Source organism: Platalea leucorodia (genome assembly GCF_965183815.1).
Source record: "Platalea leucorodia genome assembly, chromosome: 8".
NCBI classification, from domain to species: domain Eukaryota; kingdom Metazoa; phylum Chordata; class Aves; order Pelecaniformes; family Threskiornithidae; genus Platalea; species Platalea leucorodia.
The window spans coordinates 8,125,269-8,197,357 of NC_138830.1; the positions used below are offsets into that span (position 1 = coordinate 8,125,269).

Genomic DNA, 72,089 nt, shown 5'->3' on the forward strand with positions numbered 1-72,089 from the left:
GCCACTGTTGGGTGCCCACTGCCTACCCTGGCCTGTGCCCAAAGCCCCGATCCCTCGGGGGTTGAGCACCAGCCTGCCCATTCTGCTGCAGCAGAAGAAATGCAGGAGAGATCTGTAAAAACATGCAATAAATTATTAAGCTCTACAGACTTTTTGAGAAGGCTCCAAAAAGTGGGTGATACAGCTTTTTATTAGTCGTCTAGTGCTTTATCCTCAGGAGAAGGGAGCGGGTGCAGATGCAGCCACAACCCCCTCTCTGCATCTGCACTTCTGCACGAGAAGCGCTTCTGTTATAACATTAAAAAAAATGAAAGTAAGCACCCAAAGTCAAGCTATGATCTCAAATACCACCATCATACCCAATCTACTGATCTGCCTTTGTCTTCCGAACAATGCACATAAATTCTTTCCCAGGGAAATAAAAAGCTGCATATTCCTTTGATTTTCACCTCCAGAAGGAGTCCTACACAAGTCCCTCATTACCCTCCCATCCAGCCCAAAGTGCAATACTCATCTTTGAAAGCACTTACTGCATGGTGGCTGCTGCAGAAAAAAGATTGAACAGAGAAAAAGAGGGAACAGAATCTCTGCCAAGAGGGAACACAAGTCATTTTCTAGGATGACTTCTGTTTTATATTTGTGTATATATACACACACATATACTTACATACAAGGTCTTGATTTCTGTGTGTAGGTGTATGTATATACATACATACACGTATATACATACATACACACACATATATAGGATACAGGGCATACCTCACTGACTTTCTCACTCATTGCTGTTAGAAAACTGTTTAGGAAACCCTCCATTCAGAGCTGGGAGGAGACAACGGCAGAAGGCTGGGTACTCTGGTGCCATCTCCACTCCTCGGCACACAGAAATACGAGTGCAGTCTGCGGTGATCCAAACCTACGGACGTGAAGACGTGCCATCAGTCAGGAGGACACGGCAAAGACAGAGTTCAAAGGCAGCAAGTTCTTATATTGCAGAGTGAAAATGTTTAAAAAGTGATCTACCTTCAAACAAGACCTTCCCAGAAAAAGGCAATAAGCACTGGAAGATCTTCATATTGGCTTCATTTGGGGGAAAAGCTGGTGGCACCGAGGGAAGCATTTGTCCTCACAAGTAATGCTTCAGTGGCAGGATCCAAATGCTTTTTTGGGAAAGGGGGAAGGTGAGTGTTACAGTGATTAAACGCTGTGCCCCTGCTCCACAGGAGACTTCTAGAGGTTGTAAAACTCTCAAACGTTGAACTGACAATCCAGAAAATGCATAAAATTAGGAAATACCCAAGCAGAGAAGCAGCAAAGAAACTACAATTTTCTTTTTTGAAAATTATGAATAGTCTTTGGGTTGGTGAGTGTTATGTGTATTACACACTGCATGTTCAATGTGTAATATCCAAAAAAGACTTTTGATCTCCCCCTTAAAAAAATATTTTCTCCTGAAGACCCTTCCCTGAGACTAAGAACTCTTCACACACAAATCATGATGTGATCAGAGTCCCCCAGCGTTACAATGCAAACCCAGGTAAAGGAAAAGGAATAGCTCTGACACAGGGCAGTAGCGAAATGCACTTTTAACATATTTAGCCATCTAAAATTATCAGTCTTTCAAAAATGCTTGGATTTTTTGGCCATTTTTTTGGCAGCGTCTGAATAAAATGCAGCTATTGGGAAGGACTGTCTATGTTTTGGGCAAGGGAGAGTTGTATAAGAGTCCAGCTGAGTTTTTGGGGGGCAGCTCAGGCTGCCTGTCCTCAGGTACACGCACATGAGCTACCCCACTGGATGATCTCAAAGTACCTTGTAAGCGAGGTTGTTGATGCAACTAATGGGAACATCTTTGCATTCTTTCCCATGAGCTGATCTTAACTATCTGGGAATTGTAACATAAATTAAGACTTCAAAAGCCACAGGCATGCTGAAGAAAGGTGCCTGGGTTAACCTATATGACATTGAATCAATATTTTTATTAGCCTTGGTGATGGCGTGTTTCAAAAAAACAAAGGCAAAAGCTTCCCATCCCTGTTGAGCAGCACACTTGCTCTGTGACATGCTGGAGGAGGCTCCTGGGAGCCTCCTGCTACTTTGGCTCCTGACTTGAAAGGGAATGACGGCATCATTTCCCACCATGGTGCACATCTGGAGGCAACTAAATCATACCTGCACAAGGGAAGTCGCCCAAATCATCACTCATGTTTGTTTTTCAATTGCCGTGTATGCTTTCTGAAAATCCTTTACACACAGCCTTTATTTCAGGTCAGGTTTGCATCCCTCCAGTCATAAGGAAAATCCTTAAATCTTCCTGCCTGTCACACACTCCATACCAGTCGCCAGGCTTTTACAATGTTTGGATAGCTAGGGTGAAACTGTTACTTTGCAAGCTTCTGCCCTAGCATCTGTTTTTCTTATAAGGGAGTCAATGATAAATTTTCCCCAAATGAAAATGAATGCTTAAACCTTTTTAGAGTTATAAGTAACACTGAAGTCACTGGTAAAGCACAGAAACACAATACTTTGAGACCACCTGAATTTACATAAACAGCCTTGCTGTTTTCTGATACCTCTCCTCATGTTAAGCAGGATTATTCCTAAAGTGATTCACTGAAACCAGGGATTTTAAGTACCTCAAGGAGTAAAATGCCATGAGCGTGCATCAGTACACTAAAGTCAACAGGATCAAAGTGCTTACTGAACATAAGAAAGCACGTCAGACTCTAGCCTTTAATTTAGCATATGCTGCTCTCATGGGGCAGTTCCACAGCTTGAAAATGTCAATGAGAGGTTTTATTCCCCTGTATGTCTCTTCCTGAACTTTCTCTCCCCCATCTTTTTTGTAACACTCTTTTTCAACCTTCAAAACTACCTAATTCTACCATTTTGGTATAAATAATAATTTAGTAGCTTACATGTAGTTTGATATGGTCTTCCATAAACTGATGCACCGTGAAGCATGGCTTGCTCCTCTGCCAAAGAGCAAGGAGCCAGAGCGTCCTACACCAAATTCTCACGTATGACTGGAAGAATGATGAATTACCTTTCTACAGGATAGAGTAGAAGGTCTTTGGGCCAGCTAAAGGTCTAAATGACTTCTTCCAGCTACAAAACAGACAGAAATTCCCTTATTAATTACTTTTTCTGAAGTCTCTTCATAATTCCTCCCACTGTTTTAAGTCAAGCATTTGTGTCAAGTTCTTTTGATCTTCCTCCTCAATTATAGTGAGCAATTACCCCCTCCACCAGGCTTCTCAGCCACCTAATCATTCTTATCTCTTCTTTCTCCCCGAATCTAATCCTTTCAGCTTTTTTAGAAGCTCACTATTAAGACAGTGCTACATGTTTCCCAGGAATTCAGCAACAATATGTCACACCAAGGACTCCACAGACATTAGCCTTTCCTCTCATTTGCCCTTCAATTAATTTTAGAGATGAGGTGCGGCTATCACGACTTGGATCTCTTGCCTATCAGGGGTCTTAAAGCCTCTGTCATCAAAAATGTGTTTGCTCTGATATCTGTATTTAGAATTTTCCCTCCCAGCTGAAGAGTATTCAATCTTTCCTCCTGAAACGATTAGCGCTGCGCTGCAAAGCCTTCATTCAGAGCACCCCCCGTAGAGCCGAGGCATTTTTAGCCGACTGCTTGACACACGGCAAAACCATCCCTCCCCTTCCCCATGGCAGCTCAATAGCAGCTGACAAGGTGATGAAGCAGGAATCTAAAAAGTGTGCATTTTTAATGCGCATTAAAGCTTTCAGAGTCCTAGGGAGCCTCAAAAGGAAACTTATGTCCTTACCAGTGAAGAAGAAAAAGCCAGAGACTGCACAGGGACAGACCTCCTGAAACTGATTCAGAAATATATGCACAGTTCTTCATAAGAGCATCATGTCAACCAGCACTATAGCCCGTGTGACATTTATGGCTTCATTGCACTGAGACACCTCTTCAAATATCTTTTTTACTACTGATGGCAGGAAAATTATGGCCTACTTCTCATCTTAACGGGCGTTGGGTTCAGAGATGGAGCTGAGCGCACAGACTGGCATTGCTTGGTGCAAAGAGCATGGCTGGCACACTTCAACCACATACCGTATTGTTCCTTGCGCACCCATGAGCCTCTCTCACGTGCATGAGCATGATCTTGCTGAAGCTGATGCTTTGGATGAACCACTGGCTTTTCGAGTGACTTCCCAAGAGCCCAGCATCCCTGGCACAACCCGCAGAAACAACAATCGTGCCTCTTGCCAACGGAGGCAGCTGCATGTTTCCTCACCAACAGGATAAAGAAGATATCAGTAACACATCTGTGCAAAGCAGGGACCAGGTTAAAAGAGCTGTTTAACGGCAGCGACTCCTAACTTTAAATAGAGGCCATAGTTGGCTGCACTCCTCTAAAGCAAAGGGCATGGTCTGCCTTATGATGACAAAAAGCAAGTCTTTTGTGAAGCATTAAAGCTGTGATGAAAATTAAAACCATTACTTCCAAGCTTCTACATTTCCATAAGTTTCTTTAAAGACAGGAGATATAACAGGATTATTTTTTAAAAACTGTAGCTAATGACCTAATCTTTATAACAGTAAATTTTGCAGTAGGTCAAGAATTAGTGAGGGAAATGGAATAATATTTATTCAAAAATAGTACTGTTCATCCATCATTTCTTATTTTCAGCTACTGAATTAGTAAGTACCTAAAAAAAAATAGCATTCTGCCTCATTGCACGCATCAAGTTCATAACTTTCAGTATCCACAAAATTCAGGTTTATTTCTGCTGGGAAAAATAGTTGCAAGCACGTTAGCTTCTTCAGATTGTTATTATGCAGAAGAACAGTAACTAGTTGGACAGTATACTTAATACACTTGAATTAACATGAAGGGAAAAAATATTACAGAAAAAAATCTGCAGCATTTAATAAGAGGATTTTTTCATTTAAATATTTAGTGAATATGTATACAGAAAAATGGTATTCTACTGTTTTCTGTTCAACCATTTACTGCTTTTTCTTTTTTTCCTCTAATTTATCACTGAACATGAAGAATAAGAGAAAGGCAATGACACGGGATAGACCCCAAGAAGAGATCACTGCAAGGATTATAATGGGTAGCTCTTTGCCAGCAGTCACTGTTTTCCATTTGCACTTGCCGATTAGCTCTGACAGGCCAGAAGAACTCCAAAGTGTGATTTTGGTGCCTGACCCTACGAGGCACAACCATATACCAAACATCACTCTGTGAAGCCTTTCACACCAAGGACATTCCCTTTCCTGTAGGCATACGATTCAGAAGCTGGCAGCTTTGATATTTTAAAAGCGAACATTGTTGATCCCAAATAGCCAGGTTCTGGCATTATGAGCAGCAAGAAAATCACTTATGTTCTTCATCAGACAATAATTCTTCATTCAAAATAATAATTCATTGCATTAAGTACGGATGCTGGACCCAGCAATGTAAGAATTTATAGTCACAGTCAATACATCAGTTAATTTGCTAATTGTAAGAAGAATTTCTGCTAAATAAAATGTGCAAAGGCAATAAAATCCATTTATTCAAATATAGACTAGTTAATAATCCATTCTGTTTCTATGTCCTATATATCATTAAAAGTATTCTATTTGCTATTCATTTGTCAGTCGTTGGGGTTTGGTCATCCCGCTCCAGTCCGAGCCCCGCTCTCGTGGCCATGGGCATCCAGCCCCGGGAAGAGGCATAGCCCTAGGAAGGGCTTTCTATAGCAGGGACATATTTCTACATGCACCAGCGGTGGGAAAAACTGGATTACAACAATTCTGCAATTCCTGAGCTGGTTCCCAGTGGTGTGAGGGTGAACGGCAGCCATGGCAGGAGGCAGCGCTGGGGACCCAGCCGCTGCTCCTTCCTGGTCGCTCACCAAAGGAGGAATTGCTGCAGTGACCTTCATCATTTGACCTTTGCACTGAAAATGAGGTTTCCTTAATATCGTTTCTATAGATTTCCTTCTTTTTTTTCTTCTTTTTTTAACCCACGAACCAGGCAGTCAGCTGATCCAAGTGTTCCACACTCAAATAAAGATTTGATTTCGCATCGCACAGATGTACTCCAGTTGAGTCACTGCCAGATTTTAATGATAATCTCTCTTAAGAGCTATTTAGCAAGGTAGAGGTGAAACCTCATGCTGCAGCAGAAAGCAAACCAGATGCTGTGTTCACCTTATTTTTCACGTACGCAGTTCCGACCTTCACCTCTTACTTGATGTTGCCCTTCTGAAACAGACTGCAACAGTCCTAGAGTTAGTCAGAAAGCCATTTATAAACACCTGAGTGACCTTCATCCTTTGCATCTTAAACAAACTAAAGTCCTCCTGGTCCTGCTCCACATCCTAACCATCAGAGGAAAGACAGACCCTGCAGAAGTAGCTAACAAATGAGGCATGTGTGCATATACACACACATTAGACGTATATTCTGCAATACCCTGTGGATAAACCCTGGATTTTCAGGGAAACCATAGAAGGAAAAATTAATTTTAACTAAAGCAAATCCATTTCTGCCATAACATCTCCTCTTGCAATCAGTCAACAGTCCCACAACTGCATCCTGAATTAGGTCCTTTCCTCGGGCTACTCACCTACCACAGGAACAAGGCTTCTGAGGAGGAGATGAAGTTCAGATAAGGTTGTGTTTACAGTTTTTCTTGGCACACAAATATCTTCTGTTTCTTAGAACCTCATGCTGCCAAATTAATTTAATACTTACAAACCCTTGCAGGGAAATAACACAGCAAACACAGGAATTTACAGAAGATGGAAAAAGCAGCTATAATCAGAGATATCTCAGCAGTAACACCACATAATTTTTATATCATCTTTCAATCACAGTTCCCTTAATGTATCCTTGAAAAATAAGGACCGCATCAGTCATGGCAGATTTAATAGCCAGGTAGATTTATACTGGAACAAAGCCAGAGGCAACTTCACATGTAAAATAGCAGTGTTTGGATTATTTTAAATACTATTACCCAGCTCAGTTTTGGTTTTAAACTGTATTAACAACCCCAGGAGATTCTGCAGTATCGCAGACCCTTAGAAGTAAAAAAAAAAAAATAATATATATACACACACACACACACACACATATATATATATATAACTTAGTGCTACCAAAAGCACTTACTGAAATGCATTTATTAAAATAAAACTGGCATTTTCCATCTTGCGTGTGCTTAGTTAATGGCAGCGAGTTAATCGATAGCTCTTGCCTGCAGGCAGGAGACAGGCAGGAGCCGGGGGCCATGGTGCGATGGCGATACCCACAGATTTGGGGAGAGGTGGATGTTATTTAGCTTCTTCTCTAATGGTCCCATTAGCAGAAGAAAGTCTGCCATTAAGTAAGCCCCTGTTAAAACTGATGATTGGATTTTACTTCTGCCGAGCATACAGACCAAGCAAAAGAACAGTTTTTCTATCATAAACATTTCTCACAGCACAAAAACGATGCTCATTTCCCAGCATGTCAAAATGCTGCTTTATTAGGTTGTAGCTGATTAGGCCACACCAGTGGTTTGCAATGAAACACATCGGTGCCCTTTGCAGCTAGCGCAGCCGAGCACAAGGCTGGCTCACGTGCGACCACCTTATGGGCTGCTTCAGAGGGGAGCGGGGAGCTGAAGAGAGCAGAAAACCACACGTACCTCAAAAAGAAAGGGCAAGTAAATAAAAACCAGCTTGCAGGTGCTTTCTTGCCCAGAGGGGAGGACTCATGGGCTCCACCATGATCCCCAGCTCCAAGGTTTCAGTGGCTTCTTGCAGAATTCACCTTGAATGTTTCATGTCCTCTCCCTGTATATTAATAACCAACAGATTTTTCTTATATTGCAGAAAGTTCAAACTTGTTAGCATTACTTTTTATCAAGTTTTCTAATCAACATGTGCAAATAGAAGAAAGTTATCCCAAAAAAATGTCATTTAGCTGTCCCCTTGGGATGGGGAAAATGGGGCGGTGGGTGCAGGAGAAGTAAGTTGGTACCATCCCTCCTGTGTCTCAGGGACAAACTGCAAAATGATCACTCCAGCCAACTGCAGAAAGGACCCAGCAGCTCAGTAAACAATCTCAGATATTCTGTTTGATGAGCTGCCTGCATGCAGCGCACAGGGGATCTTCGGGGGGGGAGATGTGGATACATACCCATTCAGCTCATTTGCTGCTCAGGAAAACTCAACACTAAGCCCCTCACCTGAGCCTGAACCCTTGGTGCAAGCTTGCAGCACATTGCAATCTACTTACATGCTCTGGAAGGACATGATGGTGCTGGTTAATTCAAGGGCACGTCATATTTGGATATTCTTTTAACAGAGTTAAGAAGTAGAACTCAAGTCCCGTAAGAAAAAAAAAAAAAAAAAATCAGTTGCAGAGAAATACACATAGCAGCAGCCAAGGCAAAAATTTTGCTTACGAGCTCAATTCTTTTACTGTAACTTCCTGAACTGAGATTTTAATACTTTGACATTTGAGATGAGAAGCTTAAATGAACAAAAAAAGACAATTAGTCACAACATCTGTTCCTTTTTCCATTACACTCTTCCTAAAAGCACAGATATGACAAGCCTACATCAACTTCCAGTCCTTGCGCGGGGGGAACCACACACACCACGTTGTTGCTGCCAACAGACATGGCAGAGCCTCTCGATACCAACAAATTAATGACTCTTCCACTGATGGTTTCTCATTAAAAGCAGGTTATGCACTCAGGCTTCGCACACCCACAGTCAGACCATCAGCGTTACTGCATGTTATTACCAACTTAGAGGACGTGCAGTAGACTACTTCCACCTTCAAACCATCATAGTTGCAATGGGGACAGGCAAGAAGAATCACTATTTTTCACTGCTTTTGTGATCATAGTAACACATACATCGAATCCTGCTCTCTGAGGAGGGCAGGGAACAAGTAAGTCCATTATCCCTTTGACGGCTGAGCAACAGATTTATCCACAGCCTGCTGAAGATGCAATTATAGGACACTTGCCTTTTACATGGGTTCAAGTACCTACTATACTACAAATTTCCTATATAACCCAGAACCAATTAGTTAGCTATGGTGTCTCAACTTGCCCTTCACCCTGGGAAGCAGGAAAGTGTTTAATCATCTTTCATTTATCTTCCATTACCATGGTTCCCAGCTTGGGATTTATGCAGACCTGGTTGATCTGCTAGAGCAAAAAAAAGAAAGGGTTAACTTCAGAGCAGGCTTTTCAAATATTATCTCCATCTTTGGGAAGTGTAACTGGAGATGCAGATTGAGTAGCGTTCAGTGCAACCTTGGCAATAACATAAAAAGCCCAGAGTTTTCTTGCAGATCTAAAGATCATTTGGCATAAAAACATATGAAAATTTTTGTTCACAATATTCACAAATGGCTAAATGAATGTTAAAAAGTACCGGGGGGAGGAAATAAAAGAAAACACCAGGAGCTGTGGGCAGCCCTATGTTCTAGTGCAAGATCCAGGCCAAAACTGAATATCTGCTCTCAGCTGGAAAGCAATCAGGCACCCAACAGGAACCTAAACAAAACTTCTCACTAATCTCAGATACTGACTTTTATTACAAAAGCCTCTCCCAAGACCACTGATGGATAAACTTAAGTGGCAACTCACCTGCTGAGTCAAAACATGTTGGGGGTTTCGAAAAAAACAAAAATTAGTTGAGAAACATCCTTCTTCATGACTGTCCTTGATGGGAATCCATTGAAAGGGACGCACATTCATGTTTCTTGACCTCTGTGGACATACCGGGTTGTCACAAATAATGTAAGAAGGGATTCAGCAGACATGCATTCCTCTGCACCTGGCTCTGCAGACCTCCAGCTCCGCAGGTAAACCCATACATCTAATGTGCGCATTAATACAGGTTTAGTAAATGGTTTTCAGCCACTCTGCAAATGTCTTTTCAAATCTGAGGTTTCCAAAAGCCTCAAGTACCTTCCTATTGAAATAAAGTATGATGAGGACACTTCACCATTTAACTAGTGATGTTTCCAGATGGAAAGTTAAAATTAGCATGTATTCACTGTATGTCGCTGAAGCCACTAATATGAGCACAGTTGTATTGAATTTCACCACCCACATGGAAGGAAACCAACATTTTTATCCTCTCCCATGGTATTTCAGATTTTTAGCTGTGTTGGGTATTTTCAGATTCGGTACATGGCTTCTGTGATAGCATGACAGCTGTCATTTGTATGTTTGGGGGTTTTTTCAGTTGGATTTTTTTTTTTTTTGGAAGCCACAGATTTCTCTGTCCTCTCCACACACGCTGCTTTGGTGAACACAACAGTCACAGGACCAGTGTGCAAAGCATCCCGCACCTTTTTATGCACTGCCTCCTTCGCTTCAGTTACAACAGGTTTATCTTGCTGAACAAAGTGAACTACAAGTACCTCAGAGTCATGAGAGACGGCAGAGGCAGCAACTTATCTTCAGACTGATGAGCCTCCCAGGCACCCTTTGGGTTTTGCAGGATAACGAATGAGATGCGGTCAGGAGCTCGTTCCCCCTTGGACAGAGATCAGTGTGCACCTTACTTGCATCCTTTCCACTTAAAGCGAACGATGGCTATACGCTCTTCGAAAAAATCCCAACCAAATAAAACGCATGTCACCTGTAATCTTAAAGTTGACATCTACTCTATTTATTTTTCCCTCCAGATTTATATCCCTTTAAATCACTGGCCTGAAATTACAGCCTTCCCACAGGCGCGCAGATCCCATAAATTCTGGACTTTAATACTACTTTATTTCAAGTCTGACAAGCAGTACGCCTTGTCTGAGAGGGTAATTAAGAAAGTTATACTTGGTGTCACTGGATGGTGTGGAAAAGTGCTTCCCTGGTGCCTCTCCCCATCTCTCTGCCACTTGTGGGTCTCCAGGAAGCCCAGGCTGGATTTGGGGTATGCCCTTACAGCCATGTCGCAGATGAGGCTGAGCTGGACCATAACCCCCCTCCCTTCCTACCACCTGCAGCCGCCCCTGCACAAGACCCCCTCGTTTGGGTACCATCCTGCCTACACTGCACACAGACCCACTCTGCCTCCCCATCCTCCCCCCTCTTCGCATTCAGGTCAGCTGTGGAATTTCATAGTACAGTACAAACGTAATTCTGAAAAATCAACAGTATCTGTCAGGCTACTTAATTCTGATTACAACAGAGCCAAAGGCTGCACATGCACTGGATTTTTATTACATATAGAAAGACTTTGTATTCGGGTAAGGCACCTTCTCCCTGAATTATTACTCTGCAACTTCTCTCCTCGTGAAAGTCCTGACCTCTAGAAGTCAAACCCTGGGCAGGAGAGTTTTGGTCTTTATTACTATGCTCCTTGTACGGGAATGAATTACCTTGTGGTACCTGAAGGAAGTAGGCTTTTTTTAAGGTTTCTCCTTAAATATGCTTCATTTTTGGTAGTGTTTGAACAGACCATTGTAATTGTTCTATATATATTTTCTTCAGGAGTTTCATGCCAGTTGTTGGAGAGATGCTATGCAAAATAAGATTGAATTTACAAAGTGCTTTATAACATAGTGATCCCACTGCCTGACTCATTACAACAACTCTCACGCTATAGCAGTGCCTCCATCGGTGCCCTCAGTGATGTTACAACCTTTTGAGAGAGCAGACTTGGGCAGCCAGACACCTTCCTGCCCGAGAAGCGAGCACACGTGTCAGGGGAAAGAATTCCTGCTGCGGGTTTGGGGTGTTTTGGTTCTGGTTTGCTCTTTGGAAACTCGCGTAGTAAATCTACTGCCCAATGGCATGCCCACGTCGAAGCTCACAGGCAGGAGAAACCTCTTGCAAGTTGACAGTAAAACAGGGTCATTCTCCCTCTCTTTGAACTCGCCAAAGCCATTCCCATCACCAGGACTGCCTTCAAGACCTGGCATTTTTTTCTTCCTTCTCTGTGATGCTGGAAGTGTTTGGCAGATGCTGGTTGAGCCGGGGAGAAGCGAGAAGACATTAAACCTCAGGACCTGTTGCCCTTGTCCTGGGGACACGGAGGGCTCTGACACCCACCCATAACCCCCAGGTGGGATTTTCTGGGGGATTTCCCACTTTTTCCACAGAAACAAGCATTAGTAGCTGGACACAAAGCTTGGCTATCAGCTTGCACTTTCCCGAAAGCCAGGAAAGCTCAGCTCGCACAGCAACTGGGGCTTTCTTTAAATGTCATTTTTAATATTTAATCACCCTGGATGGCCTCAATATTTACAGCATAAGCCATTTCATTGGGAAGTTAAATATATAGCCCAGATATTTAAGGAAACTGATTCAGAGCCACATAAACGTAATTGCACTTAACGTGACCTGGGAATGAAATCGCACATGGTACCTTTTTTTCTGCAGGATGTTTAAACCCCATTTTGAATACATTATGCTAAAGGAATCTCTTTCAGTGTGTTGCCTGGATAGATTTCACTAATACTGAGTTGTGTAAGCAATCCAAAGCACCCGGGCTTAAAAGAGGAACTAATGAAAAGCATGTATACTTTACTACGTATATACTTTACTATAGTACATGTATAGGTATATAGTGGAGCTTTTGTAAATTGACACCTGTTTGCTAAGCAGCCTATTAAAAATGCATTTCCCAAAAAATGAAACACATAAAGAAAGGCAATAAGAACAGTAAGTGAAAGAAAGTCAATGAGGAGTAATATGGAATACTATTTTTGTAACAGCGAAGATGCATAAATATCTTGATGTTAAGCAATTATGAATTGAATGCTCTTCTATTATTTATCTATATATCAAACTATTTCAACCTGAACTACAAACTCTTTGCACAGATATTTGCTTTGACAGGAGCTGCATCTCCCCTGCCTCCCCAGCTCGTGGCATCGAGCCCCACTCTGGCCCCGTCCCACGCTTGCAATCTTGACCTTGGTCACGCCACCAAGCAAGCTGCTCCAGGAGGAGAAGAGGTTTTGCTTCAAGCACCAAAGGAAGCTTTACTGCTCTCCACGGAAGAGTTTCTCTTCATAAGGAGCAGGGAAACACACACTTTTGTCTTCGATTAATCAAGAACTGAAGCAAAACGCCCATCTGTGCCAACATACAGTCTGCAGATGGTTTTGTTAATGATTTTGGGCCCATGTCTTCCAACAGCATTTTTCTGCACAGGACAGGAAAAATTCAAGCCAAAGATAACCCAGAGTGGCCCATTTTTTTCCCCTCTCTGAATTTCTACAAGGAATATCCCAGCTGATATCCTAGCCTTCCTCCTCAAAGATGTGGCTTCCATTTTCTCCCATAAATACCTCAAAAATGGCAAGCAAGCGGCTGGAAGAGGCCAGGTTTCGCCTTCCTTTTTGCTGTAAGTGAAACCATAACTTACAGAAGTATTTAGGAGGGGAGCAGTGATCCCAGCATGCAGCCAGCCCTCCCTGCGTGCTTCGGGGTTACACATCGTGATGAATCAAGACAAGAGCAAGGAAAGCAATGGGAGCCCTTTTTCCAGTCATAATAAATGAAAGCAGAGGGGTATTTTTTCTTTCAAGTTGACAACCCAATAACACAGCAACACGGTCACAAATCATCACGCCAAAGAGGGATTTCTAACCCCTGCCAAAGCTTTGCTCTGTTTGTGGAAGCTGTATGTATGATACCTCTCAGCATACACCCCAGAGTGTCATTTTTTTTTGGATCAGAAACAAAAATACCATCGTGCTTTTGACCCCCTATTCAGCCATAGTCCAAGGAACGCATTTAATGTATTCTTCTCCATATCAAAGCAAAATAACTCAAGTAGAGCAGATGATTTTTATTTGCCAGGCAGGGTAGGGAAGGAATTAAGGTTTGCGGAGGAGCCTCCCATCGTGGCTTGGCCACACTGGGCTGGTTGCCCACACAGCAGGACTTCCCTGGAAAAAACACTGCAGGAAGATCTTCCTCACTTAGGAGCCTTAAGAGCAACCATAAGGGCTTCCAAAACCATCCCCAGTATTTCTGAGGAAGGGGGCGATTGTGCCCTGGGCTGGGAAATACACATTATCACCTCTCACATCGCGGAGAGGTTCAGGCTGAAAAACAACGTGCTCTGTACCCAGCCAAGGGATATTGCTCCAGATGATTTACCGTTACTGGGTTTTATTTAACAGGGATGTGGAAAACTGTCAAACGTTTTATCACCCGTGGCAGTTAGGGCAAGATACATGCTGATATCAGCCAAAGATTATAAGGCAATAGTATAAAGTCTTATTGGAAAGAGAATGGAAGCCGGAAATCTTGGCTAGCGATCACTCCTACCTTTGTAATGAGTTTCTGGTCCAGTAGGGGTGAAATTGCATGCCAAAAACGACATATAATTTATCCCTTGTTTAAACACATACTGGCAACCCAATTATTATTTTCAGAATCAGAGTTTAACTTATCAATGTATTATTGAACAAGAGCTTTCTCTCATTTCACATAACACAGTGGAGTGTGCTTTAATGAGCAGGGAAACCCATGCCAAAGCCCCGCAGCTGAGGAACAGGGAAGAGGCACGCAGCACCTACGGGCACCAGCCATCACAGCACTGGGACAAGCCAACTGATCCCAGACCCCGCTCCTCCCTGGGACAAGGATGCTCTTGGTCACCGTGTACCGTGTTGGGTGCAATAGCATAGTTTATGTTGCTTATGCTTTTGAACCTGAAGGTAACAGAGCTCAGCAATCTTTGCCAACAAAATTGCAGTCATATTCCCCCCAAAATGCAGATCTGCTGGAGAACTAAATTCCTTAGTCTTCTTGAAAGAAAAGGGGAAAATAAGTTTACCTTCCAAAACACCCATCTAAACAAACAAATGCTTCTTGAACACCGAGATGAATAAATGAGAAAGACACAGGACTCAAAGAGCAGAGACCTTCTGCAGGAAGCAAACCTCCAGGGCAGCACAACACAACCCCAATACTCACAATACCCTGAAAAAAAAACTTTACTCTTCAGTTTCTCAGTCACCTGTGCATAAAACAGGGTTTGGTTTTGTACCATTTGATTACCAGTTCTTTGAAAGAAGGACTATCTTTCATCTTGCTTGTAGCGGTCAGCACAAGGGATCAAGAGCAGCACGGTATAAGGAGCGGCTACACAATGTGCTCCTGCACGCCATGAGCATCACGAAGTCTTGCACAGACCAGCTGTATCCACATCCACAGGGGAAAATGCAATCATCTTGAAGCCAAAGGTACAACCTCCTCCAGCCTCTGCAAGTATTAAAGATGAGAGGTGGACAAAAGTAAGAAAAATATTAGCCAGCCCTGATATTTCAGCATAGGATAAAAATACAAAGCACACTATCTTCCCTGCAATGTTACTATGGTGATTTCACTAAGGACAAAATAGCACGATGTTTAGTAGAGCCATGGTTATGAACCAAAGCTCACAAGCAAGATACTAATCTGCCCATTAAACCATACCAGGGTTGGTGAATAATAATCAAAAAGCAATTACACAACAGATAGACTATCAGAGCTCACCCCACTAAGCGTGAAGGTCAAACACATTACATTAACTAGGGATCCACTCACTGAAAACCTGCAACTTGGTATACAAAATCATTACTTCTAGCGGTATTAATAATGAAAAGGATTGGCAGCACTACTTCATTTACTTAGAGCAACATGAAATGCCTGGCATAAATATTGCGCTAAATCACATGCAAATTCCCTGTATGCAGTAGATCGAACCATACGAAACTACTGCACTGTACAAAATACATATATATACTTTAAGTATACTTTCCACACTTTATAAAGATGTGGTGAATTTTGCTAACTGTTCAGAGCTCCACATTACTGAGAGTTTATGACCCCAGTGTACACATTTTGCCAGTTATTGCTATATTGCAAATCATTCTTTCAAGTAAAAGGCATTCATTACATGCAGAGATGCTGTGACTGCTGCGGTTTTGTAATGGTTTCCCTTTTGGGCTGTTTATGAGTCTTATTTTTGTGCTAGAATCTTCTTCAGTTGCTTTCTGCCAAAGGGTAAATATCTCTACAAAACTCTTGGACAGACTTGCAGGTGTCACAAATTTGTTTCTCACCAGGAAAAACACACTTGCTCAAAGGCAGGGCTGAAGCCTGGGCTGGGTATTGGGCTGTTCAAAGTGCTTCGTGTGTATTTAAAAATATAAAGAAAGAAAAAGGAAACTAAGCTCCTAAAGCTCTGGTAGAGCAAAGACTTGCTTTGCTGATGTGCTTCTTATTCTTGAACTTGGACCTTTAGTTCATAAACTACTCTTTTCCCACCTTACAAATTCTGTTAGCTTCTCACCCGCTGCTGGAAATTGAGAAAAGTAAACCAATGTAAATAAATACAAGATTGCCATGGGAAGAGCAAGAAGCGGTCTATATTTGGTCACAAAATAGACTGGGATGGAGAGGGAAGAGAAAGATGCTGCTGACTTTTTCTAATCAAAACCCATACAATTTCCATATGATCAAACAGAGAAAGAGCATCACCCCAAGTTAGAGAACAGCTACTCAGTACAAGGGGAAATCACACTGGGTGTTACTAAAGGAGTCTAGACAAAGAGAAACCATGAGACATTTTGTTGGAATTGCAGCCTACAATACAAGCAATAACCCGTTATCTTCTTGTCTAACAGAAGTAACTGCCCTGATGCCTTAAAGAATTTATTTCCCCAAACCTCTGCCCTCCCCCATCTTTCCCCCTAATTCATTTTTCCTGGGAGATGCGGGCTCGTACTGCCCAGGCTCAGAGCAAGGAGCTTCCTCATCCTGGGAGACAACATCGAGCTGTGGGATAAATTCTTTCACAGAAAAAAATATATGTAATTTCATTACTTGAGTGACAGAAACCTACTCGCTGTTTACACCGGGACTGCTATTAAAGCAATTATTCGGGATCAATGCAATACGGCAGCAGGATTTTAATCTTGCCTAGCAGCAAGGCAAAGGAACTGCTTCTCCAGACAGGTCAAACTCATAACACTTTGTTCCCTTTGCAGCAAAGACCAAAGAGCAATCTCTCTGAAGTCCTTGGTAATGGATCTATATAAAAATGCTTTTAAAAGTCCCCAGCTAGACCATATTGCTGCTACTTACATTCTTCGTGGTACCACAGCGCAGGTTACACACAGCTTTCAGGATGATGCCCTGTAAGTGCCAGGTTCACCTGCTGCAGGCTGTGCTCAACCGCTTCCTCCTGGGAAACAGCCCAAGAGCTCAGCCCGTGGCACAGCAGCAAGCGGTTTGACTCAAGCAGGGGCCAAGCCAGCGGGCAGCGATCACACACCCCCAACGCACCAGGATGAAATAAAACGCCGATGAGTGATTTCTGTCCCCACAACATCAAGCCATGTCCCTGCACTGTAAAAAATGGCTGGTGGTCTCCAGGTTAGCATGGAGGAAAAGAATTTTTTTTTTTTTTTTAAATGGGAACTGTCAGATTTGAGGTATTTCCAGAAAACCTTGAATGAAAACAAGCTACATTATAATTATGTTTAAAATTCACTGTTTTGTATGTGCTTTGGCTGGTTTGCCTCACGTCCCCAAACAGTGCAGATGCTGTGATGTCCACATGAGCTGCTGCAACTCAGTCCTCGCTCCAGCACTCCCCATCTTAAAAAAAACCCGGATGCCATGCATTTAATTAATGCTTTAAACTACAATGAAGCATCCTCTAAAGACACTTGTAAACCTATAAGCTTCCAATCTTACAAACCCCCTTTTTGTGTACTCTCCCTCTTCTTCCTTGTTTTTATATTGCTGGCTATCATCAACGGCTTTTGGGAGCACACGGGTGCTGTGGAGCTGCTGCAAGGGTACGGGGGCTGGCACCATCGTTGCCTCCTGTGCCACGGGTGCTTCAAAATATGCACAAAACATTGCAACCAGAGCAATGAAAATGAACCAGCTGGAAACCAGCAACCAACTGGGAATTCTGCTCCCACAGGTGTTCTGGATTTTAAAGCATACTTGGGTTCGCCAAGGAGATGCCACAGCAATATTAGATATCAATTAATTACCCCAGGAGAGTGCCTTTCAGGATGCTCTGTAAGCCATTGCCTGCTCCTCTCCTGGATCCCCCATCCCTCCGCTTCCCAGGGCAGGGGCTGGGAAACCTTCCCCTGGCAAGGAGATCTGCAGAGATGGCATCCGCTGGTCTCAGTCCAAAACTCAATGAACCTTCGTCCGAGCCTGGGCTCCGCAGATGTTAATACTCTTTTTTCCTCCTTCTCCACAAATGCAGTATCTACTGGTTGGGGAAATGTATTAAATGAAATGGAAAAAAGTCAGGTTTGCAAAAATGTGTACCTGTCGCTGCTAGAATTTGTCCTTAGGGTGACAAATGCTAAATGACCATTGCAGGCTCTAAGCAGAAGGGAAACTGGTCCATAGATCATCTGCTCCTTTTGTCGTCTTTTTATGTACTGCTTTTATTTAGCAAGCCCTTTTGTGTACAAAAGAGTATTTTCCTAGGCTCTTCACAACCCTCACAAAAAGCATGGTCCCTAAGCTAAAGACTGTGTAATCTCGGTAAGACCTGTCAACAAATTCGGAAAATATCCATAAGCAGAAATACACAAACCCATCAAATCCATACAAACATTCAAGCAATCACTATATTTTCAAGTTCTTAAAAATATCTGTTATTCTTATCTTGTGTCTAATTCCTGGCCTGCTGATACCAGGGTGGTTCTCACTTTGTGCTGAAGTTTGGGTCTCACATTCCCATTTAAAAATTCTTTTCTCATGTAAAGGGTCTCTGAAAAGTTTTATTAAATATTCAAAAAGGATGCATGCAGCGATCCAGTTCATAAACTGGAGCAAATGTTGCTGTATTTGTCCATCCACCTCTAACACTGAAGACAGCATGGAAAGCTGATTGCTAATGCTTCTTGAATTTTGCTGCAAGTAGGGAAGATATTTCTTTGGTATTTAAGGTGTAGGTGAAAGCAAGACAGACATCTGCTAATTGCTGGTTTCTGGGGAAATGGGAACTATTTAGATTTGGGACCTGATGGGTTTTTTTAATTAGCTCATAACTCTTAGTAGATAGAGAAGACCTTTCTACTTACCGAAGAGTAACAACACAGGCAGAGGAAAAGCATAAAGATTTCTGTACAATTCCCAGCCAACGTGTTTTTATCCCGTACAAGAACACACACCCGCCTCACACACGTACGCGGTGTCACTCCACCTCCCTGCAGCACTGGACAGCCACGTAATTTCAGGTATTGGACTGAACCAGTGGCATTCTGGATTCCCAGGTCCCAGAAAAATCTGCAGGCAAACAGACCCCAAGGAGACAAGTGACGTCCCCCCGGTGCTCTTCATCCGTTCCCTTTTCACACACTCTCCTATATGCCCTTTACTTGCATGCTTCAGTCCATGAGCAGCTGCTCAATATACACCTGAAACAAGCCCCTGGCCTGGCTCAGGAAGACACAAGGAAGTATTTCTCCTTTCCTCATCTCTCCCATCTCCTTCCCCCTTATCTTTAAACCTTGAGGATACCAGCAACCTCCAAACACTCTTAAGCACAGTATCTGCAGATCTCAGGCATGGTACAACGGTGGCAAATCGCTTCCACGTTAAAAGATCAAGGCAGCTTTAAAATGGAGGCCAAAGCCTGCAGCAGATACTATCATAAGCTTTTTCTAGGCTACAGTTTATTTTACGATACGTCTTAAAATGTCCCTGTCACTTTTTACAGCCGGTGACCTTCATTTAACTCTGCCAGGCTTTACAACTTAAACCAAGATGCAAAACACCATCCCCACATCCCTGGGATCACGCTGATCGCAATGCGCCTGCCTTGGGCTCTCTCCTCCCATACACAGACCCGGTTTTACCCAGCAATTTCCTGCAGGAGCACCACTCCTGCCAGACCAAGCCCCACACCACAGCCAGCTCCCCGCCTCGGCCCCGGAGTGATCTTGCATCTCTAACAATTATCCTCCCCAGCTTGTTTTACACTCTGGCATACACTGTATGTTCACCAAAAACAAGATCCCAATGCCTGTTTGTACAGGCAAAATATATTTGCCCAAGCCATGCACAGACAAAAGGCAGCAGAGGAAATTTCCATTTAGGAGCTCCCAGTGCAGTCTACTGCTAAGCAAAGCATTTTGCTGAAGAGAGACTTGGCCTTCGGAGAATGGCGATAATGGGAGGGAATGAAGGATATCATCCAAACACAACAGCAACGCAGTGAGGTGCAAGGATGAAGGATAGAGCTTCCCTACAGCAGATGGTGCAGATGTTCCCTCTCATCCATCTTCCATATGTTCCAACTCAAAACCGAGCAGGTCTGCAGTTTTGCTCCGGTTGAAATCCCCACTCTTTGTACACACGAGGTGCAGCAAACAGGCACCAAGGCATCACACCACCACCCGGGATGGCATGTCACCCTACCCAATATGTCACCATGGCCCAAGGGGTCATTTTGCCAGGCAAGAAAGTTTTTCTCTGGTACCTACCCCTGCAGAAGTTAGGAGGTGAGGCTCCTGATTCTCAGCTCCATGGATTCGCATGCAGGCGGGATAGAAGACATGCCGTGGCACAGGGGCATGCTGGCTGCCGGCACCAGCCACCACTCCGATGGCCAAGCATCACCTGTGGCTTCCTCCTTTCTCACAGGGACAGCAGGTAATTCCTGACCCATCCCACCCAGCAGTAAGCCAGCCATCCAACCCTGCCAGGAAACAAGGGATAACAAAATTGAATATAAACCACAACAGCACAGACCCCATTTTAAAGCCTGCTTCTCATCACCAGGCAGCTGGTGACAGAGTCGAGCGGCAGTGTAATCCGACTTTAATTGATGATGAGAATATTCATCTGGGCTTTGTCCAATTCGGTATACTTAATACCTTGTGCCTTCTCCACACGGATCGATTTTTGCATTGGGTTTATGAGGGGTAATTAATATTCATTCAGAATTAAGTAGAATAAGATTCCCAATGCATAAAGATGTTTATTATTTATTCATATTTAAAGCTTGTTAGATTAATCTATTTTAAATTACCGCATGCTGCCAGGCACAATTATTATAATTTATTAGGATAATTTTGGTGTTTTATTTCCCTCTGATGCAACCTTGCAGAACGTGTATGCTGCTTCTTGAATGCTCCCATAAAGCAGTTCATGCTGCTGCTAACGGAGCTGCAGCCCAGCGACAAGCACCCCCTTCTCCAAAGGGGCCAACCTCCAAGATTAAGAGCGTAGTCCACGCTAATTTATTTTTTAAGCAGATATCCTGAGGTATAGAAATCCTTGCATCACATCTGAGCATGGGGTGGGTAGTGCGTTCATTTGTGGCAAGACACTAAGGAAAAAAAAAAAAAAATCTATGGTGTCTTATTCCTAAAGATGTTACGTGATGAATTGCAATAGCTGGCTCAGGCAGTTTAAGGTTACCACGTACGGCATATCGCCCCAGCTAAGCAACGTAAAATGATGGGCGTGCCTGGTACCTCCAGGACCTGCCTTTGGCCACCAAAGAAACGCCTGAACATCTTCCTGCCTCTGTTTCTTGGGCATAAACGGCTCCTCCTGAGACTTGACAGAAGTGGTACTTACAGCGAGGGGAACATGGACATGTTCCATGCTGTGTGAAAGACTTCACCTCATTTCTTTAAAAAAAACCTACATATTTGCTTAAAAGCTGCAGTTACCATTATTACATTTAATTGATACCCTCAGGGGCTCAAAATGAGACAGGCTTTTATGAAATTTAATTATTTTCTACCAGGGCTTGCAAGGTAAAGGTGCAATTACAGCAGCAAGGGCTGCTCCTTGCACTGAGGGAGCGCCGGCTTCCTCGACAGCCCCATGCCAGCGCCCAATTGCTGAGCGCAGATCTCTGCTACACATCAGGCTTTGCCTCCGCCGCAGTAGTCACAGATTGCTTTTGCTCCTTTTAGCCTTTAAAATATAATTAAAAAAAAATAAAACAGACCAATTTGACTCGACAACAGACAAAATCGCTCCATGTATGAACCTGTCGTAATTACAGAAAGTGTTACTTCATTTAGTTATGTCCTTCCAGCGATCACAAGTGAGCATACACCAAGCAGGGTGCAGAAATGGGGTTCCTCCCACACTTGAGGAGGGGTTTGGGCAAATCCTTCCCACTTCAGAATAACAAGGGAAATAACACCTGCACAACTGGCTGCAAATCAATCGATACTTGTACATCACTTTAAATAGTATTTTCTCACCTTTGAAAAAGCCCCTCGTTTATCCCGACGCCCAGGGAAGAGCATCCGATGTGCTGATGCAGGAGGAATGGAAGAAGAGAGCCTGCTTTGAGACTCCCCGCAGCTGAGCGGCTGCGATACCCACAGCACGCCTAATGATCTCTCCCCCCCAAAAATGACCGTACAGTGCAAACTCTTTTGAACTGAGCTGCTTAAATCAGAATCTCCTGAGAAACGCAGCTACAAGAAAAAAAAGACCAAACTTTTTAATAAAAAAAAGAAAAAAGACCTCCTTTGAGTAAAACAAATGATTTTCTAACAAAGAATGTCCTGGGGACAGGAAGACAATGCCATGCTTTTGATGCTGCGATACTGTACTTGAGATTAATGCTTTCACAGTTAAGATTTTACCCCAATTATAAATCTCCCATAGCAAGTAACAAAATATAATTTAGTCTTCTCCCATGGCAGACTAAATTTTAGCTATTGTTTGACTGCTAGTTTTCAGACATAGAGTTATGCTCTTATTGCTCTTATTAGAGATACGATTATTTCATTATTCCTTTCATCAAATGTCTATTATTTGAATATTTGTCATTATTTGAATATTTGAATACGTATATTATTTGAATATTTGTCTATTATTTGAATATTATGGTTTTGGTATTTAAGGCATGCCCTATCAGCTATAAGCAAATGATACTAGGGTGTTTACATTTTTCTGCCATTTAAAGCAATCTTCGGCTTCCTCTACTTTGATAAACAGTGGGGGGAAATGTTGGTGTCACCGGGGCTGGTCTCCCGACAGGGAAAATGCTGACCATTAAATTTTGATCCAACCAACACTACATTAACATTGTAGTCTCTCCATGAGACTCGGGAATGGAAACATTTAATTTCTGTGAATGACCAGGTTATGGTTCCCCTTTGCGGCATGCCGGGGGCAGCCCAAAGGAGAGCCCAAGAGCATCTGCATTTGCTGCACGTTGAGGCCCATGTTTATAGCGAAATGACCAAAAACCAGAAGTAGCAAAAATTACACCAGTGTAGAGCTAGAGGACGGCGTTCCTCACACTCCTTTAAGTCCTCAGACTTTGCTTGGGAATCAAAATCCCTGGGTTTAACTCATGTTTTTTTCCTCCAGAATGTTTGACCAAGCAAATACAAAACATATCCAATATTTTTGACACCTGGTAAGCTGTTATTTTAAACACAATTTCAATAAACTACAGAAGTTGATACTGTTAGAAGCTTGAAAATACACGATCTCATTAAAAAACACTGGCACTTTGAAAGATCTCTGGTGGCCAATCACGGCTTGGGGAGGGCTGTGATTTATAACTTTGATCCCCACAGCTAAACCATTTAATCTGATAATAAACATCAATCACTGATTTTTATTGCACCATTTTGCAGGCTGAGCAGAAAACCTTGCACTCGCGGACAAATTAGACACCCCAAAGTGACTCTTGCAAATAAATACCGACTTTAATATTCAGCAATATAATTCCATGGGATCAATTTTTTATTTAAGCACTACTAGAGCTAGGAAAAAGTTTGTAATTACAAAAATATCTACAAAGACAACTCAGTGCAGTGTAACAGCATCTGACGAGCAGAAGCCTGCCTCTCTAGCAGCTCGGTGACAACACATACCTTTACGTCTGTTACAGCTGTCGTCAGAAAGTTATTAAGTGTGTCCAGATATTCCGCGTGACAGTCCATAACTCACCATTAAAAATGATGCAAGATCCCATTATGTACCTCTCGAGGTACTAATCCACCATCTACCACTCAATAGCAGGGGAAATGGAACGGTCAGGCATAATACATCGTGCAAGTGGATAACCGCCAGAAAAAATAAATCAGATGGAGCCCATTAATATATAATGATGCCAAACTACCATTAACTCAAATACTCTTTCCAAACCAGAGAGCTATTTAAGAAGTAACTGAAATAATGATTTTCCTTTGGATGCATCAAACATCATCACTGCTTAATGCGGGATTTTTGCATTCAGTGGAACAAGGCAGTTCATCAGTATGCTTTCTGAAATGTTCTTCTGTAAAATAATATTTTCCAATAAAGATATATTATAATTTAATTATTTATAAAAGTTCCAGTCCAAGCAGAGATGGAAGATTAAGAACATAAAAGACTGCCTCAGTCTTCTCAATGCATACCTGCAAGAGTCAAACAGGTAGGCAGCAGCCAGAACACTGAAATCTGCTGGTTACACTTTTTAACAGGATTAGCTGGGTTTCTGCTTCAGAGAAGGCAAGCTGAATCTAAATTTTGTTGTCCAAGAATTCACTTAACAGAATGATGATCTTTAGGGGAAAAAGGTCATTTTTGTCTTCACTTACCACTTCCGTTTCTCCCCAGAAAGAAAAGACAAATGAAGGAGTAGAGCAAGGAACATTTGTCTTGAGACAAGTACCACGAAAGGCTGAAACGGGCTTTTATGTCAGGTTTTTAAAACAACATTCACACGAAAGCCAGAGAAGTCTGACCAAATGTAAACTATTCCCCATGTCAACCCAACATTGAGATCTTACAAGATGACTCCAGCAGCAGCTAAGCCAGCCCAGGGATCCAGCCACCAGCCGCACACTCTAAAGCTTGGCCATCGCAATATGTGGACAGAGAGCATATGCTCAGCTCAAAACTCAATCAATCAGTATATATTGATCTTTCTTAATTATCTCCCCAGAGCCTACTCAACTCCAAGGAGCTTTGCTTACATGAAAAATGTATCACCTTTGTTCCAAGCAAGGGAAATATATGAAGGCACTTAAATTCATGCCTTTTAGTCTTGCAACTCCATGAATACATTTTAGTTACTGATTACAAGTACTGGAGCTACTCAAAGTGAACTTTCCAGTTGTCTCCGGTAAACTCTCCAGTGTGTATATAAAATAGCTTTAACAGAGACTCCCATCAGCAATTTTGTAAGTGTTGCATTAAATCCAGACGGTGTTTTTCATCTCAAGACAGAGAAAATGCATATTAATCCACCAGCAAAGCAATGCATCGAGAATTTTAAACATTTCTGTCAGTATCGGTAAAACCATAATGCATTCTTCGCTAGATGAGATACTGAATCATTTTGGTTCATTTGAAGGCCATTTGCTAACTTTATTAGGCAATATTCAGATGATGGATATCAAAAGGATATTCACTGTAGAAACAGGCTTTGTTTCTGAAGACAGTAATTAGGTTAACCTCATGAATAAACCCTTTATATCAGCAGCCTGTACAAAGTGGAAGTAAAAAAATGCAGGACAAAATGAGGAAGAAAAAAAAATACTTTCATGCAAAGGGAAAAAACCTACATTTATGTATAGCACTCTCCATCTGACACTTTTAAGACAATTCATATGGGAATAGAAATGTCACAGTCACCGAAGTACCAAAACGCATACGTATAGCATTATGGAAGTGACCACAAAGGCATTATGGTCATATGCTATAATGCATATATGCAATTATTAATGCATTATTCAGTGGTTAAGGCAGAACCAGCCCCAGGTAGAAGCATCGCTCCCGAGCATCCCCACTCTCCCGGGCAGCCGGCAGTGCCCCAGCCCCGCTGCAAGGGATTCCTACGCAGCCAGGGATTCACGAGTCCTCTGCTGAGCCCCTGCTCCTGACAACTGCCCTTCCCTGCCGGTGGGCTGAAGCCAACCTAAAGCCAACGTAGACATGAGTTGTGGGTGCTGGGATGAAGTTACCTAGCAGTGATTTGCAGAGATGATAATCAGGTGGAGCTTTTACCATCCGCTCCTGGAGCTGCAGGTACTCAGCACATCTGCACCCGGAGGCCACCTAAGTCAAGAAACTCAGCATTACCAGTCTAAGAGGCTTTTCCAAAGTGGTACACCAACTGCAGGCTCCAAGCAAAACTGCAGACAGTGCCTTGCCTCTTGGCTACAACACGAAGCAATGAGCCCCAACCACTTTCACACATTATACACGCTCAGAATAAGTTGCTAGAAAGATGCCAAGGATAAAAAGGGATGAAAGCTGGTAAAGTTTGCAAAGGTTGACTTAAGCTAAACTGATACAGTTTGGCATAATTTAAGCAGACTAAATGCAAGCTAAGAAACAATATACTCCGTAGAAGAAAAGCCTTCAGTTAACCCAGTCTCTCCACCATTATGGTTCATGGGCTACAGCAGGACCACACCACAAGTCCAGCGTGCAGCAGCCACCCTTGTGCCAGCATCGACACTATTTGCACAGCCAAGCTTTCATAGCTAGGCTGAGCGAGGGAAAAGGCATCAGTCCACTGAACGCTGCAAAGTGCGTTGAATGGAAAAGAAATTTTTCAGGGTTTTTTTTTGCTTGGGGTTTTGTTTGTTTGTTTGTTTGTTTTGCTTTGTATTGGTTCATTGGTTGTTTATTTTAAGCAAAGCAAATAAAGCAAATACAGAAGAATGCGGAAGAAGTGGATCTAACTCAGAAGTGGGCTAGAAGATTCCTCCTGGGGACCAACAGGAGCGTGGATTGAGAAAGGTAGACCCACTGCGAGCCTGTGGTTTCCACTGGCTTCCAATGGCTACAGCCAACGGCAATTAACCTGGTCCTGAAGGTCGTGTTGCTTCACTGAATATCCAGAGATTTGACCTGGAAAAATTCAGAACAGAAGATAGAGAGCTGAGGCAGTAAAGAAAAAGGGTGAATCCCATTTGCACTACACTGTTCATTCAATGAATAGCTATCCTTTCACCCCAAAACATCTAGTAGTTTCTCCACTCCCAGCAAGATTAGCTCCAAAACAAGTAAAAAAAATTAAAGACCTCAAAGCAACATTCAAATAAGGTCATTTTACATCTTAGCATGGGCTGAGGGCAATAGCACATTGCCAACAGACTTGTAACCCATTAGTTTAACATAGTACAACATGCATAGTGTATGGTATAATACTGCATTAAAAACTAATGGCCAACCTCATGGCCAACTTAATGTGTAGTGTGAATGCAAGTTTAAAATACTTCAAAACAGAGGGCAAAGGCATGAGCCGCAGGGCTGGGCTGTCCGAGCACAGCCACAGCCACAGTGGCATGGGATGTGCTTCTCCTATTCAGTCTGCTATTGCCCTGAAAGTCCCAAAACAATTTCAGGACACAGAGTGCCCCGAGACAGGTCACCTCTCCTGTTACTCATTCATTTTAAGAGCCATTACAAAGGGTCTTAAGAAAGAGGTTATTTGATCGTAGGCTTTCCCCTTCAGCAGAACAAAGTATTATATTTCAGCACTAACAATGAGATATTTTTCCTTGAGTCAGCTTTAAAATAATGTTGACATTATAGTCAATACATTATATATCACTATAGTTATGTCAGAACCTATTAGCATAAAAATAAATCAATCTAAAGGCATAGCTCTCCTATTTAAATGAAGCCTGGCAATGCCATATCTTTCCTTCAATATTCACTCAGCTTCTCATATGTGTATCAATCATCTCTGACAGATTTCATACACTGGGATATCACCTCTAGCCTCACTAAAAACTATTTTAAGTGAATTTTATATACAAAGACTGGAAAAATCTGCTTTCGGGAGCTCTTTTCATAAGCAATATAGTTTCTGATAGCCTAAGCGTCACAAATGAGGTTTTACTCTTAAGCTCATATTCAAGTAGGTCTGAATTGTAGGGCAGTAAACGAGGGTCACCCCGAGTCAGCCAGCTCGTGTTAAAGCAATGGCAAAGCCAAACAAGATGGTTTTTAAACTCAGGTTAGCAGGTTTGATTTACTCAGAAGTACTGACTGTAAGAGATTGTCCAACAGCCATGCAAAACCATCAAGCATGGAAGAGGCCAACAGGGAACACTGTGAAAGTGCTTTAAGAGACAATTCCCCAACAGACCTCATCTTGACCAACAGATCTAAGCTGATTTGTTCCCACTGCTACGTTATAAAATAAACCCAAAAATATATTTATCTAGAAATAAAAAATTATCTAAATAAATAAAAATGTAACAATCACCTGTAAGACATTCACTGGCTCTGTGAATAAAGTAGAATTTGAAAAAGTCTTTAAGTCTTCAGTATTAAGTAGGTTAACCAATTTCCCATAAGTATTTAAGTGACATCTGAGATTTTTTTCATCAATTTGCAACAGCCATAAGTGAGCCATTTCACCCCAGCTGCTATAAGGCAATTACTTCACTTACCTTAATTTGAAGTGGCCAGTTATGTTCAAACATCATTTCAGTTGACAAGAGAAATTCAGGATGCTGACTCCACTATTTCTGAATTACTGACATTAACAGCTGTTTTATATCTGCAGACAGAGCTTTGTAAACATGTGAACAAGTCAATTAATTAAGATACTATAGTAACATAGATTTTAATAATTTGAGGAACAGCCCGATGTTTAGCAGATGCTATATAAAAATACCAGAAAGAGTAGAATTTGCTTGTTCAGAGGAAACAGAACAGGAACTATTTCCTTCCTTCTGTTTGCTGGAAGGTCCCATCTTTTGCTTGCAGAACAAAGAGATTTCAGGCCTAAATCCACGAATACCCTAAGATGGATATGCAGGTTTTCCTCCAAAGGTGAGGTCCCACTACAGGACCCAGCTGAAACCTCTCCAGTGCCACCTTTCCAGCCTGATCAGACAAAGCTGCCCCACAACACGCACCCCAAAACCACTCAGTAACACACTGAATAACACGCCAGTCTCCGACACGAACTGTTCCCAGGCCAGCAGCCTAAGTGACATGGACCAAATAACTCCCATGGAAATGGAGAAGACCAAGAATTTAGCCAGCTTGGAAACAAAAAGTCAGTTTAAGAGAACTGAGGTTTTTGGGGGACATAACTACCTGGTTGAACCAAGACTCCATGCAGCAGAAACGTCTCTATCCCGCTGCAACCTATCAAGACTGTACCAACAGAATGAGCTCTTGATAGAAGTGAAATTATAGAAAACAAGAGGGTTTTGTGATGGGAACACCAAGCCCTGAGCAGGAAAGGGGTCACCAGCACTCCCCGTATCTGAACGCTCACATTTATATAAGAAACCACTGAGCACACATAACACTTCCCTATGGAGGACACAATTTAGGTCTTAGACTGCAAAACTTGAGGACTTTTTTCACCACTCCTTCCTTTTCCATCTGTTGATTGGAGGGTTTGATTTTTTTGAGAGAAAGTTGTTTTAAGTAACTTTGCTTAGTATATGTAATGGATGACAGACCAGGGATCCCTCTAGCTAGAATTTAAACCTACATCATTTTATGCAACTTCAGGCTTCACAAAACACATCCGCTTGGGGTCAAAGGGGTTTTTGCTGAGGATGCCAATGCTGCCAGTCGACAGCTCTGGTTCAAGGAGGGGGCTGTGGTGCCACCCATCCCATTGCATGAACCAGGTGCCACGGTTTTCTCCACATCTACCAAAGAGACAACACAACGGCCACAGCCATCGCTGCAGTCATATTAAGGTGAGATGGCAGCAGCTTTGGTTAGTTCTGCCCTGGGCTGGATCGGAGTTAACCAGCATCTCCACCAAATTATCCAACAGAGCTGTGAGGAAAAGGCACTTTTTCCAAAAATTGGACTGAAGGCAACCATAGCAGAGTCTGAGCAGCAAAGCATGGCAACCTGAGGCAGCTGGCAGGGGACACAGATGGCCAGTATTTCAGAAAGTTAGACACACACGTTTACAATTGCTCAAGCAGGACTAGGTGATCTCCAGGGGACCCTTCCAACCTCAATCATTTAAAAAAAAGGCAAGTTTGGTCACTTTATTACCCTACCCTGTTTTCTTTGCATGGAATAAAAGCGAGTTCTTCCTGCTGAAGACTGTTGGTATTAATATTTGTCTTTGGAAACCAACCTCCAAAGTCATGTAAATAAGTGACAGAAATGAATGACAGCAGTTGCAGCCTTGAAATTAAGATTTTTTTTTTTTGTCCTTATACACAAAGCATTTATTGTATATTACCGTTGCAGTGCTGACCTCTAGTGACAAATAACCCAAAAAACAGAAGCATTTGTTGGGATAAGCCTCACTTCTCACCTCTTCCCTCCTCATCTCATCCTCCAGTTCCTATCCATCTCCCCTACCTTCAGAGAGTGAGCAGGCCCAGCAACCCTGGGCACTGGCTCCCAGTTAACACCATAGACGTGGTATCCTTATTGCACAAAATAGTTATTCAAAGGGTCAAAATATTAAAAGATACCCGAGTGAAAGTTTGCTGCTCAAATTACATAAAGTAGATTATGAAGAAATTGGTACAATAATTCAAAAGACAAGCAGTAAATTATTGATTTTGAGATATTTAAGTTATTTACATCACTACCTAGTGAGAGCTAAAACCCTTTTCCATGCTCAGGGGCCAGTGCATGCCTGAGGGGGTTTTGCAGTAAGGATGTCCAGGCAGAGGCTGGGCAGAGAGGAGCCAGCCAGGACCCTCTACAGCTGGGTTCCCTGAAGGACGCGTGGCAAGGGAGGGTCTTGGGAACAATGTAATGACCCAGGAGCCCACAGCTCAGACAGAGATGCTCTGAGGGCATGTCGTGGTTTAACCCCAGCTGGCAACTAAGCACCACACAGGCACTCGCTCAATCCCCCCACCCCAGTGGGATGGGGGAGAGAATTGGAAGGGTGAAAGTCGGAAAACTCATGGGCTGAGATAAGAACAGTTTAATAATTGAAGTAAAATGAAATAGAATAGTAGTAGTAGTAGTAGTAGTAGTAGTAATAATAATAATAATAATAATAATAATACAATAATAATATACAAAAGCAAGTGATACACGACACAATTGCTCACCACCCGCTGACCGATGCCCAGCCCATTCCTGAGTAGCAATCACTGCCCCCCAGCCAGCTCCCCCCAGTTTCTATACTGGGCATGACGCCATACGGTATGGCATAGCCCTTTGGCCAGCCTGGGTCAGCTGTCCTGGCTGTGCCCCCCCCAGCTGCTTGTGCACCGGGCAGAGCACAGGAAGCTGAAAAGTCCTTGACTGGCATAAGCACTACTTAGCAACAACTAAAACATCAGTGTGTTATCAACATTATTCTCATACTAAATCCTAAACACAGCACTATAGCAGCTACTAGGAAGAAAAAAATCAACTCTATCCCAGCTGAAACCAGGACAGGGCGTCATGTTGCTGATTTACAACAGAAGACAAACCCAAATAGGGCCCAACATGAGAGTGTACAACAAGCATCCCAGGCAGATAAAATCAAAGAGGCTTGCCAGAACATGCATGTCATCATTCCTGCCAGGAGAAAACTCTTCAACAGTTCTGGCTCAGGTGATCACACGCAGAAGTTAGCAAGCTTTCCCCTAAATTAAGAACAAAAAGACATTCAGTCATTTCTCGGTTTGGTTTAATCCTTGCCCTCTTTAGAATGGGATGCCTGCTAAGGAATCCCTCCTGGTTCCCTTGCTTTTCTGGGAGATTTGGGAGGTATATTGGGTACAAACTTTAAAAAAAATTTAGTCTATTAAAATTATATTAATATTTTCTAAATGCGACTAAGAGGACACCAGAAAGCAGAAAAACATCTCTTCCCCCCTCCTCTGGGAAAAGGGAACCGACACCCATATTTTTTCAGATTGCAACGAACACACATTTTGAGCAAACCCCCTCCCCAGCCTGGCTCTGCCTCCGCCCCGGCGAGCGAGGCCGCCTGCCGCTATCCATCAAGTTTGTTTGCTTGTTGCTGCTATGGGCAAGCTGTAAATTCGCCTCTTCTCAACCAACCTGCATGCAATGCCGAACTAGTAGCAGTCCCAGGCACTGCCTCTTGCAAAGCACGTGCTCACTTGAGCCCTTCCCTCAACTGCCCCCCTGAAGTAACCAAAGCTCAGAGGAATTTCAGCACATGGCAGCGCCTGCATTTGCAATAAACTTCATTTAACTGCCCTTGCAATACAGTGATGGTGCCCAAGGACACACCACCAAGCATTTGCAGCTTTGGCTGAATTTAAGTGGTAACAGTGACGCAGTGTTTCCATTGCAGTTTCGTCTCTTCAGAGGATTGTGCGTGCTTTAATTCAGATTTTACGGATTTCTTTGAGGTGGCAAGAGGCAAGGGCCAGAAGTGACAAATGACTGTCAGGTGTTCATGTTTCTATTTCTGACAGGGAGAGCTTTAAAGCAACAGAAAAGCAGTGCATGGTGCCTAAAGCTGCACCCAGCAATGGAGGGGCTGAAAGAAATGGCTAACAGCACCTCCGGGAAGGCTCTGCGCCCTCTCATGGAAAGCTATAAATATATCTTGTCACCCCTTATGTACAGCTCCCTCCGTGCTGGGGCTGCTCCTCACTGGAGCCAGGCTGTGGTTCAGCTGCTGCCACACCAAGAACTAGACCTGCCCCCCCATCTACTACGTGAACCTGGCTGTGGCAGCCCTGCTCTACCTCTTCTCTTTGCCCTTGCTCATCATCAACTACACCCTGCAGGACACACGGCCTTTTGGAGAGCTGCTCTGCAGACTGGTGCACTTCTTGTTTTACGCCAGCCTGTACAGCAGCATCCTGCGGCTGACTTGCATCAGTGTCCACCGCTTTCTAGGTGTTTGCTACCCAATCCGCTCCCTACCCTACCAGGCCCAGCACCTGGCTGCTGCTGGCACAGCTACATCCCAGGCACTGATGTTCCTGCAGCTCCTGCCTGCCTTGATCTACGCTCGCACTGGCGTTATCAATAACCACGCTGTCTGCTACGACATGACGAGCCTCGAGAACCTCAGCAGCTACGACCCGCTACGGGACGGCTCTAACTTCATCTGGTTTCCTCTTTCCTTTCCTCATCATTTTAGTCTGCTATTGTCTGATGATGAGAAGCCTCACCCGGCACACTGGAGACACCAACCCCACAGGTAGTGCCGTCCGAGCCAAGTCGATTCAAACCATTCTCCTAATCTGTGGGCTTTTTGCTGCCTGTTTACTGCCATTTCACATCACCTGCAGCATTTACCTCTTCATTCATGTGTACCGGGTAGCTGACTGCCAACTCCCACAGCACTGGAGTTTGCTTTACAAGATCTGGAGGCCACTGGCGAGCCTCCACAGCTGCATCAACCCCCTCCTCTACTTTCTTTCTGCTCAAACAGAGCCAGACTCACTTTGGAGCTGAGACTGCCCAAGGCAGGTCCTCTTGCCAGGCCTGCCATGAACGCAGAGGGGACAGATGCACCCGCAAGACTTGCCCCTTGCTGAGGAAGCACATCCCTGCTGCCCTCTCATAGCGCTGCAGATCCGTTCCACTTCACCGGGTACGAGACTTGGAGAAGAGCCATAAAACTCACCTGCACAACAAAAAAAAAAAGTATAATTACAATTCCCCCAGAGTGAGGGCAAGCTGTAGTGAGGAGGCGATTTTATGAACGATTGAGAGGCAAGTTGTCATCATTTCCTGGGCCAGCTGTGACTAAATAAAGCTGAGAAGCACCCTTTCCAAAAGGCACATCTACTGCTTCTAGTTGTAAAGAGGGCTGTAAGGAAAAATGACAGTGAATAACTGAGGAAGACACCAGAGCAGAGGTAAGCAGTCCTCTCCAGCCATTAGTTAGGTAACAAATTTTTAAAATGCTATGAGTGTACTTCAAAAAGCCACTTCGTGGACAATTACCACCTAGCTACTATTTCCTTGGTGGGGTGCGTCACATCAGCACCTTCGCTAAAGGGTAGCAACCCTTTCTGTTGCTAGCCAGGACTATTCACACCAAATGCACTATGAAGAGAGGCTTTTACCTTACACGTAGTGTATTTCAAAAAAGGAGACAAAGTGATTCTCCACAGCATCTTCAGATGCAGATCATAACAGCAGCAGGAGCCAAAGGTTTCGGGGAGTTCACTAGCCAAGAAGCTGGGGTTTACCTAACATAAGGCAATTAGAAATGTGAACACGCTGTTCACATGGTCACATCTTAATGCCACACGTACTGCACATCCACTGTCACTGCAGTAACGGTCTGGCTCAGAAACCTTCTGTTCTCTCTGCAAAGGCAGCTCAATAAAATAGCTAACCCGCTGCCCAGAGGAATGGGGAACTTCTGATTTCTTCCCTCCCACAATGTCAAACCCCATTACATGTTGTTTAAATGCCATGGGCACCATGGGATAGGAACAAGCTTCGACTATCTGTACAAAACTTCACAGGCAAGAACCTGATAAGGACCTCGGCAAGTACCGTAACAGAAGTATAATTTGAGTAGTTGTTAGAAAGTGCTAATTGCTTCCAAACCCATATTTGAGCTACAGACAACTGTAGACCCATCACTGCCCACAATGTTTGAGTCACAGCCCTTCCTTCAAGCCAGCTCGGAGCAGCAATTATTCAGAGAGGAAGCAAGGTAAGACAACACTGCCAGCTATATGAGACCTAGAAAACACTACAAGAGTAAGAGGAATTGTCTTAAAGGCTGACTACAAATGATTTAGCTGGAATGCTGCCTGACCACATCCACACAAGCATCAGAATAAAAAAAAAAAGCAGAAAAGCAGTCATGATATATGCCTCAGAAGCAGCAGAGACACGGTAGCAGAAAGCAAGCTTAAGAGAGCCAAGAAAATGGGTCCTGTTTGTTCATAACCTCTTCACGATACTCAGCTTGAAGGAACTTGGCAAAAAATCCCCCAAAATATCTGTTTTTCAATTCATCTCTGCAACAGCAGTGGCAGCTTCTCTCAGACGGACAGACCAGATGGCCAGGACATGGTAACTGCTTCAGCTATCCAATTTTACATATGCTGACACAAGCCAGAGCCCAGACTAAACAGACAGAACTACTTTGACTTATTTTATGAACATTTTCTCCTTATTCAAATAAAAGAAAATCCAAACCCTTTACTTCAGATGTTCCAGATCACCTCCATCAGAACTCTGGGCAGAATTGCATTTGCTTTCTTCCCACCTGAGCATGGTTGGTGTAACCACAGGAACAGGGGCAAACTCAACCCAGGAATCCAGATTCAGCCACCCAGTCAGCCAAGGCTGCTTCTGTTCCTTTCTCTACCATTCAGCAGACAGAGCCTTGGCAATGAGACAGAGCAGCTTGAATTTCCAATCTGTTGATTCAAATTCAGCTGAGGTTGGGAAGAAGTGAAATCCACCACTTCCGACAACTGTTTAGCAGGCCGTACAAACTGGTTTCAGCACAGTTCCTCATGGGTAATGACAAACAAAACCATTCCTGCTGTCTTCTCTGGGGCCACCTCAAAGGCAGGCTTCTTGGGAGGTTCAGGATGGAGAAGAGTTCACTACTGTTGCTGTTATCCTCCAGGACCTTGGAAGTTTTATAAGAAGTTTGGTCATAAGTACTATCTTTATGGCACGAATGGTTTTGTTGTTCTTAGTGACCAGTATTTATGAAAAAATCTCAAACATACAAAAACATTTGCATACTTGGAGAACACAAGATCTGAAGCACCACAGTGTCACTTGGGCAGCTACTCCATTACTGAATGTTTGAAAGAGATATTTCATGATGCATATACATGGGAAGTTTAAATATTTACAGAGTATTTCTATGCTTTAAACATTTCCTTTTGAAGAGGTCTGCATGAAACAGCACACTGTGTGTACTTAAGTCTAGGGCTTTCTGGCTTCCCATTTACACCAATGCACATCTGCCCCATCCAACAGAACACAGCGCAAACATATTAGGAATAGAGATTTTCACATTATTCAGAGATGCAGCTTATTTGAACAGCTCTGCTTTGCCTCTTTGCTTGGCCATCGGCACAACAGGAGAAGCAAGAAGAGAGCACCTACAGTGGTAAGATACACAACAGAGTATTAACCAATTTTTGAAATAAGAATGAGAAAGCCTATTGAAACATCCAGCAACAGCCCCTGAAGAAAAGACATGTCAAAGGAGAAAGAAAATAAAAAACCCCACACCCAAAGGAAAGGAACAGAACCACCCAAAAGCCCCAGCAGCTCTGGGAGTCCCCCATGTCTGGGGGTACCCCGTGCGAGCAGAAGTAATAGCAGAGAGATGGATAACACCATTTATATTCTTCATGAGTTACACATCCCTCTGAAATTTGCCCAGATAATTTTAATAAAATACTGTGTTGAACTACTGTTTACTACCATATTTACTAACTCTTCTATAAACATCTCCAGACAAGTGTGCATATCCACCAGCAGAATTTAGTCAGACCACTACAGTCCAGAAGCAGAGCCCAACCCATAAACTTTATATTTAAGAAAAAAGTCAGGAAAGCCTTACTGTACCAACAGCTTCTCAGGGTGGTGGGGGTAGGAGCCATTATGGGAAGCTTTGCAGGGGGGAAAAAAGGCAGTCTTATAAAGATAAGCAGCTTTCGGCTCAAGCCGTTCCAAACTCATTGCAAACAGGACTCACGCAGATATTGCCAAATAACACTCCAGCAGCACGTGCTCAAACAGCCTCACCCGAGCCAAGGCAGGCGGCCCGCTCGCTGCTGTAGCTGCTGGCCTCATCCCTCCCACAACGATCACAACCAGATTTTCTTTATCAAAAAGAAACTGCAATTCAGAATTAAAAAAATCCCTTTTCCCATTTTCTTCTTGATGATCAGTCTGAATCTGTAGATATACATTGAAGCACAAACGCAACAGCGAGACTAATGCAGGGGTGAAGGCAAAAGGGCTGGCAACAGAAAGAAGGAGGCTTCATCCTACCAGAAATTTATTAGAGGAACAGGAGATAAAGGAACAAAAGCCAGATAGCTCCCATGTGCCACATCCACAAGTGAAAAAGCAGGGTAAAGGAAATCAATGGGCTGAAATCCCTCAGAAAGGAAAGTCAAGGGTGTTTGGAGTTGAGCTGACACGGGAAGTTACACTATTTACAGAAGTCCACCACAGTACTTCAGCAAGATACTCGAGGTTACAGAGAATTTAGGAACTGAAAATGAAGTTTCAACAAGACATTAAGTTCACAGTTACTGTCTGTCATGTCACACGCGAAATGCCGACCTACGGGTAACAGCAGAAGAGTTATCTACAACCGTAACATGTCAGAGTTAGAGAAGCAGGTAGCTGAAGGAGATGAAGAGCAGCAACAGAAGAACAAGAATTTAATTCCCCCCCCTCCCCAGGGAGGAAAAAAAAAAAAAAAAAACCAGCATCAACTCATCAGTGAGGGGAGCTGGGGGAAACTTTGCCTTTGGATCCTCAAAGATACACTTCCCCAGAAACTCTTCATATTTCTCAGGGGAAAGCAGTCATGCCTTTTTTTTTTTTTTTTTTTTTAAAAAGGCATATATAAGTCTCAACAACCACCAAGGGCAACAATTCATCATTAAACAGTCAGGTAAGAAAAATAGAGGTGCCAGTATCCATTTAAAGCTTTTATTAAAAAAAGACCCAGAATTCACAAGTCTACAAGGAAAAATAAATCAACTTGCATCAACCATTCTCAGGTTCAGTGTTTGGTTCTCAAAGAGAGCATAGAAAGCACCAATAAAAATTATCACAGGTCAGTGTACTACTCCCCTTCGGCAGTAAGCTCAGCATAGTTCACAACCTGCTACTTTCTTTTCCTAGATTGTTCTTCAGAATACAGAACTATTAAGCAAAATAGTCCTGGCTTCGTCTTTCAAGAAGATGACCTTAGTCTTTCAGGAACATGAAAGAAACGTCCACTGGAAAGTATCTTTAAAAAAAAAAAAAAACAACAACAAAAAAACAAAACAAAACACCTGAAGACCATGAGTTCTAGGTGGTCTGCTTAAATTACTGTAGGCAAAAAAAAAAAAAAAATTACAGGTATAATGTAACATTTTTCTTAAAACAAGTTACTTCCTCTGCAGTAAAGCAATTCATCAAAGGCTCTTAAGCGTTTTGTGGCACACAAGGACTCCCTGCAGTCAGCCAAGGAAAGCCCTTGTGCACCTTATCCTCCACCTGTATAGCAGTTCTTCGTTCGGCGTACCTAGTGCTGCAGAAAGCCAGATGCTCTTGCCTTTTAAAGTAAGACTAGCTTACTTTAGGACTAGTTTGTCCAATCACATAAGTGAGTAAAATACTTACATAAGTAAGTTTTGTTACATGAGTAGCAAAACCAAAGAACAATACACTCTGCAGGAGTTACCAGGAAGCAGCTATTCAGCAACAAGCCTTCCTCTGAAATTATGGGAAAGCGTTAAGTTTCATTATGAAATTGAACAACACTTGCCCCACTGAAAGCCAAACTTCACTTCTTGCATTTAACTCTTTTCATAGTTTTTAGTCACAACCTCTTAAAAATACATCAATTTTCACATTAATCAGGACTTACATGAGGTTTACTGCTAAGCCTGTGACCTAGTATTAAATTCCAGGGCTAGCATTTTTTTAACTGTAACACTGAAATTGTATAGTTTGGTTTCTTCTGAAATATTTGCTTGGACCAAAATAAAAAGGTAGTCTTTACTCACACTTTTCTATAAGAAAAATGAAACAAACCATTTCCAACATGGTAACAAAGCTGTCCAACTTGAGAGGCTAGATAACCCATACCTACATCAAGGCTCATTTCACAGCAATTTGATTACTGAAACAAAGCTTTTACATTTCAGACATCGCTGTGTAGTGAGAAGAGATCAACTCTTAGCTATTCACTCAAGCTACTCACTGAGTATTTTAGACAGGAGGGTGTAATACATAGCTCATGGGTTCAAATAAACAGCCAGATGGTTCTTCATCAGTACCTGTTATTTACCCACGGTGCGGAGGGGGAGCTTAAGCCAAGTATATTCAAAATAGGATCTATGCTTGCAGGAAAGTATGGTGCATCACTCTGCTTTTGCTGTGAGAGTTGTCAGTACTGGAAACAGTTTTGTGTACCAGGAACTTCACTGTGTTTCTGCTTTTGCAAGTGGGGCAAGATGCTATTTCAACACGCTTCTGTGTACCATTGTCGATAAATAGGAAGAGTAATTATCTGGTAGCTGCAAAAAAATAAAATTAAAAAATCATGCATCATAATAAGCCTGCTCCTCAACTTATTTGATCCGCCAGCCATTGATTCATTTTCTTCATTAGATTTTTAATTACCATTGGTGAGACTTCATTTCTGAGAACCAAGCATACATTTAGCATTTTAATCAGAGGTTGATTTGTTGGCTATTTGAAACAATAAGCCGAGTTCTTAAAATAAAAATCTCATTGTTCTATTCTTCATTATTAAAACCCCTACTTTGTTACTAATACCTGAGCGCCTAGTTTGGAGAGGTATTTATTCCTTAAACTAAAGTCATCAGCTTTTGGCCGTAATTTAGCCAAGTCATCTTCATTCTGACGTCTGAGTCTCTCTTGTTCTTCCGCTCTGGAAAAGAAAATTAGTTTAAGATATTTGCACTGAGGAGTGCAAACCCAAGCAACTTTATCTTGTGTATGCAGTTCTATTTTTAATAACTAGAAAAAGCTTGTAATGTTTATAGATGAATACTGGATATCAGATTAAAAGAGATTAAGAGATGTGTATGGATTACTCTAATTCAGTGTAAAGAAAGAGAGAGGCTGTTTTCTGCAGTTTCCTTTTATTTAGATTGCAAGACTTCGGTAGAAAGAAAAACCTTTTGGTTTTCACAGATTACAACATGCTCAGTGGGTTTTTCTAACAATTTTTACTATCTCTTTATTAAACAAGCTTCCACTCCTTAAAATAAAAGATTACAATACAAAAAGAATCAATCGTCAAAAATGCAATTAAAAGACTGCTCAGCAGTCTTTAGAATTAATAGCAGTCTCCTACAAGAGTCAATATTTGACCAGAGCATTGTTGCTCATTTTCCACATAAGTCTTAAAGAGAAGCAGGACCAAACAGAGCTCTAAACACACTTAGCTTAAGACAGTGGTTTGCATTAAGACAGTGACAAAGGTAGTAACAGTGACCCGTTTCTAAGCTCTGTAAGGCAATGAGCCTATTACAGAACATAAAATGCCATTACGTTAAGAAATCTCCACCCCCACCAAAACGGTAGTGCTGCACATAAAGACTAAACATAAAGTGTCTTCTATCTTAAGGTGAACATGTTTGTCTTGGGTTGCAGGGTACCCTCTGCAATGACAGAGCTTAAACACAGTGTAAAACGCTGTAAACCCATTCTGTTCAAATTAAGAGATGATTTGGCATTAGTTAAAACCGGTTACAAAGCATAAAATTTAGGCATTTACTGTAAAATCCCCAGCATGTTTCTTTTCCAAAGAACTACTGTCCAGTGCTGACCACCAAACTAAACAACACTACATTTCTTCAAGTTGACATGATGCTGATCAAATGCTCCCCACTTCTGGATGATATTTGCTATTCAAATTTCTTTTCTGCAAAAAACATTGTAATAAAAATTACTGAAAATATTGTTCTACAACACTATATCCCACAGCATACACTAATACAAAGGCATCTTTCCAGTAAATACTGGAAGTGTTACACACATCCCACATGAGCCGGGCAGATTGAAAAGCAGCTCTGTTTGGACACAGAATTCCTTTGCTCCTGGGTACAAGGAGAGGGAGGGGGGTGTTGCATTTGTATTAAAAACTGGCTGTGACCTTTTGGCTTGAGGATAATACTCATCACAACGAAGATCGCATGCTTGCCAGGTCTGGTGAGGTTTTAGTTTCCTTGAGCTTTCCTCAAGACGGATATGTAAAAAGCCCACAAATTAGGACAAAAAACAAAACCATGTTAAACCCCACAAGTCACCTGGGTAGACCTTGTTGACAGGTGTTTTGGTTTTTTTTCGAGACGAACTTAAATATCATCATATGGACAGTGACACAGTCCAGTTTTAGAGAAGTCCATAAAGTCCATTTATAAGAGATGCCTTGTTAGCAAAGTATTTATCTGGAATGAACTTATACATCTCGCAGCTTATATATATCTGCAGGTGAAATGTAGTTACCCATTAAAAAGTAAAGACTTCCAACAACATTACAGACAAATGAACTTCAAGATCTGAACGGACTCGCTGAGCTGAATTAGGTCAGAACAGAAAGCATTTCAAAAGAAAAATTCTGTGTTGTTCACATACAAGCAGCTTGAATTCTACAGATGTTATCTTGAAAGCTGTGACTTGCTGCATATTGCCTTAGTCTTTCACACGACAAATGTTAAACTATGACTGGAGTCATGAAACACAGGTACCGTGCCCTCTCCGAACAGTTAGCAATTCCAATCTCACCAAAACAAATTCAGATTAGAGGAGCAGAACCTCAAATTTCTCAGACTTGTTCTGCCCTTAAGGAAATTAAACATTTGCTTTAAATATATTTAAAAAAAAAAAAAAATCAATACATTAACCAAGACTTCATCCCCATTGACATTACATTCTCCAAGGCACATATTTTTTATCTTCACAGCACTAATTAGAGCTAGGAAAAGGTAACACAATTTTTGGGTATTGAGACACTACTAGAAGCAGCATCTTCAACAAGGTCATCAGAACAAACTCAGCTGCCCAACCTCAGTCTGATGGACAGACTTTACACTACATCTACTTTAAAAAAGCAGTTTTTCTAGACAGTTAAGTAGATAATGGAGAAGCTGGAGTGAAGGGTCTTTTGTTTTGCCTTAAGGTAACATCTTGTAAGGGACTTTGCCATACAATGCTTTTTCTCTCCTCTTCCCCAATACAAGGCAATTATTTTGAACGTTGTAAGACTAACCCAGTGCTTGACTCCCTTGTACAGCATTCCATACCCATTGAGAGCTTTACCCCTCATTTAGCATTCTCGGATAGCAAACAAAAAAGCAAGTAAACTTTCTACTGTGCAGAGGGGATAAATCCACTGCCACCGAACTCAGGGGCTATCCCAGCAGCAGGTGACCGATACCTTCATGTTTGCTCCAACAACACTCTTAAAAAGCAAGAGTACCTGATGCCAGCTGTTAGGGCAATGCACAGCAATGGACCCTTAACGTGTCACCAATGTTTTGTCAACACCAAGGAACAGAATTCTTTAAGTTATTATTCTGAAGAGTGTCACTATCCTTATTTTCTGTAGAGAGGAAAGCAGGACGTACAAGTCTCCCACAGAATGAAATTTGCCTAATTGGATGAACTGTCAAAATTTGCTTATTTTGACAATTTCTGCCCTAAACCCACCTCAAGCGCTCCATTTCCTTTCAAATGAAGTGGATTCCACTTTATTGAAATGCCCCTGGCCCCATTTTCTTTCTAAAAATGGAAACTTTTCACTGTATTCAATAACATTTATGACACAGATCTGACCACAAACTGAGTTTCACATTAGTGCTGCAATCTAGACACAAGCCACGGTTTTCAGACACATTTAGAAGTCTTAATTCAACTTAAGACAGCAAGAGGAGCAGGCTGAAGCTGAAGGCGAAGTGACTGGAGCGTACTTTCTTCTGAAAGGAGATCTAGCTTTTAATGACATTTAAAAAAATTGGTCCACGCATTACCTGACATTGAACCCAGGTAATGTTTGCTGCTGACTGGGTCGGGTATGCACCATATAAATCAAGCACATTTTTAAATAAACGATACAACATTTTTTAAACATGCTTCAGTTCCACTCAGTTGAAAGGCCACTGAAATAAAGAAAAATAGCAAGGAAGAGTGCCAGGAAAGGACACCTGGTTAACTGCTACTTCCTCTAATTATTCATTCACAGAAGGCAGGAATATGAAATCCTACTACTAACTGCTAAGAAACAAAACAACATTCAATACAAATGGCAGACCTACAAAAAAGAGACTGACTTCAGACAGTAATCTACTTAATTACTTCAGGTTAAACATCTTGTAAGGACACTGTTCTTTATTGTTCTTTATACTTACTCAGTTGCAGCTACTTTTTGCAGTTTTTCCCTCTTCTTTGCAGACCAGTTGAGATCACCACCTGCAACAGAAGTAGTATATACTTTGAGACTTTTAAAATTGGTCTTTTTGTATTTTATCTTTGTCACTACAGAAGTTCTCAGAGCACTTGACAAAAGCAATCAGTGGAGTAGTTTTACAAAAGCAGAAACTGAGGTTTCAGGACAGGACCCAAATTAAGCTCGCAAGCCTGATCCAGTTTTCTGTTGAGTAACAATGAGGTTTCTCTACAACTCACCATAATATCCCATAAAACTAAAGAAAGTGCAAGCAACTTTGAAAGAAACAAATTAATATCCCTTCCAGATGTTTCAGTAGTTACTGCTTCAAAAAACAGTTGAGAAAGAACACTGCTATTTGAAGGAAAGTCTACAGAATTAAGTTTTTATATTTGCAGATACATATATAGTCAAGTTTGATACAGAGTTTAAAAAAAGCTGCAGAGTATCCTACACATTTGTTCAAGTCAGCTGAAGGGATAGGTACCACTGCCCTGCTGCTGAGATTTAACATCACAGCAAGGTTTAGGGAATTACACACTACGGCATCTACAAAGATCATGTTACAAGGACAGGTCTCATCAAGAGAGGATGATAAAAACAAATAGCAAGAGAAGCTGAAAACACTTACCTGTGAGGCGATTCACAAAATACAGCATGACTACAGCTATTAGTGACACTAAAAAAAAAAAAAAGGAACAGTTTTAGCTGACAATAAATTTACGACAGAAGAACAGCCTTAACATACAACTCGGCAACAACTAAGATTTTTCATGATAGTCATAACTGAGGGGAGATTTTTGCCAGCAGCATCTCTTAATTGCTTTTGAAAATTCCACTATGCTTATAAGCAGCATGGTAACTCAGAAAAGGTTCTTTTAGTTTTAGTTATATTAATAACAGCTCTCATAAACATAGCCTTTAAGAGTATCATTCACCTACCCTTTTACTCACTCTTCATTTTTTCCAAAACACTGAAACTACTTACACTAAATTGCTTCAAGAAAACCACATACACTATACTTGGTTTGAGTTACTTTCAACATTGCCCAAGTTGAAACCTTTAACTGTAAGAAAGGAGTTATTACTGTTTACAGGAAATATTAACAAAAAAGCCTAATAAAGCTTCCTGAATGTCCAGAATCCATTTTCAATGTTTTTAATACTTACAGCAAACACAAGCACTGAAGAAGACTTCAAGAAACAAGTATCCTCTTGTGTCCAGAATCATCCCAGCTGCTATAGCAATAATTGCCAGACCAAGATTCTGGATAGACTGCATACTAACACATAAACAAAGGATTACCACTGTGTAAATTCATTTTTAAAGAAAACATCATTAGTGGCACTGAACAAACAATGAGATTAACTTCACCCCATTTGTCATGACATGTTACGTCATGACTCCACATTTTTGCAGAAGTTTCTAAGCATCTACCACAGCCACACACTCTATCACACATACACATCCTGAAACTACACAAGACTTCCTCCTACACTGAACTTGGAGGAATTATTAACCATTCACGTGTTAGAATTGCTTGATATTCAGTGGTGCAATATTATCAGGACATGGTTACTGTAGAGCAGCATAAGCAGAGAGATTAAGTACTTACAAGCCATAAGCAGTTCCCAGCTGGTGCTCTGGAACAACAAAGGCCACCATGGGCCACAGGGCACAGGCAAGCAATGAGTAGGCCACTCCTAGCAAACACTGGTGAAATAAATGAGAACAAGTAAACAGATGTTAGATGACACATGATGCTGTAGATGATACACATTTTTGCTGTAAAGTTCTAATGAATGAACATATTGGTTTTCCCCTTCTCCCAAAAAGGAAGAAAAAAAGAGCTAAAGTAACACTTTTCGCAATACTGTTCTAAATAAATATGCACAATTAGAAGGAGAGAGAACTTTTTCCAGGAGTGACTCACAAACTAAACCCCATCTAATTAGCATTAAGTAAAGAGCCTGACTTGAATAGCCAGAGGAAAAGACCAATGTTGCAACTCACCAGAAAAATGCCTGAAAAACAAGGACCCTATTTTTAACCCTGATACACTGACGAGCACCATATTTAAGCCTGTAATCCTTAGTTCAAAAGCAATTTCTCAGGGAATCTGCCCTAGGAAGGGGAAAAAATCAATAACGAAGATTTTTATTGAGGTTTACCACTATCCAATACAGCACATTAGAGACAGTTTAAAATCATTGACAGTGGTTTAATTATATGATAGTAATAAGCTTCAGAACTACACCAAAAGAACAAGTTTTAGGAGAAAAGTGAGCACCTAGCACAGTAATCTAGCAATAGCTAGTGTAAGGAGCGTCCATGAAGCACGAGAGCAGACCTCTGCAACGGAGCACCGCCGAAGCGCATCTACTGTGATGAATTAAGGCATTCTCTGAAGGGACAAGGAATTGCTACTCCATAGAGCCCTCCAGTCTAATCCCATCCTTCCTTTTCCACTAAACAACTATAAAATTACTGCTACAGACAGCAACCAATCTTTTCCACCTCAAAACACACATGTAACTACTGCCTCCCTCCACAAAACACCAAAGCCTGAAGTGTTATCTTTAGGCTGCAAATAGCTCATGTTCGTTTTGCCTGTATTACGCATTCCTTGCTTTTTCATAGTCTTTTAAACTCAGTTTCACATAGTATATCCTTCTTAAAGTCAGGGATATCAAAATACATTTTGAGGACTACCTAAACAGTCAGAACACTGGCAATTTATGCAGAATAATTCAATAATTCATCATCAACTCCATTTCTTATTTTATCATACTTAGCTGTAAGTCTCAGAGAATTAGTTACCATTGCTATCCAGGGGTTCCAGAAGGTAAAAGCCAACATAATATGAGAAGCAAGTGTAGTTATTACAGCACATAAAACCCAGATGATATTCTTTCCGAGTTTATCCACCAGGAGTCCAAAGACTGGGGACATGGGTGCCGATATGATATACACAATACTACAAAAGAATAAAAATAAGAGAACTGAACACCAGCTAGCCATGGCCAGCTTTAGGTGTTACACAACACAAGTGACTCCAGACAAAAGACCACATTCCCTTGTTACCTGTGAGGCCATAAGTAAAACCACACAAAAAAACCCCCAAACAACAGACTCCAGAACTCAAAATTCCCAAAAGGTCTGAGGATATGAAAATATTTGACATCCAAGGAAACAGTGACACACTCAGAGCTCTTGGAATCATATACCAGCAAGTGTTTTGTTGGTGGTGGTTTGTATTTGTTTGGTTTTTTGCCACATCACAAATTCATCTTCAAACTAGGAAAATTCAGTTCATTTAGTGCTGCTGTTAAACTGTTTCTATCACTCAGAAGGGAATCACCGAATACCAAAGTAATACCCTTCAGACAGAACCTTTTCTTTCTGATTCCTCAATGTGAACATCTAAGACATTTTTATTTAAACGAATACCCACACCCCCCAGTTATTCCTTGGGCCATGTGAAATCTATTTGTCCACTTAAATGCAAGTCACCACCTGCAACAGTAGATCCCAAACTTCCTCCCACATGGCAAGAGCCCAAAGATACATACATCCCCTAGAACACAGGAGTAGTGCATTTACTTGTTAAATCAACCACAATTTACCTGTTAATTGCACTTGCTTCTTGAGATGAGAAATTGAATTTCTCAATAAAGAAAACCCTAAAAAAACAAACCAAACCAGATTTAGAAAAATGCACACTTGTATGACATGAAAGAAAAATTAAGTTAGACAAAGTAAAGACACAACAACCTAGTTTACAGAAAACTTTTAAATATGGCTATATAGCTTTGACATAAACATCCCATCACATATCCTCATTTATAATGCATTTAGGAGCTTATTATCAGACTCTACAAATTTTTTTCTAAGGACTGTTCATATTACACTTTGGGGAAAACATCCAAAGTACATAACCAAAACATAACCCAATAATACTCACTCAACATAAAACATGCATTGAGCTCAAGAGATCTGTTTCTAATGCCAAGTATATTCAAAACACATTTGATTGAGCTATTAGATCAAGTCATATGGTTCAAAAGGGAAACCTACATCAACACTTCAAGTTTCAACTGGATATATATACCAGAGTCAGCACAGTAAGAGAACTTCAGTCCAAAGTTGTAACTACACTTAAGCCCCCACCTCGCACTCAGTCAATAGCTTATGAGTATGGAAGCAATTCTACGTGACAGTTGTCCACAGGTTTCCACACCAAAACTCAGACCACGCTTTAAATCTGTATCAAGTTTTAATCAGGAAATGGGGCATGCATTATGCTTTTGAGTTCTGACAACTCAGCCTATGTTAAGCAATGGTATTTCCCAGAAAGCTCAGCAGATAAGGAAAATATAAGAGTTTTGTATCAGAAGTATAGCGAACAACACCACAGAAGAAATGACAAACCACAGCACAGACTTGCTGGGAGACCAGTGGTTCTGTAGCCATCTGTGTTTCTTAAATGTTAGCCTGCACCTCTCCCTTTGTAAGTAGTTAAAACCCTGGCCAAATTCAAGGGGAACAGCTACATAAGCGAGAGACACTTACTTTCCAAGTCCAATGAAAGGAAAAACCGCTGCATAGTAACAGACACAGATTACAAATATAAGCCACAAGGACAAAGAGAAGTCCTTCACATCGGTTAGCTTAATCACTTCACCTGGAGTAGGGCAAGAGACAATATTGTTTCAGTCAGTATAGGCACATGTGAAATTCATCCACACTGAATAAACATTAAGGTGATCAGAAGTCACTACTAAAGTATATATTCCTGCCACTATCTACTCTCTTGTTTAAAGTTTACACAGTGAGAGTCGGTTAAGAATATACAGGTCCTAAATCAACAGTCCCAAAGTCAAGAACAAATTGTTTCTGCCACATTAAGCTGGATGTACAAGTTCTCTAAAGCCTCTGAAAGTCTTATGCAGGAGAATTAAATACAAACCACTTTTTCAAGGAAATGTTTAATCCACTAGCAAAATTAGTGTCTGAAGCCTCATGTTACATGCTGTTACTTGGGTCTCAAATTTAGTTTATTTTTAATTGGTCTAAATTCCCCCCACATGGAAAAGTCAAAACACCACACACTGATGGAGAAGAGCTGCATGTTTCTGCACACCTATTAAAGGAAATAAGACCAATTTCAACAACAAAAAAAAAACCTGTGGCAATGGCACAGATCAAATTGGTGTGAACTGGGATTTGATCTCCATCTCCACATGCTTTATAAATAAAGCAGATGACAGTGCATCTGCCTGTAAACTGGTGTTTAAAACTGTAAAACTTCCTACCAATATAAAAATGAACTAAAAATTATGATTAAAGCTATAACTGTGAAAAAGATGTTAAGCAGCAGCCACTAAATTACATAAAACATAAATGTGCAGTTTAACTGGAAGGGTCTGTTCCAGAATGAAAGAATGAAGCCCAAGGCAGGTTCAGCCACACCACTCACCCGTTTTCCCTTGCTCTTTACAAAGGAGCTTCTCTGCTCTCTTGTCCAGATAAGCGAGGATTAATGCACAGGTCAGCGAAAAGAGACACGTTATGCCACCTGCAAGAAGGCAATGTGACATGTTTAGTTGTTGACTCAAGTAGTAACTTGGCTTTTAAGCACAACTAATGTAGCATACCTTTACATACCCAATACAAACTAATTTTAACACCAGCTTGTCTTATACATAAGACTCAATAGCTGTACAACTCAGAGTAAGGTTTAAATACTGAAGCCTGCCACATGAGAGACACCGGCCTTGAACTAGAGTACAAACATGTAGCTACATCTATTTTATTTAAAACATTACCACCACTCCCACTCAGCACAGCCAAGCTCATTATCTGTACCTCATAACAGAAACAAAGCCTGGGCCTTGTTACCAACACCAGGGCCTTAATACCCATGGCTCTGAAGGAAAGCAACACAGATCCAAAGGTGTAAAAGTGAAATTCCCACTACATCAGACAACTACACGCAAGCTTTGACATGATAGCCCTCAGAAAATTTTTCAAGTCTGTCCTTTGCTCAAAGTACGTTAAATGTTTCATCTCCATAAGATACAAACTTGAATTTGTCAACCACAAAAATCACACAGCATTTTATCAGATGCAGTAATCATACACTCTGCATAAGAACATTAGCCATTAATACAAATAGTATTTGAATTACTCTTCCTAGTCTCAAATACATTCACCCTACTTTCAAGTTAGTAAGAAATCATTAACACGTATGCATGCTGTTCAAATTCAGAAGCCTACAATAGCAAGTGACATCAACTCAAAATATTACTGACCTATCATAAGAGTCAACCCAAGAGTACTGGGACCAGTATACCCCAGAAGATCTTGAACTCTAGAGTATATCCATCCCATGATATTCATGTTCACTGTGCTCCCCTAGGCAGAACAGACTCATGTGAAGAATAATGTATTTCACAATTATATGAATTCAAAAGGACATTAGGCAGACTGCTTATTGAACAGCGTTTAAAACAAACAGGTGAGATGCTACACAGGGAACATAAATCACCAGCAACAATGACAGAATTACTCCCTGTTGGTTTGGTCAGTGTTTGTAATAAATTAACCATTGCAACAATAACATACCATCACAAACTGAAATTTTATACAACTCTAACAGCGTTTCAACTGAGACATTAGAAGGGCCATAGAATCTGTATCATACACTACATTAGTTCATAAACTGAGTTGAATTTAATACCACAAGTTAAAGCAAACAGGATTCTGACCCGAGAGACATCAGGAAGAAGCACATTTTTTTTCCCCCTTCTCCCCCTAGAGAAGGGATCCATGGCTGCAATCCCAAGGCTAACAACAGACAGTTAATTACAGTTCAGCTGAGGTGAGGCAACTGCTAATTAGCAACAGCCTGAACATCAGCCCAGACTCAGCTGTGACCAGCTAGTGCTCTTTTACCAAGGTAAATACCTGCTGTGGTTTAGGACACCACAGGCTGCTGAAGAGGACCTCTAACAGGAGAGGCATGTCTCCACTCTCTTCATTTACAGCCTGGTGTATTAGTGTAAACCCACCTCTAGCAGCAGTTTTAAGTGATTATATCAAACCAAAACAGCACAGCTGAGATGCAGTTAAACAGTTGCTATCAGAACCAGCAATAGGGACAAAAACATCTTACAACAGCAGATAAGGATGGCAGTTCTTAAAGTAGCCATCCCAATTCATTTATCAGAGCCTGCACTTAGTCCCCAAGCCACAAGCTACACTCAGATAAACCAGCATTTTATGATATGCCAAGAATCAATTAGTCCGATGAAATGTAGCACTGTGACTGTCCCACCCAGTGATCTACACTAATAACACCACCAGGCTTCTTTAGAAGTTTGACAAGTTCTAAGAAATCTTATTAACCCATTTCTTTGTGTATCCTTTGTCTACTTACCTCAAATTTTTAGCATGTTAAATTTAAATTTCACATCCATTTTTAACTAAAACTCCCTAGGGAGCATTAGAAATCCTGTTTTCCACCTCTCTCACCACCAAGACAAGCCACACACCTTAAAGTCTATGAATTAAAGCTATTCAGTTTTACACTTACAATTCTGGCCATGCTTAGCTGTAATCCAAACACAAGATTTAACTCCTTGCCTTTAAACCAGCTGACTGCATATGTGTTTTGTGCCACTGCTAAGGACTCTCCACCTATTCTAAAAAAGAAGGAAAGCACAAAAGAAAACACATTAATTGTAACATGCAAAGCAACAAGGAAGCAATCCATCAGTTGCTGGCAATACCAAGATAACAGTATTTAAGAGAAATTTATCTGAGTACATGTAGATCTAATGCATATATACAAGGCAACAGAAGTCTTAAAGACAATTAAAAAAGAGAATTGCAGTGTCTTAGGAATAATTAAGAGTACAAGGTATCTTAAGTAGTCTAGGAGCAATTATAATTGCCTTTGGTCATTTATAGAAATTAAATCAAGGGGGAGCAGCTTCTCATTTCTCTTCTGCATTAACGAACCAAGTGGTACAGATCCTGACCCAAATGAAACGAAAAGCAGGCATCTTACTTGAAATCAGAATTTAATGGAGTCATCTCCCACCCCCCAGTACAGTCGGTCAGATTTTCTAACATATTTATGCTGTGGCGCATTCACAACTTGGAGGTATTTCTTCCGACATTTGCTCTCATTTTTTGCCACCACAGGAGCCCTGTTGTATTTGTTGTTGCTAAGAATTCTTTCTACTCAGGAAAGTAAGAATAAAGAGTAAAGGAGGACTAACACAGTTCTATCAGCTTACTGAATGTCTTTATTTGGGTAGTTTCATAATTTCTAAATTCAATAAGAACTGCAAAGTCCTCTTTTTTGTTTTCTAACTAAGTTAGACTGGGAATGCAACTGAAGATCTTGCATGCTTCAACTTTATAGATACCTCAAAATCCAACAATTTTGTCTCTGAGTGTAAACATGGCAGCAGTTTTCTAGGGCACAGAAAGACAGTCCTTACTTCAGAGAGCACATGCTATGCTCTTTTAGACTTACCCAAATATAAATCTGCCCATGTCCATCAGCCAGAAAGTATTAAGTAGTGCTCCCAAAGCAAAAATTATCTGCCAAATAAACATTTAAGGAAAGATTATAATTTTACATTTGAAGCATGGAACAAACTAGAACCATCTCAAAACAGAAACAAAAATGCTTTTCCTTTCCCAGACCTGCAGAAATACTTCACACTCGCTTCCTACTCCAGCTTTTTGCCTTCGCTCCCCCTGCATCCCTCATTCATCATCCTGCTGGCTACACAATATCCAACCAGGCCCACCCTGAAACTGCACACAGATAACACCTCTAGAGGCTCAAGCCACGCTTCACCTTTACCATCACACCCTACCCAAATATACCTACACAGTAGTTTCACATCAAATGGATAAAACGTTTGGTTCCTTCACATTCTTATTTCACTCATCTTTCAAGGTCCTCTGTTCCCATTTACCTCATCTGTTCCCAACTGCCCCAATAAAATTCAGGGTTCTCCCATTTCAGTTCTCTTCACCTGCTTACTCCCATCTGAAATACACGCTACTACACAAGAAGCCATTTGGGCTTTTTTCCCCACCCCTGGTAGAGAAGCTTCAGACACGTATCATCCTTCACTCTCTCATTTGCGCTTACCTGCCCGACACAAACAAATATACTAAATATTATAGTGCCAAACCTGTAAGAAAAATAAAATCGGTTAATGCATAGCTAGAATCTTTTTTTCCTATAAAACACGATATTTGACCTACAGCAAGGACACAAGGGGAGGTTGATATGCAATAAAAGGTCTCCAATAAATGCTACAGCTTGACAGCTTCCTTAAAAAAAAGGTAGTACAGGCTAGCATTTTTGAAGCCACTCTATTTAAGCCATAAAGGGAAGGAAGCTCATTTATACCAGTGGAAATTCCTAAATCATGTGAAAAAGAGTTTGAAAAAGCATATTATAATTTGAAAAAACTTCATATTATAAAGCCTGTACTTCACATGCACTTTAAGTCTACCATCCAGCGAACATGAGTGACACTAACATCACACTTACCGTATTCCAAAAACTCTGTCTATCAAAAAACCTCCAAAGAAGCAAAGAACCACGTTGGGCCAGGAATACCAGGCATAGAGTGCCATGAACTGAGCTGTGTTCACCTTCATATCCTACGTAAAGAAAGGGGGAATTAAAAAAAGTAATTACTCCTAAGGTAATTACAGGGACACAGAATAAGTATCCAAATAGAACTACTCAGAAGCAAGCACACTTTCTGGCCTGGCCACTGCCCGTACTCCCTGGCCTCCGTAACCCCGTTCCCGCCTCCGGCGGCTACTCACCCGTTGAACCTGCGTTTGGAGAGCCGCCGGGTTGTCGTAGCAGAAGTAGCTGCCTGCAAGGAGAAGGGGACGCCTCAGAGCTCTGCCCTCGGCCCCCCGCCATTGCCGCCTGAGGCCCCAGCACCCCCGCCCGCCGCCGCCACCCACCGAAGCCCAGGAAGCACATGAGCGCCAGGACGAGGAGGCGGTGGGGCAAGCGCCGCGGATCGCAGACGGCGGGCAGGGCCCGGGGGGCCCCCACAGCACCAGCACCGCCACCGCCATCATCGCCGCCGGGGGAGCCCAGCAGCGCCCGCTCCTCCTCCGCCATCGCTGCCGCCGTCACGTGAGCGACCGGCGCATCACGTGATCTCCCCTCACGTGAGCGCGGCGGGCCCGGCCCACAATGCGCCGCGGCGGGTTGCTGTGGCAGCGGGGCGCGCGGGCGGCCGTGGCGGCGGGCCCGAACCCGCGTCCGGCCTGCCGCCTCTGAGAGAAGTGAGGAAGGCGCTCCCATGGGACGTGTAGGACCCCGAGCGTGGGATACTGCAACTCATGGGGCTTCCGAGTTAAAACAGGAACGTAACAGTGGCAGAAAAAAACTTTAAAATCCCCCTGAAACGTACCCCTCAACTGACCTCATGGCAAGGTGAGGGCATGAGCTACATAAAGCGTGCCCAGCGCTGCAGCAGTGACAGAACTGTGTGGCAGGCACACACCTGGCAGCATGTTATTTCAGGTTTTAGCACCTATAGCCTGTTCTGTTTAAAGGGATTTTAAAGGCAGGCCTGTCGTGGTCAAATGGAGAGCGAGCTCCACGGAGGAAAGGTGCCTCTCTTGCCTCCGGTTGATTTAAAATGTAAAACCCAAGAGGTACATCTGCTTCTCCGGCAGGCAGGTTTGCCCAGCCCACCTGCTCGCTGCCTGGCGCTGGAGGTGCCAAGGAGCAACCGCAGCCAGCGCTTCAGCCCTGATGGGGCCCTGCCTCCTCCCCTGCTTTGCCAGCCCTTCTCCTCGCGTCGCTAGGCTTCATTTTTTTATTTTAGTATTTTGCTTGAGACGTTCAAGAGGAATAAACCTGTCATAAGCACTAGCAAACTAAAAAAAAAAGCTTGAAGTGTAGACTGCACTAGGCCCTACAATAAGCATGCAGGGAAATGCAAAAGGTTGTAAAATTGCTCTGTTATCCTCCTTTGGGTTATTAAAGTCATTTTACTTGAGCTGTTTGGTCCAAAAAGGTCTTCCCATATTACACAAACTCTTGAAAAAGCTACTGATCCACTGTTAAAAGGTCCAGCCTTCTGTCAAATTTCATCTTCTTCCACCAAAAATGACCTGAATCCTGTGTGCACATCATCAAGTGACAGATGGTGCTTTTTGATTAAAATACGTTCTAATGAGGGCAGAAATACTTGTTATTTAAGCCAAAGGATTTATTTACCTTTTCAGGATGACAGAAAGAAACGTGTTGAGTTTTACCTGACATGCTGTGAACCAAGAGGTCCTCTTTCCAGCTACTCTGTCATTAATTTGGTCGGTAACCATTCAAGAAAATCAAAATATGCTGGTATCGCGTGCTTGTAGTGCATCTGCTGCAAACTACTATTGGGCATAAAATGCTTACTCTTCGCTCAATATGTGTCTTTTAACAGATCTGTCAAAAGAGAACTATGTTACGAAATTATGGGGTCACATTTTCAACTGCCCTAAACTAGTCTAGATTCCTTGAAATCAGAGCAGCTCTTTCAGTTTGCTATAGTTGCTTTTAAGAACATGGTCTTGAACTGCAAATCTTCGTTACCATAACCTTGAGGGTTTTATTGCCGCTTGAGGGAGCTCAAAGGTAATGTGTGGCTATGCAGATCACCTTGAGTTTCACAGGGGGCATAATTAAAGGGAGATAGTTTATATACACAGATAAAAGGGAAAACTTTGGAGAGCAGAGTGAAAGCCTGTGTAGGGGGGGGGGGGGGGAATATTTTCCCTAGCTAACTAGCCCAATTATTCCAGGAGACCGTTGTCATGCCACCCAGTACTTTCCTAGGTCTCTGATTCACAGCAAATGATTTGTGTTCATGCACACACTTTAGTTTCCCTCCAGGACACAAACACGGCTGTTGCAAAAGGCCAAAGTCCCCAAACTACCCTCCCACCGTCAGTCTCAGAAAGAGAATGCTGAGAAACCTCAGGAGACACCTGGATCCATCGTCGGTGAGGGCGAAGGGAGCCCCAGCCCACTCTGATCATGAAGTACAGAGCCAGAGTCAACAGAACTGACGTCGCTATGGCTCACAGCTGCTTCCCCAAGACCCTCCTGCTCCATTTCGAGCATAATCTGAACCAGAGGAATTCCTGAGGCATTATATTGTGGGTCAAAGAGATAACCCTCACCAACAGGAAATAAACTGCACAGCCTACTCCATAAAATGATAGGTATCAATTCCAGGCTGCTGTACCCAGCAAAGTTAAACTTAACAGATCTGTAGAGTGCCAGAATATTATCATCGAAAAAATATTGCCTTTTTCCCTGTAGCTATTTTTAAATGTTGGTTCAGAAGGCACAGGTAAATATAGAGAAGCGGTTGTTCAAGCTTACCTCAAAGAGAGGTAACCGGCACACACTCAGAGGTGCCATTTTAATGCTTTATCATTGCCTTGAGCAGTAGTACTTGGATTTTGTTCTTTAAACTACAATACTCTCATACCAATTTCACATCAAACTACTGTGTAACTCATATGGGCAGTGACACGATGACAGCACTTTGACAAAAGGATCCCACAGAAAATGTCTCATGTAATTTTTGATCAATTTTATCAGTGAGGATATTTAAAGGAAGATCTAGTAAAACAGATTTTATCTCCTAAGTCTCAAAAAGGCTTTCTAGCCCCATAATCGAAGTAATAGGTAAAACCACATAGCAAGTAAACATATTAAACTGCCGTTTGTGATTTAGGATGATAATATTATGACCAGATTCAGCTGTGTATGCCAATGGGAAGAATGGAAGTGAACAGCTTTCAGAGGCTCTGGGGATATCCTCACCAAAGCTCTTGTTTGGTTGACTTCAATTAATCAATCGACTAGCACAAAAAATCCTGCAGTCTTTCAAGTTGACTTGTGGATCAGGATTTCATCCTGGCTACTTTTGTTGCAGTGTTTTGTACACTACAGACCAAAAAAATGCACTCTGCAAAAGTATTTTTGAGAGCTTCTGACAACCGTGGCAGATTGTCTCTGCCAAGTACAATGACAAAGGATTCCTGGAAAAATACATACTCAGCAAAGAATATCATCTTGACTCTCTGCAAACTTAGCAGTAGGATTTTAAGCACTGTTTTCCCATCTTTTTGTCGAATTTTAGTTTACGTAAATCTCTGTAGCATTACAGTCCAAGTCTTCCTTACTACAAGAAATTCAGTGTGCCACTGTTGCATCAATATGTAACAAATATAAAGAGAGAGCATCTCCTTCCTTTTCCTGTAAAAACAGTGAGACAAGGCTAGTTCAGCACACACCACCTCAAAGGCTGAATAATATCTCTCTGTTTTTATTGTTTATACTAAAGAATCCTGGATTTGTCTTTTTTTTTATTTGTCATGACCCAAATGAGCTGTGTTATCCTGAAAACTTCATTATTTTGTAATGCGTCTTGCTTTTTCTCGTCCTCTCTTCTGCCTGCTCGTGGGAGACCAGAGATCCATCTGAATTCACTTATGCTATGATTTCCTAAGAAATAAATGCATGAGTGTTAATGTCCTGCTCTGCCAATGAAGCCTTGCCATTCATTCCTAATAATACCAATTACAGTATTGCCACTCTCCCGCACTCTGTTACTATCATACAAAAATATGCAAAGATGGAAGGATTAAGCTATTTAAAAAGCTACTTAAATAACTTAAAAATTATTACTTTGTGTTACACTTAAGCAGGTTCCACTGAGCATAATTAATTCAATACCAAAATAGCAAATGTAATGGTGGGAGGATTCTTGACATGGAGCACGGCCGTGGCAGGTTCCAGTACAACAAAGGGTTTCTGTGCTTTCATTCAACCGTGAGGGAGTTTTCATAAACCTGAAACAAACACGTGCAATGTTATTATATTTATTTTCAAAGGTGTCAGTGGGTTTTTCATGTTATTTTCATGGCTGTGTGCTTAAATATTTCATATTAAACAAGACTGGATTTGTACTTTATCTTGTTTGGTATCACATAGGACCCTTTATAGTAGAGTAAGAAATTACACTCATGTATCAGGAATATTTAACAGGAGAAAAAGAGTATTTTTCCACTTGCTATTTCAAAATATTTGCCATGGCACCCCTTTCTTGCCAGTCACTTCTGTCTTCACCTTGGATATGACCTTGCTGTGCCTGAAGCTTAATGGCTGTAATGTGCAGTGTGAGTTAAGTCTAAGATGATTCTCAAATGCATTGCAGGTGAGTGTTTATGTCACAAATAAATACAGTAGATTGCTCTTAAACTCATACTTTAGAATGTTTATTACAGATGCAATTTCTGTCTTAACATAAATCAAAGTACTTAAAGTGCCATATGATACCAAATGCTTAGTTTAACAGCATAAAATTGAGCAAAAACTGTATACAGTACTTTATAGGTGCTATAAAATTCTTGTGCTTGCGGCCTCACCTTTTTGCATTGCCCAGATCAATCAAGTCCACTGAACGCTCTGGATAGTAAATACTTGCATGAAACAACGATTAGCTTTCAGAGTTTAGTTCTTCTAAATTATTACTGTCTTCAGTGAAGGTGCTTCAAAATATCACAAAATTGCAAAGAAGCAGGAACCACATTTAACGTGATTAAATTTACTTCACCATCATTAGACTATTATCCATTCTCTGAGAGAAAAATCTTATGCTTTGCCTCCAACATGCATTAGCAACCTATTATGAAAGATCTGTCATACATAGGCGTGCAAACATTTTTTTAATCACTTCATGTGGTAAGGAACGTGTTATTGTAAAGCTCCTCGTGTCCTGTACGCTTCCTGTCTCACTCAAATATTATTGGACTTATATACAGTCTCCTTAAGACATGTTGAGTTTCTGTAAACACCTGAGAAAAGGCTGAGGAAGCATTTTTGCACCGTAAATCTATCTGAGACCAAAGATCTTGGCCTAACGAACCTCCTGAGGTTCGAAAGGATACTCTGCCAAAGCAAACACCTCCTCCCCTCTCAGCTGAGGAGGCTCAGCTGAGTCAGACAACAGACCACAGCACTGAGCGCTGCAGGTTTATTGCTCTTTTTGTAGGTACACTCAAGAGATTGCTCTTCTTATTTCCCAAAATCACTTAAAGCCCCCCGCTATCCCCTAAGACAAGTGGGTGCTAGGCTGTATCTCTAATAGCCAAATCTGCTCATGTAATGTATCAAAAAATACCTGCAGCGAGAGCGTCATTAATGATGTGTAGCCTCTCAGCCAAGTCAGTACTTTCGGTAGGCTTTTTTTTATTATTACTACCTGGGTACTTTGACCTAGCAGGATGTAAAAAAAAAAGAATCAGAGCAGACTGCTAAAATACCTGCTAATTAACTTTATTTAACTTACTGCAAACCGGCTATCGTTTGAAATAATGCGATGCAGGAGACCTCTAAACCTTCACGTGCCGTTCCCTTTTTGGACCGCTTTGCCCTAGCTGGCCGCTTTCGAGCCCTGGGGACCTGTTTGCTCTTGTTGCCAACAGTGACCTTCATAAAGAGGTGGGTGCTCAGTGCCTGCACTTCTGCGGGCGTTAATATATCCATACAGACCAAAGCGAGGGGCACTGACCGCGGGGCTGTCTGCTGCCTGAGCCCCGGGGCAGAGAAACACAGGCAGACGCTGGTGCCCGGCTTCCAGGGAGGACACACGGGCCAAAGCATTGCAGAGCGGCGTAACTCTAAGTGTAGTGTTCACAGCACACATACATAGTAACTTCTCCCTATGAAAGGCCTCTGGATCAATCACCTTTCCTCAGAAATCACCATTTCTGCAGAGTTTTTCTACTGTTTTTCACAGGCTCATCTGCACAGGTGTAATTTTGAAGCCGACCCCTTTCCCACTTGCTGGGTTTTTTTGCTTTATTGCATTGCTCTGAGAGATTGCTTCCCACTTTCTCTGTGCACCCTGGCAGAGACCAGAGTGAGCAGAGCTGTGTAATTTCAAGCACGCTGCAGGAAGGCACTGCGTGTGTACTCCAGAGCTTAATTCAGCTCTCTCATCTTGTTGCTTTCCCAAGTGTAACCTGGAGAATTTCAAAGTGTTTTTCGCTTTGGAAACAGCTATTATGTCTAACAAGCCTTCTAAGGAAAAAAACCTTTATCAGAGGCTGCTTAGCATACACGTATGAGTCTAGAGCCAAATAATACAGTGTCCAGAGCTGTGAGAGGAGGGAATTCAGAACTTTTGGCTTTTGGGACTATAGTTGAATTACTAGATAACACTACTCCTTCGCTCAATGTACAATTTTCCCTTTGTGCCTGCAAACATTTTCCTCAGGATACACATATTCCTGTCCCTCACCGCAGCAGCACTGTATGTTAACAGTGCTAAGTTTTAAAAATTTCTGGGTTACTTGGTTGAAATAATGAAAAACTACAGATGCCTGAGAGACACTGAACCAAAGTATTTACTGGATAGTTCATCGTTGGAAAGATGCATTCTCATAACTTTTAAACTTTTTAGAAACTCTACTGTTTCTTTCAGTGGGATGGACATGAAGTATTTTATAACTAATCCCAGCAATTTGGGAAGGAAGCTTTGATTTTGAATAAAATTGCTCCACAGCTGGTGCGACGCGCTGCCACCGCTCGCTGGCCCGGCGGCCCTGGGAATGAAGGAAGTTCACACCCTTGACAAGGGCTTTTTTTCCCTCCCGCTGGCTGACCACCAAGTGAAAGCGGTGCAAGGGCTCTCTTTGTCACCAGGGCTAGACTTTTCATTCTTTTGAAATGAAAGCATATATAAACTCAGAAACGAATGGCAGAAAGAAACTGTTTCCCACTGACTCCGTTGCAGGCCTTGCGGTCTACCCTTAATAACACTGTAAATATATAATGTGTATAGTTCACCGCACAGATATCATTCTGTTCTTAAATTGATGTATATTACTACCACCCAGTAATGTGGCTAGCGGGCTGTCATACATTCTAAGTATCCACCAAGAACATCTCCTTTCTAACTGCAACATAAAGCCTCTTGGTGTCCCCACCTAGCTCTGTATTTATCTCCCTCAGTTACTTGTACTCCAAAAGCACATCTCCTGTCAAACTCCTTTTTCTCTCCCCCCCAAGGCTGAATATTTCATGCACATCGAGCAGTTCCTCATCAGGCATTTCCTCCGCCCTCAAGTTATTGAACTTTTCTGGAGAGGTTCCAAGACATGGGTAAGGTGGGTTGTTTTTCTTTCCTTCTCTCTCTAGGCTGCAGCCCAGAGTTGAGCAGGACTTTCCAAGCAAACTGCTTTATTCAGTGGCACCGTTGTTTCCTGAACTTTTGATTAATGCCTTTGCTGATACACCTGGTCGCTTGCTTTCCTTTCCTCGCAAATGAATCCTCTCACCCCTGTGCAATCACTTCTCACCATCCCTCTTAGGGCCCAGTTCTGAGGGACTGCTTCCCACTTTTGACCTGTAAGTGTGTTTGTTTGAAACATCATTTTCACTGTAAAACCTTCTACTTGAGGTCCTGTTTATCTAGGTACAACCTGCTGGAAAGTACAAGCTCTTTCCTGACAACACCCTGATAACTATTGCCCCACTTTACGCACACTCTTAACCAGCAATTCTTATTCCAGAAGACACCCTGCCAGCAATTTTTAAATTCCTGATTTACGGCCACTTCCCCTTTGCTCCATTGCTCCAGCATTTACATGAAGTCTTATTCTAGCTGCAACACTTTTAGCAGGTGGCACAGCATAAGCAGGTATTTCGTCCACTACAGGAATTCTCAAAATTCAGTGATCTTGCATGATTGTCCATAAAGAGCAGCAAATAATCAAGACAAGCATGATGTAGTTTCACCTATTAGTTTCTTAAAAAAAAAAAATTCTATACCTGTAGTTGACGTGGTTATGTTAATCTCTGGATATGTTAATATCTTCCTGGATTGAGACCTTTCAAAATAAAACCAAGAAATGCAAAATCAGTATCATTCCAATAATTCTGAGTCATCTCCACGTATCCAGCTTTATCTCTCAGAGTATGAGGCTTTGCTCTCTTTCATGACCCCAAGAAAGTGATACCATGGGGAAAAAAATCACAAAAGACTCTCATTTAGAAGAAAAAAAGGGGGGGAGGGGGGAGAAAAAAAAAGCATAATTCTTTCCTCATTGGTAAAGAATTGGAAACTAGCAGTTTATCTGCTTGGAGAGGGGAGGAAAAAATTTCCCAAACTGATAATCAAAAATAAAATGAGGACAAGATATTCTGCCTAAGCATTTGTTAAAGTAAGGGGCTGGAGAGGGGGATGAAATGCACAGTTTTCTTTTTTACTTTCCTTCAAAGAGTGAATGAAAAATTATTCTGCACAGCAAGAAAATCACTTGTAATATAATTCAGAAAATATATTGTTTCCTTTAGAAGCATCTTGCTCAACACTTGATTTCACATTTTCATTCCTTAGAGATTACAGTTCTTTGCATTTTTATATCTTGGAGTTCACCACCTTGTGGTTTTGAAGTACAAACAACTTCATAAATATTATTCACAGCATTAGAAAAAAAATCAAGTAGATTCATGTTCTTCCACGTAAATGACAAATGAATAAACACAAGTTATATGGGTGACTAACTGAAATATTACACTAACATTTCCTGGCACTATAGGCTTATCATGATTGCTATACGTGGAGGTAATCAATACTGAGTAAATGGGTGTTAAAGTTAACATTATACCTAGGCCAGAGTTTGAATGAAAGGTCATTCTAGCTTTGTTAGCATGGAAAATTTTACCTTATGCTAAGACACTTTGTTTCTAATGAGACCTACAGGACTCACCTTCTTTCTACAACGTAGGGACAGGTGGAGAGGAAGATTTAGTGGCATGCATGGATCCTTTCATTGTATATACCCTATGCTTTGTATATATAGCGTGTATTGCTATGTGTATGTCCATAGATGGCATGTAAAATGTGTATATTGCATATATTTCTGTCTGAAGTTTTTAAATACTCTTGTTCTACATTGGAGAAGCAAACATCACAGCCCCAAGGGCCCTGTGCACCAGCTGGCAGAAAGACGCGGTCCCTCCCTCCCTCCTGCGTAGCCAGAGCTGGGGAACTGCCCAGGCACCGTCCGGGTTCGGGGCTGAGCGGAGGGCACACGTTCCTGACCCTGTCCTGCTTTGACTCGTGCAGGTAGGAAGAGTCGTGCTGTCCGCGTCACCTGTTTGCAGCCTGAGTCAGACCTGCCCACAGCAAAGCACATTTGTTCCTGAGCTCTGGGTGGTTCCTTTCGGAAAGGAGAAAAAGAACAAAGGCTTCTTTGAAAATAACCTTATTTGAGCATAAGCAAATGGGTGAAGCAGAAGTTCTGAGATGGTTCTTATTGCAAATTGTGCCACGCTTGTATAACCTTTCACTTACAACTTCCTTTATATTAATATTTATATTAACTTCTTCCATTTGTCAAATCCTAAATTACGGCTGCCTCAACACCAGCAGTAGGGGAACACAACAAGAAACCGATCCCAGTGACATGAGAAGGCTGTGACCTTACCTCTCCCTGCTTCCATCAGGAACAAAATTCCCAGTAATATTAGTATTTAAATTACTGTAACTGGACATATAAACCATGATCTCACTTGGATGAGTAAGGAAAAATCACGCTATGCTGAACTGGCTTTGGACATCTCCTGTGGGCTTTGTTTTGATTACACACCATTCAGACGTGCAGATACCCTTCTGAGCTATAACAAGTTATTTGCTTTTTTTAAACAGAGCCACAGACCGAAGAGAAAGCTAACCTTCAGAGAAGAGCTCACACTCTGCAGTTGCTTGTATGCTTCTGAGCGCTCCTCTTTGTCCCTTGAACATCCCCGGTGTTCCCCATCGGCCTAGGAGGGATGGCTTGGAAGGGGCTTGTACTGGCTTCGCCTATCCCGAGGTGCTGGGTTTCCTTCCGTCTCAGGTGCTCCATGTGTGAATGACTGCATGCTCCATGAGTAACAGCTTTGGCTTCCCTTCCTGCCCTGCCTGTATGCTCTGCACCCTGCACACAGCTTGGGTGCACTCCAGCTCTCTGTTCAGAGCTCCCTTGCACATCCAATGCTTTGCTCACACAGATCTGGCCCAGAGTCTGCCAGGTAACCATTAGCTGAAGTCTTAGTTTAGAAGAAATTGAAGAGAAAAAAATACAAAGTTTTCTTCCTTTCTCTTATCTGGAAAGCAAATGAAAAATTTTTTTCTGGAAACTTGAGCAGTCGGTTCATGTGACATATCTACAATGAGATCTGCAACCACAAAGCATTCAAATAAAATACAACAAGGCAGTGAACTGCTGTGACACTTTTATTTCAAATATCTAACATCTAACAACAAACGCCAAGCATACTGCTTTGTAAAATTACAGGGAATGTAAAATGGAAAAAGAAAACTGAGCTCAGGAAAGGGAACAGATAAAAATCCTGCTTTTGAGAATGACGCCAAGTAATAACATCCCATCCTGGCTCCCGCACAAGATCTGGAATGTTTGCTTCCCTTGGCAAACTGTATAAAATCACACTTCTTCCAGCTTATAGTTACGCTCTAAACAATAAGTGCTTTGGGGCAGACTTAGGCTCCGAGATCGCCAATTAAATGCCCTGCTATCCAATTTACATATAACCCGCTGGTGAACAAGAACTGACTCTTAATTTCTTTGGGGAATGTGTCCCTCGGAGTCTGTCCAAGCACTGGTAACGACTGTGTTATTTTGGATGGCTTTTCTGTGCTGCATGGGAGTGTTTACATCACTACAAAAAGAGAAGAAACAAACGATTAGGGCTTTTATAACTTCTTAAAATCTGATTATTCCAGGGGATTAGGGAGTCAGTAGATTCACTGGAGGTGAGGTGGGAGGAACAAGGCACTCTCGCATCGAAACCCTGCTCTGGCGCACGCGGTGGAGGAGGGGTGGCACCAGCAAGCACAAAGCGTCCATGCTTCCTTCTCCTCTTGCAGCCAAGCTGCAGACACAGGGCTCACCTCACAAAGGAGCCAGGATTATATGGGGGTTTTTTTAAACAGGAAAATTTTGCAATAACATTTTAAATAACGTCATTACATTTCATAAGAAGTGGCATTGTCTTTGGTCATTCCTTAGCCCACAGTAGCATGTGTATACTTCCCCAAAATTACAATTTTCTCCAATAATTTAGTCCTGGATCCCGAAAGGCACCTCAGTGTGACTGAGGATCTAGCCCTGTATGTCTGAACAAGATTTAGATGGTTTAGTATTTAGACTTGTATGACTTAGTGAACAAGTAACTATTCACAGTGAGAAAAAACATAGCTTTAATAGTCAGGTGTTCAAAATCTGCACCAGTTAGGAGTCAAAAATCTCACTTTCCAAAGTGAGTTCACATGTACCAAAGTCACGTTGCAAACTAATCAGAATTCCTCATCCTTGTATAAATTATTGCCTAAAATCTACATTTTCAAGTTTTCTCTTTCTTTAAAGGCTGCCTGTTACTATGCCTAGCTTTGCTTTTCTTGCTGAGCACTGATCAAGTTCTTCTCGGTATATTAGTATGCTCGAACAGATCCGTTATGGTTATTAAAAATATTGCACATGCCAAAATATTTTGACTGACAAAGTGAAAAACATTTCCAGCATCCTGAGATCCCTATCTGCCGTATGCCTTGTGAAGAATTGGCCCAAAATAAAATCACGTTTGTGGTTATTACCACTATCAGATTGGTGATTTGGCAGTTATTAGGGAGTGCATCAGCCCCGGCCGCGCTGGGCCATCAGAAATCCCCGGGGTGAGAGGTGGGATGGAGCACCGATCCCCGGGCAGCTGCGACGCTTTGGACAAGACGTGCACAGAGCACAGCACTTGTGTACAGCCTGGACACGGGTGAAGTAAGCATTACTTACTTGCTGCTGAAAATTACTTTGCCCCACAGAAAAAGAAAGCAAAGGCAAGAACCCTGCACTCGTCGTAACAATAACCCTGCGAGGAGGAGGCTGCAAAAGAGGCTTTAAGTATACAGCTTAGCAGAAAAAACAGCCTCCAGGTTTTGGCTTCCACGCTTTCCAGACTTTGCTTTTTCATGAATGTAAATAACAGCAAAACAAAACACCTCAATATAAGCTTTCACTCAAGTGTAACTCTTTATATGGATCTGCCATAAAGGACCCTCCTGCCTCCATCCCTAGCCATCCCAACATCATTTCAGCTTCTAGTCCAGTTTTTCCTAGCCCTGGCTCCCAGTTTACTGCACTTTCTGCTCAACATGCAAGAACGAAGTTTTTTATAAGTTTCTCATAAGTTTCTTATACTGACACCTGAAAGAGCAAGGCAGCTCTCAGCACATTCCCAGGCTTTATTCCCTGGGAATATTTCCCACAGACAGCCTCACACCCTGTGTCTCCCACAGGAAAAGTAATTTTCCTACAAAAATGAAGCGCTGGGATTTTCAAAGGGATAATGTCATGGACGTTACACCCAGGAGATAACGTTTCAATTGCCAGCCCTGGCCCCAGCACGGCCGTGGAAGATGTCCAGCAGCGGCGTGTAGCCCAGCAACCTGCCCCAAACAGCGAGTGCTTCCAGGAAATGAAAAAGAAACACAGTGATTTTAAACAACCCTTTCACAGGTCCCACGGGACTGGGAAGAACTGGTGGATGAATCACTGCTCACAACACATGTCTTCAAGGAAGTCAACAGAAAAATAAACGGGCTCCAAATGTCATAATTGGCTCCCTGGGGACTGAGGGGGACCCTTTGCTGAAGCCTACAACCACGTTTCAGCCTACAACCGCACCGCCCCGATCTTGATGTACGCGGCAACTGGCTCAGTCACAGTTTGGGCAGGGGGGTCTGTAGGAAAAGAAAGAGCATCCGGCAGGGAACGGTCTTGCTGACGCAGCACGACATGTTGAATCTGTAAGAATACCTTTGTGCTGTTGCAATGCCTTTCTCATTTATGTGTGCACTGGGTACTCAGCAAACAGATTTAGCAACCAGGCATTGTTAAAGTAAGATACATTCCTCCTTCAAGATTTATTTTGTATGCTTGCTATTAATATCTGCCGCAGCAATCCTGCAGTTTCTCTGAGTTAGCACTAAACGTTGGCCCCGACGTGACAATTTACTGTTGATGCTGTTGGCTTAGGATAAGCCATAGAGCCCAACGATGGTTCATCAAAAGTCCAGCTCCCAAACAGCAACTCACTCCTAGGGCTTGTCAGATGCTCCTGCACTCCCACCCGAGGGGCTGCTGGTTGTTCTCATCCCCTCTCAGCTAAGGGATAAGCAAGAAAAAACAGGGGCAAAACCAAGGAGTTAATGTCTACAGTTTCTTTTCTGATCAACAACTGCAAAGCTGCTTCAGACCCTGGATGCGCACTGGCTTTGTAAACAGCTCATCTTTGGTTTAGTCTGAGAAAAGTCTTCCACAGCCTACTTCAGAAAAATGGAAAAATATCCAACATCTTTTTCAATTCTATGTTTTTATTTAATTTGACAGGTTTATCAGGGAAACTTGAACTGCTTAAAGTGTCGGCAAGACTGTCCTGAACAAGGCTGTCCTAAACTCGTGCTTCCTCTTTACTTTGCTGGCAGGTGGAAACACAGCAAAAATAACTGAAGGAAAAAAAAAAAAATCATTTTCCTAACACTTCACAGAACTAGTGGAAAATGGATTATACATATCTCAGTAGGTTAGATCGTACCTTTGATTTCATATCTAAAATTTTGTTCCCTTCTCAAGCTCCCTGATGGCCCCGTGATTGAAAGTGAGCTTTTAGAAAAGGACGTTGTGACACTAAATCCTCATGGCACAAACCTCATGAACAAAACAGAGAGGAATTGTATTGGCAGTGTCTAACAAAGAATATAAACAGATATAGCGACCTACAGACTTGACAATTAATATCTGTAGTATCCGATACATACATATATATATGTCTACAAACATGCATGAACACACATATGCAGCCCATGGCAGAGCCACACAGATTGTGGGCCAAGATCAGGGGCTATATTATGAGTTAAGGTTTTTATAACTTTTACCCTGGCAAAACCATGGCTTTTCCTGTGATAAACAATAAACTTTGTTCTCTGGAGAGTCAATCAGTGAGAGATGGGCTACGTGATTTCCCCAGGTCCATTCCCATCCCACTGTCTGTGATTTTTGGTGTTGATCTTCCACCATCTCATATTTTCTTAATATAACAGCAGATTTCTGTTACCTTCTCTAGCTCATTTAAAACTTTCTTTAATTGCAGTGATGACACATCATGACCCCATCTTCTACTTTCAGGTACCTTCATTATTTGTATAAGAAAATGATTCCTACCACACTTACCGTGAGCAGTTAGATAATTCCTGCCAAAAATCTGTTTGAGTTACGAGCAGGTGCTTGTGACTCTTTCACTGGGATTGCCAAGCATTTCCTCTTTGGATCAATAGGCTGCCTTCATAAGTGAAATATTAATATCAAAACCCCCTCCACTTTAAGTGTCTTGTTAAGAAACAAGTTTTTATGCCTAAACCAAATTTACTCTGCTCCTTCTAAAATGGTGCATTCACTACAAACATGCAAAGCTGCTTATTAGAATCCAGAAGGCTGGAAAAAATAATTCATTAAAAATAAATACCTAAATCATAACAGCTGCATAATCTCAGCAAAACCTAATCTGTTCCAGTAGATTTTGATTCTCTTTATAATTGCAAAGTTGCATACAGAAAAATATTTTTATTTGGCTACACTGGACATCAGTAAGTGTGCCTACTTCGTAATATCACTTGTGAAAACCAGCTAGAGGCATTTTCTTCTGCCTTTGTATGCGGTGTGTTTCTTTGTGCCTTTGTATTCCTGATTCCTCAGTTACCGTAAAACACGTGCAGATCTGAGAATTCGCCCTGCCGCTGCAACCAGACCCCCCAGCAGTGCCAGTGATCACAACGAGGCACTTGCACAACTGAGACTTTTTTTATAACAAGGCCACACTTCACCGAGTTAATACTACAAACCCACGTAATTACACAGGGCTCCACCTAGAAAGCTGAACAAAAGCTCTGCATGAGTAATACGAGGTTAAATCTGTGGTCTTCTGCTCTGACAAATGTTCAGAGTGCAAAATGGGGATTGTGTTTATGCCCAAGAGGAAACATGGGTTAAAAGCACCATTCTCCCTGCTTTTGCTGTCTCCAGTGATGCATTGCTAGGCAAAACTACATGCTCTCACAAGTGCTTTATAAAATCCCCTGCCTTCTCCTCTCTGTCCATTAACACATTTTGCCTTGCCTGTGCTTTATCTGTGCAAATTTGCAATTGCGATCTGCACAGGGCCAAGCACTGACTGCTGAAAATGCTCAGCTGCTACAGAAGTACTCTATTTTTCTCCATCTCTGTCTGCAGTTTGTGCATTATGGCAAAGTTATAGCAGTTAAAAATACATGTTTAACCTTCTAAAGAAACCCTCTAGAATATGGCATAGCAGAATATACAGAAATGAGAGCAATAAAGGAACTTGTATTCAGTTTCTCAATTTAAATCATGGCTGTGCTACATCAAGTTACTTTGGAAAACACTCTCCCTTTAACTCAGGTCAGTACAAAAGTCCAGTTATTAAAATTAAAATTGATTTATTATTGTATAGAAGCCAATATATAGCAGACTTCTTGGACCTAATCTCCTGTTTCCCAAAAATGTGAAGAGGAAAAATCCAAGAAGTATACAATCAATCAATCAGCAATGTTTTTATTCAAAGTGAGCATTAATAGTACTTAACAAGCATTCATGAGAAATTAAACTGGAAGATGCTACTGAGAGAAATCTGCTGTTAAAAATGAGTGTGTCTCTGTCATAAGCAGCAACTTATGCATGCATTAAAAAAGTTTATCTTAGTTCTGTTGTGATGAGATTTCATTGTACCCTTAAAATGTTACCACTAGAATATATATGGTTTTAATATTGATAAGTTACCTTGTTGGAGAGGCTCATGGAACCAGGGGCCAGGAGCACAGTGGTGGGGACAAGCCATAGGTTTTGCCAGGGAAAGGAAAAGGACTCAGTGGCAATGAGAGGTCATCAGAATTTCCCATTATTGTGCTTTCAATCCGCTCAGCGTTCGCTCCCCTGCTATTGTTTTTCACATTCACCTTTGGAAGCAAGGTCAGCCAGGACTATTTAAAAAAGTCAAAAGAAAATGTAAATATAGGTTTGAGCTATCTGCATGGAAAACTGCAATAATTGTCATGTCTGACACAGAAAAAAATAAAAGTTCTCCCCCTTTTTCTTTTACACAATAATTTCCCTTAAATCTTCTAGATTTGTTTGGACAAGAGCAGGAATGAAATAGTACCCTAATTAAAAATCCTTTCAAAAGGAAAGGGTGGATGCGATCATCCAGGAAGGAAATCTTAAACACAATATTCACAGCAATACTTCAATGACGTGCGTTACACCTCTGTCAATATATATATTTTTTTGCTTCATATACATGTGGCAGTATGTTTCATGAACACATCACAGATCTGAAGCCCAGCCCTACCTAATAGAAGATTATAGCATCAGGCTCTTAAACTGGCAGCAAATCATTTCATCTCAGATGTCGATACAAATACTTCAGCCCATTATAATAACCCCTAATAACAATGATATCAGGAAGAATAAAAATCCACAATTGTGAATGCATTTTGTCTTTTAAAAACATCAGCAAAACCATCCCGAACGTCGTTTTACGTTGTAACCCAAACCCCACATCTCATGCTAACATTGATTCAGTACAGACACTCCGACATTAAAAAGCAACTCCCTCATAAGAGGAGAATAGCATAGAGTTTTGTTTGATGTGTCACATACAACTTCTGACCAGAACTCACCCTATCCCAGGCTTTCAGTAGCGTCAGCAGGAGAACCAGAGTTCTTCCAACAGAAAATGTCAAATTTGCATCTGTAAAATATAAAATATTAATCTGGTTTCTGCCATAAATTGAATTTTCTTAAAGACTTGGGAGGGTATCAAACCCAAAGCCTTCACATTTCAGTTTGATTTAGTGAAACAGCAGAATAATTTCCCAGTTCACATTGTATTCCCTGTCAGAAGCAGCTTAGCTAATGAGTTAGATGCATTGTGCTGGTGATAACACACACAGTGCTAGAAAGGCTGGTCACCAGGTGAAAAATAACGTGTTCTACAAATTGCAGCAGAAAGCCGATGACTGCTCAATGCCATTATGTCTAGATCTAGATATGCAAAAAAAAAATCCCCCCAAAACAGGTCTGTGGTTTGTGCTGGAGCTGGGCATAAACATCTCCTGATCTATACTGATATGCCAATCATTTCCAGGGAAACTGATTTAATATCACATTCCCCATCCATAAAATATCAGTAAAAATCCATAAAATTCTTAGGTCTTGACCTACCAACCTGCTGAAGTGTAAAATCAGAGACCAGGGTGTAGGTTTAAAAAAAAAAAGAAATCTGATAAAATATGTTGGACATTTGAATATACCAAAGGCTTATTTTCCCAGCCCAGAACTACTGTTTAGACTACACACGACATTAAACATTTCCCATTTTCATTTCCTCTATTTCTCATAGAAACTCTTAATATAAAGGAAAAATGCTAAGCATCCGTGCCTGTTTCAGCATTTTTGACCGAAGGCATAAAACCCGTTGTTGGAACGGCCCGTAGCGAGAGGCGACCACACAAGGGGTCAGTTCACTCCTTGCTGTAGCGAGATGCAGTTGTGCAGCACTCAGCTCGCGGCAGGGGAGGTTTGCCAGATTACACAAACTCACTTAAATTTAACTTTCTCCTTGTAGTCTCTCCAACTGGATTTAATGTCACTGAAAATTACTGTTTAGTGCTCCTCTACTGTTCTCCACAAACTGTTCTTTCCTTGAGCTTTGAATGGCTGAATGTCTTTTAGCCAGACCTATTACAGGACCAAAGCCGCTGCTGAGATCATAGCTTTTGGTTGTCACTTGGATTTTTTTCAGTATAAACAGCGTTTCAGTGATTATAATGCTCATGAAAAGTACCATATTGGCCACACCGAAGTCTGGGCTTTGTAAGCGATGTTAGTTTTCCTTATTTTCTTTAATCCTTAAACCTAACGGAGAGATTTTCATTTTGACTCCACCATCATCCTGCTGATTAAGCCCAACTATGCAATGTGGAGAAATAAACACGATAGCTCTTATACATTTACATGAGGAAACAAGTACATATTTGTCAAAACAGTATGACTAATCAAGAAAAAAGATCATTTTCTCAGAAGTTCTGGGAACGTGCAGTGATGCAGAAAAGAACAAAGAAGGAATTATTCCTAATCAGAACCAGGAAAATGAGATTATCATGAGATGGAGCAATGATAAGAAAACTGTCACTGACCAATGAGAGACGTGCTGAGGAACCAAACCATTCATTGGTACGTAAAGGAGATAATATACATATGAATTACTTAAAGAACTGGAGACAGTTGCTCTAACGATTTTATTCCACGTTCATCTAATGCTCAGAGTAAAAATATAGTTCCAGTTTATTTTTTAAGTCACATAAATAGTATCTACAATAACCAAATATGATCCTCGCAATGAGGAAAAAAAAAAAATCATGTGGTTTTAGAAGGTCCTGAAGAGTAATCTGCCTTTATTGCTATCAAGGTGGTCAATCTGCTTCAGGACTGTGTCATCTGGTGTTACAGAAAACCCTGCAGAAAAGTGAAATTAGCAGCCTGCAAATTGTCATCACCCCATTTTACAGGTGTGAGCTGAAAATTGGGTAATATATCTACTAACAGAAATACAGATTACAGTATTTAACTTCGAGCAAATCCTTAAAAAAAGTAAGCACAAAATTCAGCATGTGAAGATAAAATGCCACACATAAATCAATTAATCGCTGAAATGTCTCCCTGCAACAAAACTTCTTTTCACCAGGGAATTAACAATAAATTCTACCTAGTTTCCAGCCTAAATAACATCCGTAGCTAATCAATGAGGAGTATTTTTGTGTGTGTGTTTCATCTTTTGTCTGAGACATGTCAGAAATTATGGGGGAAAAAAAAAAAAATTAGGATCACCTTT

General features: G+C 41.7%; 1 protein-coding gene across 6 annotated transcripts; it reads right to left on the reverse strand.

The window, feature by feature from the left end:
* Positions 1-30,909: 30,909 nt before the first annotated feature.
* Positions 30,910-53,180, reverse strand: MFSD1 (major facilitator superfamily domain containing 1). Of its 6 annotated transcripts, XR_014228987.1 has the most exons (19): positions 53,006-53,180; positions 52,859-52,911; positions 52,575-52,687; positions 52,167-52,209; positions 51,537-51,604; positions 50,586-50,694; positions 49,303-49,405; positions 48,468-48,566; positions 47,561-47,672; positions 46,615-46,671; positions 45,809-45,965; positions 44,604-44,701; positions 44,158-44,270; positions 43,619-43,666; positions 42,950-43,010; positions 39,351-39,465; positions 38,849-39,088; positions 33,289-33,471; positions 30,910-31,501 (listed from the first exon to the last, which is right to left on the reverse strand). XR_014228987.1 is itself a non-coding variant. In XM_082319721.1 (17 exons), the coding sequence occupies exons 1-17, from the start codon at positions 53,166-53,168 to the stop codon at positions 39,029-39,031; spliced, it is 1,572 nt and encodes a 523-aa protein (XP_082175847.1). In that variant the 5' UTR covers positions 53,169-53,180; the 3' UTR covers positions 37,501-39,028. The 6 variants fall into 6 exon arrangements, 3 of the variants coding, with proteins under 3 accessions (XP_082175847.1, XP_082175849.1, XP_082175848.1); XR_014228988.1 differs by lacking the exon at positions 33,289-33,471 and having other exon boundaries at positions 30,912-31,501; XR_014228989.1 differs by lacking the exons at positions 30,910-31,501; positions 33,289-33,471 and adding an exon at positions 37,501-37,812.
* Between the last annotated feature and the right edge of the window lie 18,909 nt (positions 53,181-72,089).

What these genes read in the sequence shown, in the direction of transcription:
- MFSD1 (XM_082319721.1), bottom strand. Translation starts at nt 53,168, where the DNA reads ATGGCGGAGGAGGAGCGGGCGCTGCTGGGCTCCCCCGGCGGCGATGAT. An exon ending in CTTCAGTGCTTGTGTTTGCT is followed by an intron (nt 43,667 to 44,157) that starts GTAAGTATTAAA and finishes TTTTTTTTTTAG; the next exon opens with TGTCACTAATAGCTGTAGTC. An exon ending in TCTCCAAACTAGGCGCTCAG is followed by an intron (nt 39,089 to 39,350) that starts GTATTAGTAACA and finishes ATTTTTTTGCAG; the next exon opens with CTACCAGATAATTACTCTTC.